Raw genomic sequence first — 68,068 nt, forward strand, 5'->3', positions numbered from 1 at the left:
ATTTGATACTGCCACCATACTTACCAGTTTGCAGTTGGTTTTGCTCTGGTGTCTATGAAAACTCTGTCCTTTCTTCCTAGAATCTCTTTATGTTCTTCCCACTTGAAAACACCTACACATCTTTCAAGACTCACCTTAAGCTACTCTGTTCCTTTCCCATAAATCCCTCTGAACCTTCTCATATAGAATTAATATCTTTTATCATAAAAAATCCTTTATCATACAAATAAAAACACTTCAGCAAAGTTCTGAGCTAGAAATAACAACTTTCCTTGTTATGTCTCCATCTGTACCTTTTCCATTAATTCATTCAACAAATATTTATTCAGCTTCTACTCTACTCCACAAATGGCTTGGGTGTTAGGGATTCAATAAAAAAGACCAACAAGTTCCTCCCCTAACAAAATTGACATTCGTAAGGAGTTCAAACAATAACAGAATAACATGTACTCTATGACTTGATGTCATGTAGTGATAAGTGCTATGAAGAAAAATAAATTACCTGAAGGGACAACAGGGTGGAGAAGGAGTGGTGCTTTTTTTTATTGGTTGATAAGGAAAGACTTTCTAGGGAAAAGACTTAATTGTAATAATAATATTTACTTACATTTTATTATGTATTAGATACTTAGGGAATGCTCTTTATATATTTAGCTCAAAAAAAAATCTATACAATACATTCCTCCTTAACAGGGGAGAAAAACGAGAATGTAAGGTCAGACTTATGTTAAAAGTGTTATATCCCTTGTGTGAGACCAGATCCTTGCTGTCAGAGTGTATGTTCTAACTCGGTAAGCTCCCACGGCATTAAGAGGGGCTTAAATGTGTGTCTGTAAATTCCCTCTTCCCAGCCCTGACAAAACACAGGGCCTGATGGTAAGTTCTGAAGATGTGGCTATTGAATAGACTTACTGAAATCAAGCTTCCTGGCAAGCTCCAGTACAATTACTTCTGTTTAAGTCTCTTTGACTTTATAAAAAAATATTTCAGTTTGCTTTAATTCATGGGGATCTCCACTTCTCTCTATTAAATATATTTTGAACAGAGTGTTCTCCACTTGAAAACCTGCATATTGGATATAGGAATATCAATCTATTTTTTCATATCTAGTCTGTCAACAAATATCTGGCTAGATTTTCGAAATATACCACCAATCTGACTGTTTGACCCTTCTAGTCCAATCCACTGCCATGTCTCTTGTGAATAATGCTACAGCTACCAATGGATTTTTAAAGTGGAGTCAAGAGCTGAATCACACAGTTTATTTTCAAACAACAGCCAAGATGAGTCTTGAAAAATATCTCAGGTTACCCCAACTTTAAAACCTGAAATATCTTCTCATCACACTTGAAGCTCATACCAAAACCTTCAAGGTCATGTTCCCTCATCACTCTTTTCTCCAACCACACAGGTAACCTTGTTCCTTGAACTTGCCATTCTTGGTCCAGGTTTCTTGCATTTGTCTCACGTGTGCCCCAACTATAGACACAGTTTATTTTCTGATCTCTGTTCAAAATCATCTACTTGGAGTGGCCTTCACTAATACCTTAGTATAAAAAAGGACACCCTGTTGCTCTCTGTCCTTTACCATGCTTTATTTATTTATTTTTCTAGTACTCATTAGAACTTGTACTATGGACAGTATATGTATGGTTGTGTTTATCTCCCCATAATTAGAAGTAAATACCACAAAGGCAAAAAACTTGCTCTTATTTTCCCCAATCTCTATTCCTGGTGCTTAGAACAATATTTATACATAGATTTCAACAAATTTATGTTGAAAAAATAAAACACCTCCCACGTACATGGCACTCTCACCCGTATGCATTCATGGAAACTTTCTTCCACTCTAGCATGGATTATCATAATTGTAAAACTGAAACTGAGGAAATAAAACTACCTGTTAATATTATATTGCTATTAAAATGAGACATGAGGCTCACTCATAAGAGTTTTGTTGCTGTTGCTTTTATTGTTGAAGTTTCTCCTAAGATCAGTGCTCTTGCTCATAGTACTTTGTGATATAAAATGGAAAAAATATTGGTTGAATAATGATATAGTCAACCACTGTAATGACTTTACACAAAATGTTGAACAGTGAATTAAACCATAGAAAGTCCCTTAAAGGGGCACCTGGGTGACTCAGCTGGTTGAGCATCTGCCTTCAGCTCAGGTCATGATACTGGAGTCCCGGGATCGAGTCCCACATCAGGCTCACTGCACAGCAGGGAGTCTGCTTTTCCCTCTGACCCTCCCTCCTCTCTTGTTCCCTCTTTCTAACTCTCTCTCTCTCAAATAAATAAATAAAAACTCTTTAAAAAAAAAAGTCCCTTAAAACATTCCAAAAACCCATGTTCTTTATCTTACTAATTTATATCTATTTGGTTGGTTTTTGTTTTTGAATATATGAAGACAAATATTTTTGTTTCAATAATCAATATTCTAAGTAGTGCAGATATTTTAAGAATCATTGATTTCTTAAGTGTGACAACAAAAGCAGATACCAAAATAAAAAATAGACCAATGGGACTACATCAAACTTAAAAATTTCTGCATGTCAAAAGAAACAATCAACAGAGTGAAAGACACCTATGGATTGGGAGAAAATAATTGCAAGTCATATGTCTGATAGGGGGTTAATATCTAGCATACATAAAGAACTTCTGCAACTCAACAAAAATGAAAACAATAAAATCTCAAATAACCCAATTAAAAAATGGGCAAGGGAAGAAACACTTCTCCAAAGAAGACATACAAATAACCAATAAGCACATGAAACAATGCTCAAAATCACTAATCATTAGGGAAATACAAATCAAAATCACATGAGATACCACCTCACTTCCATCAGGAGGGTCACTATTAAAAGAACAGAAAATAATAAGTGTTGTCAAAGATGTAGAGAAGTTGGAACCTGTGCACTCTGTTGGTAGAAATGTAAAAAGATGCAGCCATTATCAAAAACAATATGGAGGTTCCTCATAAAGTTAAAAATAAAATTACCATATATCCAGTAATCCTGGGGATATATCCAGAAGAACTCAGAGCAGGATCTTGAAGAGATACCTGTGCACCTATCTTCACTGCAGCATTATTCACAATAGTAAAGAAGAGGAAGCAACCCAAATGTTCATCAACAGATGAATGGTTAAAGAAAATGTGATTATACACACAATGGATATTTTATAGCCTTAAAAAGGAAGGAAATCCTGTCACATGCTACAACATGGAAGAACCTAGAGGATATTATCCTAGTTGAAATAAACCAGTCACAAAAGGGCATATGAAGTATGATTCCACTCATAAGAAATATCTAAAATAGTCAAAAATCATACAAAACAGAAAGCAGAAACCTGGTTAGCAAGTCCAGAGAGGAGAAGTGAAAGGTGATCAGTGTCTAATGGGTATAGAGTTTCAATGTTGCAAGATAAAAATATTCTAGGGATCTGTTGCACAATAATGTGATTATATTTAACAATACTGAATTGTACATTAAAAAATGGTCAAGATGGTAAATGCAATGTTATGTGTTTTTGCCATGATAAAAAAAAATCTAAAATTAAATATTGGGACTGCTCCACAACTCTGTGAATATAATTAAAAACCCCACTGAATTATACACCTTGAGGGGCAATTTTTATGGTTGTAAAAGGTAAAAATGTGGTTGTAAAAAATGAATAAACAGGAAAGATTTGGGAAAAAAAGAAACAAATGGTAATTTTAGAAAGGTAATATATAATTATTGAAATAAAAGTGGAGTTTTAGCAATAAAAAATACTCTTGATAAAAAACAACTTAATGAATAGATAAATAACTGATTAAGTACAGTTAGAGAGTTACTGACCTATAAGATATATAAGGGGAAAAGTTTTGGAAAATGCTACAAAAAAAGGTAAAGAGATAGAAAACAAAAAATGAGATTCAGAGTTAAGGAAGGTAGAATAAGTATTTTTAATATAGGGCCAAATGTAGACCAATAAAGAATTGAGAATGTAGGAGAGAAAATATTGAAAAAAGTAATAGCTGAAAATTTTTCTGAGCTGATTAAAAAGTCTGAATTCATTAATCCAGGAAAAAAAATGACTCACAAAGCAACATCAGTTGGAATGATAGCAGATTTACACACACACATACACACACACACACAAGGAAGACAAGAGATAATGCTGTAACATCTTTAAGCACTTTGAGTAAACAACTGATAATATACAGTTGACTCTGGAACAACTTGGGTTTGAACTGTGTGGGTCCGCTTATGCACAGATTTATTTATTTTTTTGATAAAACAGTCAAGTACTGTAAATATATTTTCTCTTCCTTGTGATTTTCTTAATAACATTTTCTTTTTTCTAGCTTCCTTTATTATAAGAAAGCAGTATGTAACCTACAGAATATGTGTTAATTTACTGTTTATGTTATTGGTAAGGTTTCAGCTATTAGTAGTTAGATTTTGGGGGAGTCAGTTATATGTGGAATTTCCTCTGTGTAGAGAGTTGGCGTCCCAACCTCCACATTGTTGAAGGACCAGCTGTGTATTTGCAAACATCATTTTTTAACAATTTCAGAATAAAGACACATTAGACTTTACCACCTAGGAAATTTTAAAGAATGATCTTTAAGAGGAAGATGATCTCAGAAGAATTGTTTAAAGAATAAGGAGAAAAAAATTTTTTTTAAAGATTTTATTTATTTATTTGTTTGAGAAAGCGAGAATGAGAGAGAAAGCGAGAGCACATGAGAGGGGGGAGGGTCAGAGGGAGAAACAGACTCCCCGCTGAGCAGAGAGCCCAATGCGGGACTTGATCCCAGGACTCCAGGATCACGACCTGAGCCGAAGGCAGTTGCCGAACCAACTGAGCCACCCAGGTGCCCAGAATAAGAAGAAAATTAAAGAGTACATGACAAATATTTGACAAATAAAACATTTTAAGTATCAAATTATAATTATTATATCTTATTTGTGTATTTTTAAAAAGATAATACAAATCATATATTTACTACATATGCGTATATTTTATAAATTAGGAAAAGTAAAATAAGTGAACATGTTTTAAGCCCTTTTATCATCAGGGGTTCAACATATTATTTCATTTTATTTTGTGTAAGGTAATTCTGTATAGTAAAATTTTAAGAGTAAGAAAAATTAACATAGTGTATAAATTAAAAGCCAAGTACAGATTTTAAAAGTTGACTAAGGAAAAAAAATTAAAGATTCAATAAATCAAAATTAAAAGTGAAAAAGGAGAAAAGAGAAACATTTTTTTTAAATGGGACAGGCAGAAATCAAAAGGTAAGATGTTGGAATTGAGTGTCAGTATATCAGCACTCACAACTGCAACAAATTTATCAACTAAAGAATGTAGTTTTCATAATAACAGGAAAAAATAAGATGTAAAAAGAGGATAAAAGATAAAATGCATCATTAGCAATGAAAAGCTTCACCATGTCATAATGTCACAACCTAAAGTTATAGTACAATAGAAAAATATAATAGTTTTAAATATATCTGATACTAGTGAAATAATATCAAAATACCCATGCCAAATTAATGTAAGTATAGGAGGATACTGAAAAAAATCTAAAAACATTGTGGTAGTGTTCAAAACACTCTTTTAAATTTTTAATATTCAAGCAGATTAAAAAATCAGCAAAGATATAGATTAGAACTACAAAATGTCCAACTTTGATTAATGGACAGATATATTCTACACCCAAAAATTAGAAAATTAACATTCTTCTCAAGTTCAAAGAGAACATTTGTAAAAATTAGTTTTATATTTGGCCACAAAGCCAAATTTGTCTCAACAAATTTCAAAGAATAGGTAACATTTAGGTCCCATTCTCAAAATTTATCAGTTGACCAAAAAAAAAAAAAAGAGAGATAATTCACATATAGTTGGAAATTAAAAAAACAAATCTAAAATTCTTTATGGGTCAAAAAAGAAATCAGAAGAGAGACTAAAAATATAATACAGGGCGCCTGGGTGGCTCTGTTGTTAAGCATCTGCTTTCTGCTCAGGTCATGATCCCAGAGTCCTGGGATCGAGTCCCATGTCAGGCTCCCTGCTCGGCGGGAAGCCTGCTTCTCCCTCTCCCACTCCCCCTGCTTGTGTTCCCTCTCTCCCTGTCTCTCTCTCTGTCAAATAAATAAATAAAATCTTTTAAAATATATATATATAATACAAATAATAGTGAAAACAATGTAATCACAATGAATTTGAATCTGCAATATTAGTAATTCAAGTATAATTTATAGCCTTCAATCCTGTTACTGAATTAGAAATTAGTGTTCAGTTTAAATAAGGAGGCTTTCCTTTAAAACACAGAAATAAGAATAAAGAAAAGACATTATTTCTAGTCAATAGTTTTTGACAGAACTTGGCAGCACAATAGAAAAAGAAAGATAAAGGGAATGCACTAAAAATTAAAAGAAGAGGAAAAAACTATATTTTTGCAGATCATATGATTGTCTACATAGAAAACATGAAACATTCTACAGACACATTATTAGAAACAAGAAACAGTGCTACTTATTTATTTATTGAATCTCAGAGCCAATGCCATATCTTTATATCCTGTGATTCCAGGCATGACACTCAGCAAACTACAGTTCCCAGGTGCCCTTGCCTGCAGGGGGTAGGCAGGGGAGACACAGAGGACAATTGATAGGTAGAAGAAGAAGAAAAGAATCTTCCAGGGCGCCTGGGTGGCTCAGCTGGTTAAGCGACTGCCTTCGGCTCAGGTCATGATCCTGGCGTCCCGGGATCAAGTCCCGCATCGGAGAAGCAGGGAGTCTGCTTCTCCCTCTGACCCTCCCCCCTCTCATGTGCTCTCTCTCTCTCTTATTCTTTCTCTCAAATAAATAAATAAATAAATCTTTAAAAAAAAAAAAAAGAAAAGAATCTTCCAACATAGTTTTTCCTTCTTTTTTGACCTTGACAACTGATTCTAAAATTAATGTGGAAAAACAAAGGAACATGAATAAAAAGGGCACGCCTGATGGAAAATGATGGAGGACTTGCCCAAATAAGAGACAACATAAATTTGTAATAAGTAAGATAGTGTGGTACTGAAAAAGAATAGAAAAACTGAAAAATAAGATAGAATAGAAAATGTATAACCATATTCACCTTTATATGGAAATTTCATATGTGACAGACACCATTGCATATCTCAGGGAGAGTAAGAGCCAGTCAACAAAAATAACTGGAAAAATCAATAACCCACAAGGAAAAAAGATAAACTTAAATTCTTTATTTCATACACAAAAATCAATTCCAAATAGATTAAGAACTTCAATGTCAAGCACAAAAATTTTAAGTGTTTAGGACAATAGATAGATGAATATATTTCTCATGTAAAGTCAGGATCAATTTCTAAAGACAAATCATTAAGCAAGAGATTGATGAATTGACTATGTCATATGAAACTTCTGTTCATCAAAATATATTGTAAAAGGAAATGAATGAATAGACAGGAACTAAGAGAAGGGCTTAATAACGAGAATAAAATAAAACACCTCACCACATCAGTCAGAAAAAGGCAGATGTTCTAATTTTAAAATGGGCAAAATCCTGAAGAGGGATTTGACAGAAACCACTGTGACTCCATAAAAAAGAGATGTTCAACTCATTAGAAATTAAGGAAACAAATTAAAACCTTTAAAAAAGACATCATTTTTGACTATTCAGTTGTCAAAAATTAAGTCTGATATTTAAAGTGTTGGAGGAGATGTAACCATTCCTATTTATTAATGGTGTGAATGTAAATTGGTACAACTACGTAGGTAAACAATCTGGCAGTATCTTGCAAAGTTGAATGTTCATATATCCTATAACCCAGCAATTCCCTTTCTACAGTGTTTCTTGAACCTTAATATGCATGTAAATATAGCAGAGACATTAGTAAATTCCAGATTTTCTGGCAAGCTTCCAGGTGATGACTCATGCTGCCAGTCAGCTCACACTTTAATTAGTAAGATAAACCCAACACAAACCTTCCACACATGCAAGGAGAGATGTGCATAAAATATCCAGAACAGGCCTTTCAAAAATAGAAAAAGACTGGCAATAACCCAAATGGGCAACCATAGAAAAATCAATAAAAGATAGTGCCCAATGGAATATTATACTGTAGTAAAAATGAGTGAGTTATGGGGGTACTTGGGGGGCTAGATCAGTTAAGAGTCTGCCTTGGGCTCAGGTCATGATCCCAGGGTCCTGAGATAGGGTTCTGCTTTGGGGGGGGGGGTCCTTACTCAGCAGGGAGCCTGCTTGTCCCTCTCCATTGCCCCCCCCACCTCGTGCTCTCTGTAGCACGCTCTCTCTCTCTCAAATAAATAAATAAAATCTTTAAAAAAAGATGAGTGAATTATGGCTAAACACAATAACATGGATGAAACTTGGTAATAGAACATTGAAGGAAAAAGCAAGTGTGATATACTTTTTATAAAGTTCAATATTAAGTAAAATAAAAAATATATTGCTTTGCATAAATATATGATATACGAGTCTGAAATATGAAAATAAAACCAAATATGATCAACACAAAATTCAGGACAATGGTTTCAATAGTGGGAGTGGCCAGCAGAAGGACAGCATAGGGACCAGGAAATAGGTAGATGGAAGTTACTGGAAATGTTCTACTTCTTGGATTGGATATTATACCCTTGGGTATCATTATGTTATAAAAAAATTAATTTCAAAAATTAATCAAAATCAATATATACCCAATATAATACTATATATTATCTATGTGTACACATATACATATATATAAGTACCTAATACCATGTAATTCAGTACTTCATACATATTTTAATCTAGTTTGTCCTCTCAACTCCCCTATGCTTTAGATATATCATAAAATTACAAATGAAGAAACTGAGAAACAAAGAGATAAGGTAACTTGCCCAGATTTGCACAACTAATAAATGGCATCCAGAGATTTCCCAAGACAGAAACCTAGAGAGCATCTTTGCTTCTTCTTTTCCTTTCATCCCTCACATCCAGTTCTTCAGCAATTTCTAGAATATGCCACCCAAATGTGTCCATTTCTCCCCATCTCCACCTCTACCTGGAGGCCCAGTGCAAGCTTCAGTTAATCTGGCTAAAACAAACTTGTCTTTCTGTTCCCTCTCTTATACCCTGTTATGGCTTGAATCACGTCTCCCAAAAACTGCTGTGTTGAGGTACCAATGCCCAGTACCTCAGAATAACTATATTTGGAGGTCTCTATAAAGATAGGGTCCATAGCCTACATTCTCAACCACTGGCAACACTGTCCCTATCAGGTTTCCAGAGTTAGTTCTTGGGTGAGTTGTTTTGCTTTGTGGGCCAATATATCATCGAAAAATTTGTGCTGGGTAATACCTCAAGAAGCTTTCATTTGAAAGTCCCTCAGAGACTGGTAGAGTCTCTGGCTTGAAATAACCCAATTCAGAGATTGGTATTCCATTCTCCTTTGGGTGTTGCCATGTGGATTCCCACTCTATATCAATTCAGTTTTAAATAGCGCTGGGAAAAGATGAGGGCGAGGATTGGAGAGATCACTGTTCTGCTAATCAAATTTGGCCAGTGTTAATTCTTTTAAGTAGTTCTATTCCCACGGACAAATACATGGACTTAAAATCTGAGCCATTCCTATGGGACCTGAACATTTTGTTGATAGGAACATGGCTTTTCTTCTCTTTGGTTAGTTGGACTAATGTTTCCAAGATTCTGCAGTCACTTTTTAGATTTGTCAACTCACTGGAAAGAAAAAAAAGTTCTATCTGGCTTCCCATTTCTATTCCTTGGCATTTTCACAGAAAAATTCTGGTATAAAGGTTTCATTTCACTGTTTTATTTTTTTAAATGGCCTTTAGTCTTGAATACATCCCTCTTCTTTCTAAGTTTATTATTAAACTTTTATTGGTCTAAGAAAACAATGACCTTTATTTGTCTAAGATGGAAATTACAAGTATGATGACTTCATGGATATTAGGAAGTATAAAGAGGTGTTCAAATGCCTTAGCCTTGAAAATGTCAAGAAGTGGTTCAAATTCTGAACCAAGACTTGCTCTAAGCAGGGCTTGGTTTTTGTTTTTGTTTTTAATCAAAAGAACAGGCAATCAAATGCCATTTACTAAACCTCTTGGTCATGGCTTAGATATCACAATTTAGATCATTTCAGTGAGAGGCAGTGCCTCCTAAGTAGACATCTAACTCTTTAGCGGGGAAGAATGCCATCAATGTAAATAAATCACCACACTCTCAGAAGCTAATATACCCACTTAAGTTATTTTCCAGATATGGATTTTAAATGGCTGTCAGGGGAAAGTTGCTTTACGATCATAGTCTGGATAACCACTTCTAACTCCCAACTGATGACCATTTTCATTGCCCTTCCAGCTCTTGCTAAGTTAGGAGTTTCCCTGAGCATTACTAGTGCTGCCTCAGCTATTTCTAAGGCTGTCCTTTCTTTCCCCCAAAAAACCTTTTTACTGTGTTCTATTTGTCTCAATCCACTATTTGAGTTATTAGGTTAAAAAGGTAACCGCTTAAAAAAATACACCTAAAAGTATGCTAACAAATGCCAGAAAGTAATTCTAGAGCAATTTTAGCTTATCTTTTTGAAATAGCTATATTTTTAAATATTCTCAATTTCAAACAGGACAACCATTACGAGTTTGCCTTTATCTCTAGGCTTTCTTTATCCTTCCCCAGACATAAGAAAGAAGTAGACTTAGATTTCACTTAAACCATGAAAAAACAATTGGAGATACACTTCAGTGCTATTTGTAACCATGATAGATGTCTCTACTCTTAGTACCAGAGTAGACTTTCAGTTTTGTACTTTTTCTAAACTGTATCTAATTCTCTCTTCAGAGATGAAGTATCAGGCAGCAGTCTGTCAGGTTCTAAATAATTCTTTTACTGTAGAAGTAAAATGCTTTCTTTGTTTCTCAAGTAAACCCATACAGCACCTGCTGAGCTGAAGCATTCGATACGCAAATTCCAATAGCATGAGTCCAAGATCTCCCTCCCTGAGAGGATGAGAATATTTACCTTAAGATAAAAGAATTCTCTCTCACTCATAATTTTTTCCTCTGAAGTTTAGAGTGAGGACAAAGCTGGAAGTTTGGATTATTCATCTGGAATGTAAGCTTTGGTGATGGCTTCCTTCCCCCAACCCTTTTCCTTCTCTGTCTTCCTCACAGAAGACCATACATAACCTAAGCTGTGGCAACAGACATAAACAACATTGATAAAATAAATAATTGAATTTTTACAATCAACCTAAATAGGTTATTTTTTTTAAATCAACAGTTTTACTCAAAATCTATATAATTATCTCCTTTAATAATCACAAGAATTCCATGAAGTAAACCCTATTTTAATTTTACAAACCAGGAATTTGAAACTCAGAAAATTTATACTAACCAGCCAAATTGCACACAGATTGTAAATTCTGTAGTTGAGACTTAAACCCAGATCTGTCTAATCCAAAAAGACTATGAACTATTCAATAGACATTAATACCCATTTTTGAAAAGAAGAAAATGAAGCAGGGTTTCCTAACCAGGTGGTTTTATAGAGCAGAAAGAGCACCCAGTGGGGAATAAAGAGGTCTGTGTTATAGTCACAGTTGGATACTGCCAAATCAGTGTCTGGCTGAATGATTACGTCTTTGATCTTTGATACCCCTCTGAGTCAAGAAAATTGTACTAAATAAGGCCCCAGTCTTTTGGGTGTTGAGATTCTGTGCTTTTTAATTGATTCAAGGTCACAGTGCTAGACATTGGGATCACCAGGTAGGTTAATTGTCTATGTCAGTATTCTTCCTATTGGGCCCCCTTGATGAGTAGAAAACAGACATACAGGTACTCCAGGTAATTGCATGGAGCATAGCTAGACACATGCCACCCTGCAAAGGAAGCAAAATTGACCTTCGATTCTTCCTGGGTTCTTGCCCCTTTCATCATCTCTCCCCAGTCAATGGTTTCAACTGTTCACTTAATCTCTAGTAGCTTTATCACACCTGAAGGCCACTCAGAGACACTTAGAGGGACACCCCAGGCAGAAAACAATCCCTTAAATTCTTCTCCATTCTTATACTCTTAAGAAAAAACATGTTACATGTTTTGTACATACAAACTGGCTCCTCTCTTTGCTTAATTCAAACGCCTAGTCCATAACACTTAACCATTTTCAATGACCTCACCCCTATAGAATATCCCCACCCCCAGAATATATACTCCCTCTGCCTCATCTGGGCACAGTTGATTTTATTATAATCTGAGATGAGTCAGTAATATTCTCTTCCCCAGGAATATGAAACCTTCAAAAGAGAAACAGAGATGAATAAGGCACTGCAGGCAGTGAACTAAAGACAGAGTCCATGAACTCCCATGGTTAGGGTCAGGGAGTGGGGGGCGGGGATTCCTGGGAAGCCTGTGGGTATCTCTTAAGCAGTTTCCTTCTAAAGCTGTAAAATATCTCTTTGTTTTGGTTTTGGTTGTTGCATATTTGCTTGTTGGTTTTCACTTCCTTGCTTATGCAAATAACCCTGCTACCTTTCTAATGAATCTCCTTTTATATTTAAATTAGCCAGAGTTGATTTTTGTTGTAACTCAAAGAACCACAAATTGATTGAGGGGACTTTGCCTCATGCAGATCCTTATAAAATGTCACCTTACTTAAATTCCTTTAACTGATTTTTTAAAATTTAAATTCAATTAATTAACATATAATGTATTATTAATTTCAGAGGTAGAGGTTAGTGATTCATCAATCTTATATAACACCCAGTGCCCATCACATCATGTTCCCTCCTTAATGCCCATCACCCAGTTACCCCATCCTCCCACCCACCTCCCCTCCAGCAACCCTCAGTTTGTTTCCTATGATTAAGAGTCTCTTATGTTTTGTCTCCCTCTCTGATTTCATTTTGTTTTATTTTTTTCTATCTTCCCCTATGATCCTCTGTTTTGTTTTTAAAATTCAAAGAAGTTGCTGGGGGCAAGGTCGCAAAATCCTCTAGGATTCAGATGGATTCCTGTCTCGCATTTAGGTCATTCATCTATTTTGAGTGTATTTTTTGTGTATGGTGTAAGGAAATGGTCCAGTTTCATTCTTCTGCATGTGGCTGTCCAATTTTCCTGACCCCATTTGTTGAAGAGACTGTCTTTCTTCCATTGGATATTCTTTCCTGCTTAGTCGAAGATTGGTTGACCATAGATTGGAGGGTCCATTTCTGGGCTCTCTATTCTGTTCCATTGATCTATGTGTGTGTTTTGTGCCAGTACCATACTGTCTTGATGATTACAGCTTTGTAATAGAGCTCGAAGTCTGGAATTGTGATGCCATCAGCTTTGGTCTTCTTTTTCAACATTCGTTTGGGTATTTGGGAGTCTTTTCTGGTGCCATACAAATTTTAGGATTATTTGTTCCAGTTCTGTGAAAAAAGTTGATGGTATTTTCATAGGGATTGCATTGAATGTATAGATTGCTCTAGGCAGCATAGACATTTTAACAATATTTGTTCTTCCAATCCATGAACATGGAACTTTTTTCCATTTCTTTGTGACTTCCTCAATTTCTTTCATAAATGTTCTGTAGTTTTTAGAGTACAGATCTTCAACCCCTTTGGTTAGGTTTATTACTAGGTATCTTATGGTTTTTGGTGCAATTGTAAATGGAATTGACTCCTTAATTTCTCTTTCTTCTGTCTCATTGTTATTGCATAGAAATGGAACTGATTTCTGTGCATTGATTTTATATCCTGCCACTTTGCTGAATTCCTGTATGAGTTCTAGCAGTTTTGGGGTGGAGTCGTTTGGGTTTTCCACATAGAGTATCATGTCATCTATGAAGAGTGAGAGTTTGACTTCTTCTTTGCCAATTCAGATGCTTTTGATTTCTTTTTGTTGTCTGCTAAGGCATATGTTGAACAGCAGTTGTGAGATTGGACATCTCTGCCGTGTTCTTGACCTTAGGGGAAAAGCTCTCAGTTTTTCCCCATTGAGAATGATATTTGCTGTGGGTTTTTCATAGATGGCTTTTATGATATTGAGATTTGTTATCTCTATCCCTACACCGTGAAGAGTTTTAATCAAGAAAGGATGCTGTATATTGTCAAATGCTTTTTCTGCATTGTTGAGAGAATCATATGGTTCTTGTCTTTTTATTTATATAGGTATCACATTGATTGATTTGTGGATGTTGAACCAACTTGCAGCACAGGTATAAATCCCAGTTGGTCATGGTGAATAATCCTTTTAATGTCTGTTGTTTCATATTGGCTAGTATTTTGGTGAGAATTTTTGCATCCATGTTCATCAGGGATTTTGGTCTATAATTCTCCTTTTTCGTGGGGTCTTTGTTTTTGGGATCAAGGTAATACTGGCCTCATAGAAAGAGTTTGGAAGTTTTCCTTCCATTTTGATTTTTTGAAAGAGCTTCAGAAGAATAGGTATTCTTCTTTAAATGTTTGGTACAATTCCCCTGGGAAGCCACCCTGCCTTGGACTCTTATTTGTTAGGAGATATTTGATTACTGCTTCAATTTCCTTGACAGTTATATGTCTGTTCCAGTTTTCTATTTCTTCTTGTTTCAGTTCAGTCTATAGGTCTCTAGGAATGCCTCCATTTCTTCACAATTGCCAAATTTGTTAGCATATAATTGCTCACAATATGTTCTTATAATTTTATTTCTTTGGTGTTGGTTGTGATCTCTCCTTTTTCATTCATTATTTTATTAATTTGGGTCCTTTCTCTTTTCTTTTTGATAAGCCTGGCCAGGGGTTTAGCAATCTTATTAATTCTTTCAAAGAACCAGCTCCTACTTTTGCTGATCTGTTCTACTGTTCTTTTGGTTTCTATTTCATTGATTTCTGCTCTAATCTTTATTAATTCTCCTCTCCTGCTGGGTTTAGGCTTCATTTGCTCTTCTTTCTCCAGCTCCTTTAGGTGTCAGGTTAGGGTGTATTTGAGACCTTTCTTGTTTCTTGAGAAAGGCTTGTATTGCTATATACTTCCCTCTTAGGACTGCCTTTGCTGCATCCCAAAGGTTTTGAACAGTTGTGTTCATTTTCATTTGTTTCCATGAATTTTTAAAATTCTTTTTTTTTTATTTCCTGGCTGATCCATTTGTTCTTTAGTAGGATACTTTTTAGCCTCCATATATTTGAGTTATTTCTAAATTTCCCCTTGTGATTGAGTTCCAGTTTCAAAGCATTGTGTTCTGAAAATATTCAGGGAAGATTCCAATCTAGTTGAGGCCTGATTTGTGACCCAGAATGTGATCTATTCTGGAGAATGTTCCATGTGCACTGGAGAAGAATGTGTATTCTGTTGCTGGAGTCCTCTGAATTTATCTATGAAGTCCATCTGGTTCAGTATGTCATTCAAAGCCCTTGTTTCCTTGTTGATCTTCTACCTAGATGATCTGTCCATTGCAGTGAGTGGAGTGTTAATGTCCCCTACTATTATTGTTTTATTATTGATGTGTTTCTTTAATTTTTGTTATTAATTGGTTTATATAATTGTCTGCTCCCATGTTAGGGGCATAAACATTTACAATTATTAGATCTTCTTGTTGTATGGACCCTTTAATTATAATATAGTGTCCTTCCTCAGTTATTACAATCTTTGGTTTAAAATCTAATTTGTCTGATATGAGGATTGATACCCCAGCTTTCTTTTGATGTCCATTAGCATGATAAATTGTTTTCCACCCCCTCACTTTCAATCTGGAGGCGACTTTGGGTCTAAAATGAGTCTCATGCAGACAGCATATCAGTGGGTCTTGCTTTTTTAACCAATCTGATACTCTGTGTCTTTTGATTGGGGCATTTAGCCCATTTACATTCAGAATAACTATTGAAAGATATGAATTTAGTACCATTGTATTACCTGTGAAGTCACTGTTTTTGTATATTGTCTCTGTTCCTTCCTGATCTCTGTTATTTTGGGGCTCTCTCTTTAATTAAAGGATCTCTTAATATTTCTTGTAAGGCTGGTTTAGTGATCAAAACTTCTTTTAGTTTCTGTTTGTCCTGGAAGCTTTTTATCTCTCCTTCTATTTTGAATGACATCCTAGCTGGATAAAGTATTCTTGGCTGCTATTTTTCTCATTTAGCACCTTGAGTATATCATGCCCGTCCTTTCTGGCCTGCCAGGTCTTTGTAGATAGGTCTGCTGCCAATCTAATGTGTCTACTCTTGTAGCTCACAGACCTCTTGTCCTGGGCTGCTTTAACGATTTTCTCTTTGTCTCCAAGATTTGTAAGTTTCACTATTATATGTCGGGTGTTGACCTATTTTTATTGATTTTGAGAGGGGTTCTCTGTGCTTCCTGAACTTGAATGCCTGGTTCCTTCCCCAGGTTAGGGAAGATCTCCACTATGATTTGCTCAAATATACCTTCTTCCCCTCTCTTTCTCTCTCTTTTTCCTCTTTTTCTGGGATCCAAATTATTCTAATATTGTTTCACTTTATAGTATCACTTATCTCTCAAATTCTCCCTCATGATCCAGTAGTTGTTTATCCCTCTTTTTCTCAGATTCTTTATTCTCCATCATTTGGTCTTCTATATCACTAATTTTCTCTTCTGCCTCATTTACCCTAGCGGTGAGAGCCTCCATTTTTGTTTGCATCTCATTATTTGCCTTTTTTATTTTGACTTGATTAGATTTTAGTTCTTTTATTTTTCCAGGAAGGGATCCTCTAGCGTCTTCTATGATTTTTTCAAGCACAGGTAGTATCTTTATAATCGTTATTCTGAACTCTAGTTCCAACATCTCACTTATATCTATACTGATTAGGTCCCTGGCAGTCAGTACTGCCTCCTGTTCTCTCTTTTAAGTTCAGTCTTTCCTTCTTGTCATCCTGTCCCATGAGGAATAGATGAATGAGAGAACAAAATACTAAAATGTCAACAATGACCCCAGAGAAATATATACTAAACAAATCAGAAGAGATCCAAAACTAGAAAAAAAAAATGAAAAAGAGAAAGAGAATATAATCAGGCAGGTGAACGGAATAGAGCAATACCCTGGATTCTGTGTGTATTTTGGTCTGTTTTTTGGAAAAGTAGATTCCAAAATTGTAAAGAAAGGAAAACTTATATATGTACCAAAATAAAATTAAATACAATGAAAGAATAGAATGTAACTGTAAAAATGAAAATTAAGAGGAAAAAAAAGGAATATAAACAGCTAAGAGAACCGAACAGAGCAATAAACTATATCCTGAATATATTTTGGTCAGTTTGTTAGAAGAGACTACATTTCAAAATTGTGATTATATATATATAATTAAATACATTGAACAGATAGAATGTAACTGCAAAGATGAAAATTAAAAAAAGATTTAAAAAAACTTGGTCTTAGCCTGGATGTTCTTGCTGATCTTCTGGTAAAGGGGCCTACTGTGTTGATTCTCAAGTGTCTTTGCCTGAGGTGGAATTGCACGGCCCTTGCCAGGGTGGGTCAGGCTAAGTAGTCTGCTCTGGACAGCTCCATGTGGCTTTTGTTCCCTGAGGGCTGTCTGCGAAGCTTTAGAGGATGAAAATGAAAATGCAGCCTCCCAGTCTCCAGCCCCGGAGGTGACAGCTAGAGGCCCCACTCCTCAGTGAGTCATCAGGGAAAAGCAGTCCATCACTCCTGTCTCCCTGGTCTCCATCTGCACTCTGTGTTCACCCAGCCTGTGACAGAGTGTTTCTATCTCAGGCACATGACCCCACTTCAAGTCTCTAAATCCTGCAAATTCCTGCCCCTCCTCCTGGAGGAAGAATGGGGCAGGGGTCAGTCTGGAGGGTTCTGCCCCTTGCTGGGTCCCTGCTCAGAAAGTGGTCACCTGACTGTGCCTTGGTTCATGGTATATGGCAATCCCAAGCCGAAAGCCCATTCCTGGGCTTGCTGACTGCAGCCAGCTTCCCCACTCTGATGCTTGGGAGCTCTGCTACAGTCAGGCACCCCTGCTCTTCCTGTGACCCTGAGGATCCTGAAACACACTGTTCCACCTAGGATTCCACTCAGTTTCACCACGTGAGCATCTTTCAAGCAGGGACATCCCTCACCAGAGCAGACTTCTAAAAGTTCTGATTTTGCACTCCACTGCTATATCACTTTCCTGTAGCCACTAACAGAGGTTCCCTCTCCCTGCCATTTATCTTCCCATATATTGCCTTGGATTCACTTCTCTGCACTTCCTACCTTGCAGAAAGTGGTCGTTTTTCTATTTGTAGAGTTGCAGCTATTCTTAGATCTCCGGTTGATTTCAAAGGTGTTCAGAATGATTTGATAGCTATCTAGCTGAATTCCAGGGACCAGATGAACCTAAGGTCTCCTACTCCTCTACCATTGTGGACTCCAAATCCCTCCTTTAACTGATTTTTGAAACCTTTTCACACATCCTTTCCCACTGCCCTCCCCATTTGTCTCTACCTAACATATATATTTTATTTATTCACATTCTCTTAGTGTTTTATCCTTAATAGAATAGGAGTTCTATGGAAGGAGATATTTTAGTCTTTCATGTTCAATGCCCTATCTCCAGGGCCTTGAGTAGCTCTTGGCACATACAAGTAATTTAATAAATCTTTGCTGGATGGGCAGGCACTTACGGGACTGAATTGTTGGGGATGGTTTTCCTCTGTCACTTAGGACTTTGAGTCTCCTAATAAACTCACTTCTCTTTCTTTTTTTCCTCCTCTCTCTGTCTGTCTCTTTCTTTTCCACAAGGCCACTTTCACTTGTTAGTCTACCTTTTTTGCTAGTTGACAGATTTGTAGGATGACACAGGATAAAATTTTCCCTGCCAAAAACAGGCCTAGGGCTCACTATTTTCAGTTTTCTGGTAACATATAATAGAAAAAAAAATAAGATTTGGATGTGGGCTTAGGGAAATCTCAGGCTGCCTTCCGTGTTGTTGGTCTTTGATGTCTAACTCTGATCTAGGAAAAAGGGTGTCTTCCATGTGGACTGGCATTGTTACAGGAGGAAAAACATGTCTCAAAGAAATTGTCTGTATGGCCTTGACTTCTGTGCATTTATTCTCCAGATGGCTGGGGTGGAGAAGAAGGTGGAATACAGGACAGTATAGAGACATGGTGAGCTCTTTTTTTAAAAAAAAAGATTTTATTTATTTGACAGAGAGAGACAGCAAGAGAGGGAACACAAGCAGGGGGAGTGGGAGAGGGAGAAGCAGACTCCCAGCTTAGCAGGGAGCCTGATGAAGGGTTCAATCCCAGGAACCCAGGATCATGACCTCGGTGGAAGGCAGAAACCTAACAACTGAGCCACCCAGGTGCCCCTGAGACATGGTGAGCTCTTGGCCATCACTCAAGATCCTTTTCTCCTTGGGTATGGGAATTTGAAAAGCTAAGAGAAAAAACAGTTGTCCAAAAATTACAATAACTAGAAATAACTTGATGGAGGCCAGATTTCTTATTCCACATGCAATCTATCAGGTTTTCTCACATTATAAAAAAAGATTATCTGACATTTCCATCCAGAGAAATAAAGTAAGTTCATTATTAGTGTAAATTAAATATGCACAAATGCTAAAAATGACACAAAACCTTTTTCTTTTTCGGTGGGGGGAGATATTCTGTAATGCCTTTTTCCTTTCTTACAGAAACCACAAAAGGATCAATTGATTGTGACATTTATGCCAGTTTTACCAGGATATGTGTCCCTTTCCTGAATGCTAAATAACTGAAGAGTAGAAATATGTAAATTCTCAAACGCTCTTCTAAAAGCCTTCCCTGCCAGAGATTAGCTTGGTTTGCTTTTTACGTTTTTGACTAGACAGTAAAGAAAACTTCGTGACTTAGTGTTTTAAGTGATTAGGTAGGCAAAATATGAGAGAAACATTTAGATGTTACAAGGGGCCCATAGTTTCTTACATGTTCTCTCTGATCTGAGGGGCATTTCTTATTGGTTTACTCCTTCTGAACTGAAATCTATGATCTCTTAGTACCATTCCCCTTCCTCAAGCCCAGCCCTCCCCCATCTCCCCATGGAACTCATCCTCGTAGAATCTTCCTAAAAAGGAGATAATATCACTTAAAGAGATTTGATAGAAATATCAGAAGTATATGGAATCATCTACTTAAATGGTAAGACATGATGCCATTCCAATTGTTGTCACATACTGTAAAGATTGCACATTTTAAGTCAAGAGTGGTATAACTGATGAGGACAAACTCTGAGCATCATCTTCTAAAAAAAAAAACAAACCAAACCAAACCAAAACAAAACAAAAAAACCTACCACAGCTAATAAATTTGAGTTTTTATCATCATCTACTTCAAAATATTAAAGAAGAAAGGGATCTTTGTCCTTTATAACAAGCTCCCGAGGTGCTCAATGCAAGCTGTTTTATTGAATGTTCTCTGGCTCCTTCCAAACCATATTTCATGCCCTAAAGAACTTCTATTGGCCAAATACAGATTAACTGAATACAGTATCTGATGAGGTGTTCATCAGCAATAATTCTAACAGCACCCTTTATAAGACCCAGTCTCAACACTCACTACTCAATACATTCCGCTTTCACACCCCCACGTCAGAAGGCTTTAGGAGGGGCCTTAAATGTCCCTTTTTCTGCAAATCCATTACTGTTCTCCCATCATGAGCTCAAACCACAATCTCTTTCTCTGAACTTCTTCCTTCCCTCCCTCTCTCCTTCTCTATTTTGCCTTTTGTCCCTTTCTTTCCTTCATCTGAGCCCCTTGACACTCACCACTGCCTCCTGCCATACACCCCATTGTATCTTGTACTAAGCTTGTTTACATAACTGCTTATCCAGCCATTTAGAATGAGTTCTTTGGAAGGGGTGTTTCTCTCCATTTATTCAAACTATGACTGAGGATAACGCTTTTGCCAAGAAATGTGCTGGGTTTGGGGGACCCAAAGTAGCATCCCACCTGCAGTTGAAATCTGTTGAGTGTGCCAAAGCATCTGCTGTGCTAGACCAGTTGGAAAAAGAGTAAATTTCCTTTCTCTATGCCCAGGGAATAAGCTCATGATAACAAAGAAATGAGCAAAATGGATTAACAGTAAAGACTAATAAATGCCTTTTACAATGATGTCTCTAAGTTTCCTAAGAGATAGAAGCAATACCTACAAATAGGAATACTGTCAACACTGGGAGCCGAGCTTCTCTACAGCACACTCCACCCAGCCTGAGGGGCTTTTCAAATGGATTGTTATGATCGATTCCATCTGGTGAAAATGGAAAGAAAATGATGCAGGTTTTTTGTTACTGTCCCCACATTGGCATAGCAGCCAATTGGCAGAGTGTAAATTCAAGGTTTCTCTTTTTTTCTCTCCCTTCTCATAGGCTATGGAAAGTTCTAAATTTTAAAGGACAACAAGGCTATATTTCAGAGGTGACAGACTGAAATTCTATGCTATTCTCAACCCTTCAACCTTAAGTAACTCGTTAACGACAGATTAGAATAAAGATAAAAGAAAGAAAGAAAAAGAAAGAAAGAAAGAAAGAAAGAAAGAAAGAAAGAAAGAAAGAAAGACAGACTTTTGAAGACCTCTGCTGTAGGCCCTGCTTTCCCAGGAAGCACAAGGGAAAAGATTACAGTTGAGATCAGGAATCACAATTCAATTAAACAGATAGAGCACATTGGCTCAGAGTGCTGTGGTTGGGCAATCTGAATGATCGTCGTGCTGGAGCCAGGATGAAAGCGCGGATCCCTGGACTCTGTCTCAAACCTACCAAGTCAGAATCTCAAAAAATTAACGCTCAGGAACATGAAATTTCGACAAGCTTCCTGGTTGATTCTAAATTTTAAGAATCCCTTAGGTAAGGCTATTGAAAGGATATTGAAAGGTTCTGAAGAAATTTTCACTTTAAAAATGTGCTTCTTTTTCTTTTTGGATTATTTACAGAAGGCATTCTTTTTGAAGTGTGAATTTAGGTCATTGTCCTTCTAAGAATTTAGTAAAGAGTGAGGTGTATATTTAAAATGACTTTGGGGCACTTTCTCTAATATTCACAGAGTGCATAGGTTAAAAGCAGTGCAATTAGTTGACCATTAATAAAATCTTAAAAAGCCAAGAACTTCACATAGTCTCTCATCAAGTTTATGCATTTGAGCTAAAATCCTAGAAATGAGTATAGAGAGTGAGTTGTCAATTTACGAAGCCAACAAGTTGGAGGCTTTTTGAACTGTTGAAAATGAATTTAACAGTGAAAATATTTATTGTCCTTTGGATGAAAATATTATTTGGAATTAATTTGTTTGGCTTGGGAGAAATTTGGGAAATGTATAGTAGATTATGTGGCCAGTTCTTTTTAGATTTCTAATATTTCAAATAAAATCTGCAATTCTCTACCTGAAAGGAAAAAAGAAATGCTTAGTTGCAAGTACTCCTGTCCAAGTCACTTTAGATTCCAATAGCTTTACTTGGCAAGAAATTTTCTTTCTATGAAGTGTGTGTGTTTGTTCGGTTTTCCCTTTGGATTTTTTTTTTCTCTAATAATTCTCTTTACCCAAACTCCAAGCAGATGTAGGAATAACTTTGACTGTGACAGAAAATATAAAAAGGTGAATATAGTAATAACCACATAATTTTGGACGCAGCTCTCTTTATAAACAAAATGCTTGAGCTCACTACACAATTTTTGCTAAATGTGAAAAAACTATTTTGTAGTTTGGAGAGGCAAAGGAAAGATATTTTGAAAACCTAATGTCTATCAGCCCTTTCGTGAAAGTGTTAAGCTTGACTTCAATGTGTAGAGACTATTTCAAAGGGCTTTAGATATAGTCACTTGATACCATTACCGTCTGGGGCCCTGCCGATCATGTTTCCCCAGGCAGAAGTGGAAAATGTATGTTTTCATAAAATTTTAATTTGATATTAGACTTTCCCATCTGGTTCTGTAAGGTAAATCCATCTTAAGAACAGCGATCATACACACACACACACACACACACACACACACACACACACACAGACTGACATGTTAAGGATTCTAGAAATAAGATCTCCAGAATCAATAGACAGAGTTAAAATAATGTGGTAGCTATCATTCCATGGGACCTTTCTATTATAAAAATCAAATATAAGAAAACACAGCTATTTGAATTGGATTTGGGGAAAAGTTTGGATTATGTGACATTTTTAGTCACAAAATGTAAGAATTGTTTCAAAGATGATGTATTCCAAGCTCCTCTAATACCTTAGCATATATTTTGTACTTACACGTATAATTATTTCATAATACCTTAAAAACAAATGATAGCACAGAGACGTTGAGGGGCTCATAACAATGAATTAGTCTGGCTGACTGAGTAACTGGCAGATGGATGGGGCAGGGCTTGACACCTGAGCTCTGATGAACTCCATGGCAGACAGTCTCTTCGGTATCACTTGTGTCTTTTACAGCACTTACCAGGGTAAATCATGGCCATTTCTAAATGACTATAAACGAGTTTATATTGATCTAAAACTGAAATATTGTGAAATCTCTCCTCTTTAAAAACAGGCTCAGGGGCGCCTGGGTGGCTCAGTCTCTTAGGCATCTGCCTTCGGCTCGGTCATGATCCTGGAGTCCTGGAATCGAGCCCCTCATCGGGCTCCCTGCTCAGTGGGGAGTCTGCTTCTCCCTCTGCCCCCACCCCCTGCTTTCATGCTCTCTGTCACTCTCTCTCAAATAAATAAATAAAATCTTTAAAAAAGTCTCCAGTGGCCACATAATCAAAGACTTTACCCAATATTACTTTTATTCAAATCTCTTACATTGTTTTTCTTCACCAAGTAATAGCTTATATTAAGGGCATCGCTTATTACCAAATTCTAAAATTAATTACAAGCACAGTAAGTGAGCAAAGACAATGACCATTTCAAAATCCTTATCCTCCTTGAACTTTCTGAAACATTGATGTTGATAGGTAAGTGGAATTAAAATATAAATAAGTTAAATTTTTTCTTTTCTTTATTAAATTCTGAATCAGTTTCTTTTTTTCTTGTTTTTTTTTCTTTTGTTCATTTAAATACTGCTTCGTTCATATTTTCACCACGAAGAAAAGCCAAATTTTGCTATAAACAAAATTGTAAAAACCAGTTTGATCCTGAAAGGTAAACATTAGTGATGAGATTTTCTCTAATGCAAAAAAAAAAAAAAATAGTTAATGTTTTCCTTCATACTACTGGCAAATGTCTTTTTAAGCACATTGGCTGAAGAACAACAGGCATCACACTGAGGCCTTCACAATGCAATAGCTTTATTTCTGCTTCCCTAATTTAGTGGATTGAGGATGGAGAACGGTTGGCTATATTACCATCTTTGCAGTTTATTTGCTCAGATTCAATAAATGAAATTCACAGTTGTTTCTGGGATCTCCATTACTACATGGTCATCAAACATAGAATAACAAACACATTTTTTTGTTTGTTTTATTCAAGAGTTACACGCAAGAAAATTAGGTTTGTGTGACAATACTTCACTACTTTACTATTCTGGCCATACAATAGCACTGCATATTTTTTCTTTTTTTTTCTTAGGTAACTTCTTTCTTAAGCTTCAGTTAGGGCTGGCATTCTTTCAATAGAAAAGAAATAGCATCTTATCCAAAACTATTAATATGGAAAATATGGATGTCCTCTTTAGCCAGGAACATGAATGACTTCCAACGAGAAAATGAAAAGAACACTGTTATACAACATTTTAGTTGTTTCTCAAAGAATATCTCCTAAAGAAAAAGTCAGGTTCTCAATTAGAAGTAGTGACAAGATGTACACGTTATAAGATTGAATCATAAAAATAATTGCAGTTTTAAAAAAAAGGAAATAGGGGCACCTGGGTGGCTCAGTTGTTAAGCGTCTGCCTTCGGCTCAGGTCATGGCCCCAGGGTCCTGAGATCGCGCCCCGCATCAGGCTCCCTGCTCAGCGGGAAGCCTGCTTCTCCCTCTCCCATTCCCCCTGCTTGTGTCCCCTCTCTTGCTATGTCTCTCTCTGTCAAATAAATAAATAAAATCTTTAAAAATAAATAAATAAATGGAAATAATACATAACCAATAACATTTATATAAATGAAAAATGCATTCATACAAAATACACTTTTTACAGGACAAATGCAAACAAAACTGTACATTAATTACATTAAAGGTATTGTTCATGTGGAGAGACACAAGAAAAGTGAATGGGAAAAAATGCAAAATATAATAAAATATGAGGGAGGCCTTTATGAACAATTAACACAATCATCCACACTCAAAGTCTGGCTAAATAAACAAATAGAACACCAGTTTTCTGATTTCATTAAGATATGCGTGAGGAACATTTCATGAACCAGCTTTTCTAACATCAGTTAGACTGTTTCTTTCTGGCATTCTGACTCTCTTATTCCTTCGGACAGAAGTGATGTTAAAAGCTAACCTTTGATGATTGCCTATGTTCTAAATGTTTTACATATAAATTATACCCAATCTTCCAACCAACCAATGAGGTGAGTGTCATCATTGCCTCCATGTTACTAGTGAAGATTAGGTGAATCACCCAAAGTCACATCCCGTTGGGCATCTGACTTTGGAGCCTGCCTAACCAGTATACTTCAGTTCTCACTGAAATCCTTTGTGTAAAGTCAGTGGTAAGTGTTCAATTACACATTTTTGTTACCGTAGTGTTTTTACTTAAAACTATTCTGCTCTAATATATTTTAAATTTCAAGGGAAATGCAAAAAGTCCCTATTCAGAGGTGATTTTTATTTTTAAAGTTTTAAGAAGTATTTGGCAAAAAAAAAAAAAAGGAAAAACTTATCTATAAGAAAGTAATTAATTATGGGCACCTGGGTGGCTCAGTCGGTTAAGCATCTGCCTTTGGCTCAGGTCATGATCCCAGGGTCCTGGGATCCAGATTCATGTCCTGTCCCTTGCCCAGCAGGGAACCTGCTTCTCCCTCTGCCCCTTAAGTAAATAAAATCTTAAGAAATAATAATAATTAATTGGAATACTGAAACCCAAGAGTAGTTCTAGTCACCAGAATTGAATTTCTATTGAAATAAAGGATAAGTATAGTAATTATTAATAATATTAAATTTTTTTCATTACCAATTCTTACAATGGGGAAAAGAGCTAAGATTTAGATGCTTAAAATTCAAGGGGGAAGGTAACTTAAAATTATTGTGTAGGGAGTTAAAGGTTGACTAAGAGGGCTATGAGAGCCCAGCCAAATTTAATCCCTGTTTTTCATCACATAAGCATATAATGAGCACCTATGATGTGCCAGCACAATGCTAGTTAATGAAAAAAATGAAAAAAATACAACCTGTTTGGCATTAAAGAGTTTATATCCTGGAAGACAGATGTAGAAACAACTATACATTGCTGTAGTTGGAACTGAGTGTACATTGGGTACAGTAGTTTCTTACAGGTGCATGTGCTTATTTCTACTGGTGCAGGATCAAAGTACTGAAAACCCTTTTGAGGAAATAATGCTGCAGTTGAGTGTGTTCATGGACAGATGGGTGGTCTGAGGATTTCTGGTAGAGGAAGCATCACCAGCAAGGCTTGGAGTGAAGATATAACAGTAAATTCAGAAAACTGCAAGTCTGGGTAAGACTATAGCAGAGGGCCTGTGGATTCAGCATGGGGTTCCTATCGAAAGAGGGAATCCTGAAGCAAGGGACAAACTGTGGAAAAGTCTCCTGTGCTGAAAAACGTCTAATTTATGCTTTTATTTAGGCAGTTGTATCTCCCTGAGTAAAAGACAGTCACTTCTCTATCTCTTTCAGTTCCAAACTCTTTCCCTACATGTCAGGGACCGCTCTTGATTGTAATCTGAGTAAGGCTCAGTCGCCCCTAAGTATCTCTTGCCTTCTTGCCCTGATAAAGCCAAGGTGGAACCTGTGGCAGGCTTAGCCAAGTAGATGCCTGTTCTTAGCCTAGAATTCATCTGCAATGACCCCCAGTGAAGGATCCAAGGGAAGGCTCCCAGTGAAGTCTGTCTGTTCGGGACCCTCTGGTCCCAGTGATGGTCAGCATAATGGCAATGATTTCCTGGCCAGATTTGTATTTTCTAAGAACCTCCTTCTCTTCTGCCTGCTTTATCTTTAAAGATGTTTTTATTTATCTATTTGAGAGAGAGAGAGAGAGAGAATGAGGGGGGACAGAGGGAGAAGAAGAAGCAGACTCCCTGTTGAGCAGGGAGCCAGATGTGGGGCTCTATGAAGGGCTCAATCCCAGGACCTGGAGATCATGACCTGAGCTGAAGGCAGTCCCTTAACAGACTGAGCCACTCAGAAGCCTCTCCTGCTTATTTTCCAAGTCCAGTCTTCCAGCCTCCTCTCATTTACATGATCCCACTTATCACTTTCAAAGAAATCCCCCCTTTTTTTTTTGTTTTGTTACAACACCTAGAATTGCTATATGGTACTTATAGCCTAGGAATCTGGTAGAAAAAGGTATCAATACCAGATATACATTATTGACATCAGGTTGTTGGGAAATGTGGGGAACTCACAATTAGTTATCTGCATAGCTTAGGTAAATGGCAGTCAAAACTTTGAAATTATTCAGGGATGAGAATCTGGAAGACAGTGACCCACAGAAATGGGACATATCTCCTGTAGTTACCTGAAAGGACACAGCTCCTGAGAGCAAAGCCACATAGCTATTGTCATAGGAAAGTACGAAGGCCATGAAATAGTATTGAAGGGCAAAGCAGCTGCTTTTTTTTTTTTAAGGGAGAGGAAAAGGAATGCTTCTTTATTTTCTATAGGTTATATGTACTATTGTCTATTTTAAGTAAAATTTTTTTATTATGTTATGTTAATCACCATACATTACATCATTAGTTTTTGATGTAGTTTTCCATGATTCATTGTTTGTGCATAACACCCAGTGCTCCATGCAGAACGTGCCCTCTTTAATACCCATCACCAGGCTAACCCATCCTCCCCCCTCCCCCCCAGAACCCCCAGCCTGTTTCTCAGAGTCCATAGTCTCTCATGGTTCGTCTCCGCCTCCGATTTCTCCCCCTTCAGTCATCCCCTCCTGCTATCTTCTTCTTCCTTTTTTTTTAACATATAATGTATTATTTGCTTCAGAGGTACAGATCTGTGATTCAACAGTCTTGCACACTTCACAGCGCTCACCATAGCACATACCCTCCCTAATGTCTATCACCCAGCCACCCCATCCCTCCCATCCCCCACCACTCCAGCAACCCTCAGTTTGTTTCCTGAGATTAAGAATTCCTCATATCAGTGAGGTCATATGATACATGTCTTTCTCTGATTGACTTATTTCGCTCCGCATAACACCCTCCAGTTCCATCCATGTCGTTGCAAATGGCAAGATCTCATTCCTTTTGATGGCTGCATAATATTCCATTGTGTATATGTACCACATCTTCTTTATCCATTCATCTGTCGATGGACATCTTGGCTCTTTCCACAGTTTGGCTATTGTGGACACTGCTGCTATAAACATCAGGGTGCATGTACCCCTTCGGATCCCTACATTTGTATCTTTGGGGTAAATACCCAGTAGTGCAATTGTATTTTCAACTTTTGGAAGAACCCCCATACTATTTTCCAGAGTGGCTGCACCAGCTTGCATTCCCACCAACAGTGTAGGGGGGGCTCCCCTTTCTCTGCATCCCTGCCAACATCTGTCATTTCCTGACTTGTTAATTTTAGCCATTCTGACTGGTGTGAGGTGATATCTCATTGAGGTTTTGATTTGGATTTCCCTGATGCCAAGCGATGTTGAGCACTTTTTCATGTGTCTATTGACCATTTGGATGTCTTCTTTGGAAAAACGTCTGTACATGTCTTATGCCCATTTCTTGATTGGATCAAAAGCCCATGGAACACCTGGAAAAGAGAGAATGACAAGCTCAACTCCAAAAATTCTCAGCTCAAGTTTAGGACTTGAAGTATAGGGGCTTCATAAAATTATTTTTAAAATGTAAAGGTCTTATTTCTTTCCATTGCAAGATAAGAGCTAAAATTAAAAAAAAAAAAGACAAACAAGCACATACACGTTCTGAATTGGAATTAATGCACTATTCATCATATCTCTTTATAAAAAGTTAGAGCATTGATCTAGAAACAGATGGCCTCCTGAGAATTGGAATAGGGATTATACAATACGATCCAGATGAGTAGGAGTGCCTATGATCCCCGATCCCACTGAAGTTCCTTTGCTTGCTGAAAGAGCCTCACTTAACAATGGCCAGTTGAGAATTAGAGATCTGGGAAAGAAAGAGATCTGAAGACCTCTGTGGAGCTATTTGATTTGTAAAATAAAAAATCCTCCAGAACTGCTCATCAGTGCCTTGGATGAGCCATCGTTACATATGACAAAGAATTTCTGCCTTTCACTGAATTTTTAAACCTCAGTTAAATTATGGATCTAGAACTCCCAAAAGCAAAGAGAAGATATCTTGTCTTAGATAAGTACTTTGTAATGATATCACAAGTGTGTGCTTATTTATTTATTTATTATTTATTTATTTAACCTAGTCTCCCTCTAAAGGAACCAGAGGTCATTATCAGAGTAACAGTGTCCTGAGGGAAAAAAATGTGGCTTTGAAGCAAAACTAATTCCTGGGCACACAGGTCACTTCTGCAGTCCAAGTCCACGAGTAAGTGTTTGGGGATGTTAAGATGAGAAGCGAAGACTTTACCTTTGCCCAACCCATACCCTTCTTGTATTTATTTCCTAAATTCTTTTACTTACAGTTGGAATAGATGACGTTGGAAAGGGACTGATTCTTCATGCCAGATGTGAAATCTGAGAAAAATGGACCATTCTGATCGGAAAGACCAAGGTGGAAATTACAGAGCTTTCTGCCACTATAAAAATACTAAATTAATAGTAATGCCACTTCAATAGAAGAATCAGAAATATCAGAGCCACCTTCAAAGATTTAAATGTACAGAGTTAATGACTCGGCAGGCTCTCAATTGTGTGTGGTGGTGGAAGGATAGTTTTGCAGGATGAAAATGGATTTTTCCAAAGTTTAATTAGAAGGTGACTCCTGTTGTAGCTGCTGTTTGGTATGTGGTCCGAGCCATTAGAGCTCTGAGTACCTTATATGAAGCAACTGATCCGAATAATGTCATTTTCCTCTATTTCAATAAACAAAATCACTAAAAGCAGTCTGTTTTCTTTCACCGACAGGAATAGCAATATAATTTGGCCATACTGTTTCTGGATTGTGTTAACTCCTTGGCGTGGAAATACATTTTGGTCTGAAGGAATACCATCTCACAAAACGTCATGTGATATAATCTAAAGGGTAAACTTTATTAGCTGGATACATTGGTTAGACGCTTGAATGCCAGAGCACTGGAGACAAATACAGTTCACCTTTGAACAACGAGAGTCTGAATTGTGCAGGTCCACTTACAGATGGATTTTTTCGAGCCAATACAATGCAGTACTGTAAATGTATTTTGTCTTCTTTATGATTTTCTTAATAACATTTTCTTTTTTCTAGCTTATTTTATTGTAAGAATACAATGTATGATACATATAACACGCAAAATATGTTAATCAACTGTTTATGTCACAGGCAAGGCTTCCAGACTAATAGTAAGCTATCAGGGAGCCAGAAGTTATACATAGATTTTTGACTGCGGTGGGGGGGGTCAGTACCCCAAACCCCTGCATTGTTCAAGGGTCAACTGTATAATGGAAGACCATAGGGCTGCAAGACACTGACTTATTATAAGGTTTAGGGGTATGGTTTTGGGATATTTGTCTAAAGTGAAGACAATTTGCTGAACCATATATCCATTGCCACTGGGAACATGGAGAGTCTCTTTGAATTTGGAGGCCACATATGAGTCCGGTGCTGAGAAGCTGTAAGATGTGAGTTTGTTCCAGGTCAAGAGAAAGTTCTCCAGACAGTTGAGGTCACAGTGATCCTGCTACCTGTCACTCCCATCAGATTAAATGATGTTTAAAGAACATCAGCCAATCAGTTTGCTACATGTAGGGTGGGGTAAGCCTTAATAAGAGAATTAAACTCCTAGCTTTTCTAAACAAGGGCATGCTACATTTAATAAATAATTGTTACCCTTTTAAGAAATTAGTATGTGATATAAATGGGAATAGGACCAAATAAGTGGTAATCCTGTGACACTGCTGTCCCTCCATTCAGTGTCACCTGTGACCTCACAGAGGCTTTCTCGATGACCAACTGAGAGGGAAAAGTATACATGCAATCAAACTATAATTTACATTACATGACCTGCAGGAACCAACTGAGAATGGATACTGCAACAACCCAGCTCAGATTGGGACGGGCCTGGAAGGCAGTTTGATAAGAAGCTAAGGAGAGCAAGAATACACATATGTGCTCATGAATCTGCTCAAGATCACTGGAGACATGATGAGTCTAGTAGTATTTTCTCAGCCTTCTGAATAAATGTTGCCTTGTAAGACACCTTTTCAAAAATGCTTTGGAGATGAGCTTTAAATTGATGGACTTTCAAGCAGCTTACCTTCTTTTACCTTAATATCATCTAAAAGCTGGTGATGTGAAGGCTAACTTGCTAGAAATGGAGAGAGCTTGAGAAACTAGAAGAAGGTAACTCTAGAGCAGAGGGCTTCTGGGTAGTTGGTAACAGCTTATCTAAGAATGACAGAGGTAGTTTTATATGTTTATTTTTTAATTAGGTAATGAAAGTCTTCTTGTATAGTCTTGGAGCAACTGTTACTCTAGAGGGTCATAAATATTAAAGTTGAATCAAAACATAAATAGCTTATAAGTGGCAGGATTTACTACTAGTTTCAGATCAATTTTGGACAGCAGAGCCTCAGGATGCTTCAGATACAAAGGCTAAACTGTGGATAGAAGGTTACTTGCCATTTATTCATAACAGAAACAATTCATGTTAGTAGTATTAATAAAAAATCATATTTATAAAAAAGGACACTAAGAAGACTAAGTGTTGACTTTTTCAATTTACATACAGTGTGTGTGAAATAAATATATATATATGGGGGGCAGTGGGGAAAATGCCTTCCTGGTCATTAGCCGACAAATGCCATCAGTTCTCATAAATCTTCCAGTGAGATTACTAGTGCTTTTCCCTTAAGCACTGAAGTTCAGCAAAGCACCATCAGATATGTGCAGAAAGCCTCCAATAGGAAATACCTATTGGTATAGGCCAAAACCAAACCAAGAAAAAAAAAAGAAATCAAAGGAAATAAAACTATTGCACGGAGCAGAAGAAACTCACAATTCTACGAAAACCTTATTGTTTTTAATCTTGTTTTGAATGAGATGAGAGAATATAGTAATTACATAAAACAAAAGAACGCTTTAGGAAAGGAACAACCAAAAGGCAGGTTTGCAAAGGAAACACATGATACATGTTACAGAAATCTTAAAAGTTATACAATAAAAGGAAATCTGTCAGAAAGCTCACAAAACTTTGAAAAAGAAGTAGAAGAGATAAGAGAATCAGACAATCTAAGCAGGAGGTGTATTATCTAAGGCTTACCCAAAATACTTAGAAAAAAATGGTTGGACTATATGGACATGAACTTCCAGATTGAAAGGACTCCATGAGTCCCAGTGGGGGTTGAATACATTCTCTCAAGGCATATTGTTGCAGAAGTTCAGACTGAAGATGAAAGGAAAGTCTCAAAAGTTTTCAAAGAACAAGTAAAGGTCACATTCTGAAAACTGAAAATTACAATTTTATCAACTTTTCCAATTTCAACTCCAGAAGCAACAAGCCAGTTATCTTTTCGAATATCTTCAAAATTTGGAAGGAATGTTATTTTAAAATTATAATTCTACCCAGTCAAAATGCCAGTTAAGTGGGTGGGCCGAATCAACACATTTTTATACATGTGAGTTCACAAAAAAACAAAACACAGTATCTCAGGAAGTTATCAGAGGCTGTTCCCCACCAACCCTGTGGAATTAACCAAGAAAGAACAGAACAGGAGATCCAGGAAATAACAAGGGATCTAACACAGGAAGCGGGGGAAGGAAGCCCAGGACTACAACAATCCCACAGGCCTACGGAGCAAGGATTGTGTTATTCCTAAACGTACTTTGAAAGACCATACCTGAGGAGAGACAGTGTGACTTTTGTGTTAGTTTTAATCCACACCTTAGGTAAGCTTAGTGAACTTTTGCAGAAACCTTTTAATTACGACTCATTTCATAAATGTTCTAACGCTTGTTGCCAATAAATGCCTGTTATGTAAGATACAAGTGAGCTGAACTCATTTTCATCAAACATGACACCTTCGTGTAGGTTGTGAAGGAGGATTAGAGAGCCCCGTTAACTACCTGACAACTGAAATGTGCTGTGAAAAAGCCTAAAAATTATCAACTGCCAAATTTGCTCAGGTTGGTTTGCAACAATAAGCAAACTAGGTTGAAGCAAGAGCATATGGAATTCAGGGGCAGTATCTCCCAGGAGAAAGTGAACCTGATTTTATTTAGTAATGTTTTTATAATGCTCTACATGTTTTAAAAACACTAATTCATGTAAATTTCACAACAATCCTCTGAGGGGGTATTATCACTATTATTACTAATACATTATCATCATCATCATCCTTACTTTACAGAGGAGGAGACTAGGGCAAAGATAAATAATTGTTCAAAATCTCAGTTCTTAAATGGCAGCGATTTATTCAAACCCAAGTAGGTCTGGCTTTTAACTGGCACACCGTGTTGCCCCTACTCAGTAAGTGTAAAAAAATCTTCAAAATGGTTTTACAGTTCTGCTTGAGATTTTAGAAAGTATTAGCGGAATAGTTGTATATATATGTAGAAATACTATATATAGTTTTTTACGTATATAGCAAATAAATGCAGTACAATGAAGGAATTAAAATAATTTTGCACCATTTCAGCAGCAAACAAGATTTCTATTGCACAAGAATGTATGCAGTAAATATTTATTTAATCAAAGTTGGTGCATACCTTATGGGTTATTGAAAGGAATCAGGGCTACGGGTGGGGTAAAGAGGGGGCCAAAGCAAATATGCTAAATCTTTATCTCATAATTGCTGTTTAAAATTGCTGTCAAAAATAATCCAAGCAAGAAAATTAAGGTTAGCATTAAAAGAAATCCATAATAGCTTTGCAAGTATGGCCTCTTGGGAGTGGGGCTTACACTTAGGGAGTGGATGGACTGGGGCATTGCTGTCTTACCAGTTTCGTAGTGGTTTTGACCATTTAAGAGTGTCATTACTATGTTTTTTTTTAATTCTTTTTCTTTAAATATTTTATTTATTTATTCATGAGAGACAAAGGGAGAGAGAGAGAGAGAGAGAGAAGCAGAGGGAGAAGCAGGCTCCCAAGGAGCAGGGAGCCCGATGTGGGACTCGATCCCAGGACCCTGGGATCATGACCTGAGCTGAAGGCAGACGCTTAACCATCTGAGCCACCCAGGCACCCGTCATTACTATGTTTTAATGTATTAGTTTGAAAACGATTTTAAATTATAGATTTGTATATGTGTGTGTGTGTGTGTGTGTGTGTGTGTGTTAGCTATATAATTTAGTGGATACCTTTCATATTTTTAAGTTATTTGACTGAATTTAGTCAGACAAGGCTAACTCGGACTAGAGTTTCATGTCTTTTATATCCTCACGTATTGCCTTCCCTTTTAAAATGTCAGTGGTCTTCAGGAATGTGACAAGAGGGATGCCTGGGTAGCTCAGTCGGTTAAGCGTCTGCTTTCAGCTCAGGTCGTGATCCCAGAGTCCTGGGATCGAGTCCCACTTTGGGCTCCTTGTTCAGCGGGGATTCTGCTTCTCCCTCTGCCTGTCTGCCTGTCTGCTTGCTGCTCCCCCTGCTTGTGTGCTCTCTCTCTCTCTCTCTCTGACAAATAAATAAATAAAATCTTAAAAAAAGGAATGTGACAAGATGAATACCCCAGTCTAAGACAATTTAGCAACCCTTCCCCCCAACACACACCTTTTAACAGCAAGAGGTAGAAGCAAGATAAGCAAATAGGAAACACTGAAAAGTGCCAAAAGGAAGAAAAGAGGTTAAAAGAACAATGGCAATAACACTTTAGCCCCACCTCAAGTTTCTAGAAGGACTTCCCTCAGGTAGGCTAGGCCAAGATGCCAATATCACATGGCTGAAAGAAATTTCTGGGTTTCATTTTCCTCATATGTAAAAGGAGGGAGTTTGAAGAGATGATTTGTGAGGGCTCCCTGGGCTTTAACTTTTTTCACTATGAAATTTTCCTACACTTATCTGATATTATCACCTCCATTATCATTTGATTTTTCACACAACCCTTCATAATGCAGTCAGGACTGACACATTAGCGGTAGATTTTGGCTTACAATGGTCAAATAGGCTGGGCAAGCTCTAACAACTAGTTAAGGTGCAAAAGCAAAATTCTAACTCACATTTTTTTTCTTCTTTCCATATATCTAAGGTTCTCCACTATGTTTTTTTGTTGTTTTTTTTTTTTTTTAGATTTTATTTATTTATTTTGAGAAAGAGAGGGAGAGAACAAGCAAGCAAGAGAGCACGAACAGAGTGGGGGGCAGACAGAGAGGGAGAAGCAGACTCCCTGCTGAGCAGGGAGCCTAACTTGGGGCTGGATCCCAGGGCTCCGGGTTTATGACCTGAGCTGAAGGCAGACGCTTAACTGACTGAGCCACCAAGCGTCCCTCTTGACCATGTTTCTATTTACATAGTCATACTAATCAAAAAACTCAGGACTATCAAAGTGGTACATATTCCTTTTGTGTTTATTTGTTCATTTACTCATTCAGTAAGTATTTATTAAATACCTACTATATCCAAAGCCCCACAGACTTTGAAAATATCAATCTGTCATTAGAGAGGTGATGCCAGAGACACATCATGACACCTTAGGCTACCTTTCTCCGTCTTAGCAGAGTCACGTAAGGCTGAGCAAAGTCTTTCATTCATTCTTGTAACAGCTAGCATGACTCAGACATTCTCACCATTGTCTTAATTTCATGTACTGAATTTCCACTTACGCATTCCAATGAAGGGTTTAAGTCACCATCCTCCAGGAATCAGTAATCAAAGGAGGGTAGATTGGATTGCTATAGGAAAAATCAAGATACAGACAGACAGAGATTATACTGACAGTGGAAAACATCCTGTGTTTTTAGTCTGGAAGCAATGATACCAAATTTGGCAAGCATTGTAGATGGCCATTTTTATTTATATCATGTCTCCCAGGGTCCTTAAAATGTGATTGTTTTCATATGCTCACAAAATGGAAAGGAAGAGTTAAGAATGATTTCCAGATTTCTGGTTTGGGAGACTAAATAAGATGATAGTAGCATGCAAAAGTAAATGTTAAGAGCAGTTAGAAGTAAAGGGAGACAGGGAATTTCATTTTAGATATATGACTTTGGGATGCACCAAGAGGAGAGTTCCAGAAAGCAGACCTACATAAAAATGCAGGTCTTCTTCCAGAGGCTAGGCTAGAGATAAAAACTCAGGAGTCGTCATAATAGAGGGAACGGTCAAAACTTCTGTGTAGAGAGGAGGAAGGGCACAGAGCAGAGGACAGAATCTCAAACAGCTCCAAATGCTAGAAACACTTCTAAAATAATGTTAGAGGAAACAGAGAGCTTCAGGATATAAATGGGAAAATTTCATAAAGAAAGGCAAGGGAAAACTAGGAGAGAATGTCACAGAAACTAAGAGAAACATTTAATAAAAGGGGTGGGTCAACATTGTCAAAAGTCACAAGTCAAGTAAGCCAAACACTAAGCTTCAATATATCAGTAAACATGAAGATGATTGCTGATTCTTGTCACACCAATTTTAGGGAGCAGAGGGATTAGAAGACATCTTTTGGTGGGTGGGTGGGTCATGGGTGCCATGGTGAACAGGAAATGAAGATTGGAGGCAGCCAGGATGCTACTTTAATTTTCCTACAATGAACACGCAGCAACATTTGTGTCATCAAATCAAGAAATGACTCAAGTAATTTGACTAAGAAAGAAAATTAAGAAAGAAAGGAGATGACTAGCTGGAGGGGGCTGTGCAGATTTGAAGATCATCTGTTGTATATATCCTGAGGGTTTAGAAAGAGAGATGCAAGTTGAACCACAATGGAGAAATCATTGTTTTGAGAAAACCGGTCACATGTGATTTTTTACTCACATGTGAGATAAGTGTACCTGTACAAGCTACTAAGAGATCATGTCTGAATCAGATCTTAGCCTGTAAAAGCCCTTAAACTTAAATGAATTTCCCAGTTGAGAGCATGTGGCTAATGCTAAAGAAAGGCTAACATTTCCATAAGCATTTAGGACAAATTAGGGCCAACCCTGAGAGGTAGTCCAGTACCGTGGCGAGCTGGCAGAGCCCTAACTGACTTGCCGATGGTTAGGAGGCAGGAGGTGGGGGGTTCAGGAAAGGTCTTTTGGGTCCAGAGCCCTCTCCTCCCCTCCTCTGTGTTCTATCTTTGATGATGCTTATGTAAGCAGTGCTGACTGAGTCTCGTGAATTAAACTTCCTGAACTCAGAATAAGATAATGTTCACAATCCATCCACGAATAATGTTTGAAAATTATTTTTATTCATGTCTTTCTTCAAATGGCACAACGATTCTTCTCAGATATAAGAACTAGAAGACATTATCTTAGGTCTATGTATTAAAGGAAAACCAATAGCAGTGCAACGGAATGTCTTGTAATGGACTAAATGCAAAACATCTGTTCTAATGAGGAAAAAAAAATCTCATTTTAATAATTACTTGGAATAAAGCTCCCAATAGGAACCAGAGATACAAAAATTATTTCTATAAAACAGAGCATAACACCACGTTTAGTGCCAACATCAGGTATAGCTTCTCAGATTGCATTTTTAAATTTTTCAAATACGTTTTTCTATCTTTCCCTCACACACAATATTTTCTAAGTAGAATTCCAGCATCTGTTTTATATGAGAAATGAATAAAATATTTCCATCAAAACAAAGGACATCAGCACTTATTTCTTTTGTATTCAATTTTTAAAAAAGATTTTCTAGAGGAAAAAAAAACACTTTAAAATCTCTTCTTGTTATACTTGAAATCAAAACTGCCTTCCGTTGCCTGCTGGCTGAACAGGTCTAGATATCAGTCCATTACAACATCTTTGGAACTGTGACTTCAGAATGACAACTGCCCTGAATTTTTGCTATAGGTTCTTAAGCTGAGAGTCAGTTTTCCTGTGCTGAGCTGCCTAGGTACCGAGGTGCTGTGGTTGTTGGAAGGGTTAAAGTTGGAGCAACTGATGCATATATTTTAGGGAGGATTCATAAAAACAAGACAGAAGAGCCTGGGTCAATCCATTACTGGGAATGAGCAGTGGCCAATAGAAAGAGAAGAAGAAGATCCAAGGAGGCTGAGGTAAGCATTCTGAAGCCCTGGCAATGTGGAAACAATAGATCAAAAGGTGTTCACCGTGACTGGTCAGAGTAGGTTTTATTTTCTCTCATAGGACGCTTGACAGCATACAATAAAAACAAACCGTTTTAGTCACAGGGTGTTTTTGTTTTGTTTTGTTTTGTGTGTGTGTGTGTTTTTTTCCCCCTTAACTGAGTTTTAGCAAACTTCAGACCCAGACACAGGACTCAACGGTATATTCCTGGACAGCAAGGTAAACTCTTTTTTGCACTTTTAAAAACCTAAAGTTACGAATTCAAAGTTCTGATTCATCAGAGGCAGGGTTACAGCTTAATAAGTAAAGTAAATCCTGATTCTGAAGGAAAGAATGTTTTAATGTGTCTCTATTGGAAGATGACCAGAGCAGAATTCTACAATCGTGAAAAATTCGACAGCTTGCGGAAGCAGCTCTGCACTTGTCATTTCCCTCAATTTAGTGACACAGTGGAAAGATTAGCATTATGATGCTTGTTTTATTTTCTCCTGAGGAATCAGTAAAATGCATTCCGTTCTTATTGTCAAGCAATTGAATTAAATGTACATTGGTCAGAATGTTACTGTTTTATATATATATATATATGCATATATATATAAAATATATGGTGTTTTTGGTACACATAATCATATATATATATATATAATTTTTTCCTGTGAGAACAGTTTGTTGTACTCATAACCTTGTTGATATTCAATGGGGAGCATTTATATCCTTGAGATGGTCATATACCAATAAGTGTTAACCTATTCTTTGTTAGCAGCCATCCTGAAAAAATGGAGCTCTATCTTTCCCTAAACATGTTCTTTGTTTTGTTTTGTTTCTTATCGACCACAGTAATGCCATAGGTGAATATATTACTTGCCTAATTGGGATATAGAGTTCATAGTCCAAATTCCCTGGTTGAACAACTTGATTTTGTACTTACAATGTTAGAAGTCTTTCCCCAAACCCCAATATAAAACTTACCGGAGAAGTTGAGCAACAGAGCAAGAGATTAATCACACATTTTTCTTCATATTTTAAAGCCTTCCTTCACAACAAACTGCTAAAATGTTCTTTGATCTCTCTACTTCTTTGGTTCAAGGGCCAAAGAGCCTGGGAAATCTCATCCAGATGTTCTGCTCATTTAGGAGTAGAAGTAAAAGCATATGTTTACTTCTCAGAAACAACACAGACTCTCAATTTGAGTTATTAAAAGATTACTTTTTTTATACTCTTTTATTCAACTACGGGTTTCAGTTAACTTTCTTGTATTAAATAGCCCGAGATGGAAAAGCACTTAGAGCTCCTAAAATTTGCTTTCCATTTCTCAGTTTTCATTGTGATTGGGTTAAAACCAAAAAGCTAGAAATTAGTGAGCCAGTTTCCGTGTTTGCAAAATGCTTCGCATATAGTTCCTACTAAATATATGTGTACTAATTGATATCTGTGTATAAGTTGTTGACATGTGTTTACCTTCCTTCAAAGAAACAATGTTTACTGGTTATTTTGGTACACATAATCTTCTAAAGGTCAAGATATTCAAACATCTAACAGTTATATCCCCTATCCCAGGTCCTATAATGGCAGCCACAATCTGTTTCATCATCTGGGTGTTATTCCTAACAGATACTGTATGGACTCGAAGTGTGAGACAGGTCTATGACGTAAGTGATCCAGAGGATTGGGCTGCTCATGACTTTGACTGTCCCAGGGAATGCTTCTGTCCCCCTAGTTTCCCTACCGCTTTATACTGTGAAAATCGAGGTCTCAAAGAAATCCCTCCTATTCCTTCAAGGATCCGATATCTTTATCTTGAGAACAACTTGATAGAGACCATTCCTGAGAAGCCATTCGAGAACGCCACCCAGCTGAGATGGATAAATCTAAACAAAAACAAAATAACCAACTATGGAATTGAAAAAGGAGCCCTGAGCCAACTGAAGAAGCTGCTTTTCTTATTTCTGGAAGATAATGAGCTGGAGGAGGTACCTTCTCCATTGCCAAGAAGTTTAGAACAATTACAACTGGCCAGAAACAAGGTGTCCAGAATTCCTCAGGGGACCTTCAGCAATCTGGAGAACCTGACCCTTCTTGACCTGCAGCACAATAAACTACTAGACAATGCCTTTCAGAGAGATACCTTCAAGGGACTCAAGAACCTAATGCAGCTAAATATGGCCAAGAATGCCCTAAAGAATATGCCGCCGAGATTACCAGCCAATACAATGCAACTGTTTTTGGACAACAATTCCATTGAAGGAATACCAGAAAATTATTTTAATGTGATTCCCAAAGTGGCCTTTCTGCGACTAAACCACAACAAATTATCAGACGCAGGGCTCCCTTCAAGTGGTTTTGATGTATCCTCAATTCTAGACCTTCAACTGTCTCACAATCAACTCACAAAGGTCCCCCGAATCAGTGCTCATCTGCAGCACCTTCACCTTGATCATAACAAAATTAAAAGTAAGTAATCATCAGGGTATGCCTTTGATTGAAATGCTCATGGTCATTAAACTTATTCTATATTTTCCTTAAGAATAACAACTGTTGGTCTTTCCACCCCCCCCACAACTAATGTGCCCTGAGATTTCTTTTTTCAACTTTCAGTATTTTGTCTCTGTCTATTTATTCTCACACAATCTTAATGAACCAACAAATTCAAATCTTCAAATTATAAATTGAAAAGTGGACTTTAGTAAACTACAAAGGGTGATTATCCATTGGAGAAACCAAATATATCTTCTTTTACTCCGAGGAGATTCCAATATTTCTGCCTCACTGGGTAGATTTATTTAGGAAAATGTATCAAACACAACCTCATGCATAGTAATAGGAGTATGATTTAGGAGGTATCAGAAAGGGACCTTGGTCCTAAAAACTACAGGTGCTTGAAACCACTGTAATTAAAGTCTTTGCTCTAGATTAGAGGGTTTCTCAAACCTTAGAGTGTGCAGATTGGGGGCTCCACCCCAGAGTTCCTGATTAAGTCTGGATGAGACTTGAGACTTCTCATTTCTACCAGGTTCCCAGGTGGTGCTGAGAGTGCTGCTCTGGGGACTAAGCATTGGGGACCAACACTGTAGAAAAACACCTTGTTCAATTGAAATGGAAACAAGTACTCCTGGAAGTTGGTGACTTCTTAGGACTAATGGCAATCAACAAGGTAGAATGATTGCTCCTTTCATGAAAATAGCTTTCGATAAGGGAGAGAGAAATGAATGCAAAGTGCCTCGGAGGCAGAGGTACCATCAAAGGAAGATGTGGTCATAGAAAGAAGAGGCTGGTAAATGCAAACATGGCCTCTTCACAGTCCTGCCTGGGACCAGGCTGACCCTACTGCAGAGGTGGACAGTATCATGGTCTCACCACAGGGGCACTGGAACCAGCCTGACACCAATCTTCAACCCTGGCACAAGCCCTTTAGGAAGATAACCTAAGGAGACTTCTCCTGCACAGCCTTAGAAAATACATTCCTAAAGTGAGAAGCAGTTGGATAGTTTGTAGGAAAATGGCACAGATAATTGTCAGAAGGTGGTACTGCTTGGTTAGTATACATTAGTTTCCTTTAAGCAAATAATCACACAGGCATCCTATTTATAAGAATAGACTATTTTTTCCACTGGGTACTACTCAGTTATTCAAGACCTCTTTTCTTTTCTTTTTTTCTTTTCTCTTCTTCTCTTCTCTTTTCTTTTCCTGGTTTTTCTACCAGCACACTTGAGCATATAATCTGGGAATTAACAAAGAGATTGCCCCTACATTTTCCCATGGTGATGAGACACATTATTTAATCCTGTAGTCAAGAGCAAAAGATGCAGCAGAAAAAAAAAATATTAATCGCTGAATCTGTTTCACTGAACCAGATAGTACAACAGTCAATATTGACCTAAATATATACATTTTTTTTTCGTGATGAAAGTTCTGTGCTTCTACAGGTGCGTTCCTTATCTGGCAACAGAAGTCCCATAGGTATTTGATGTGGGAAGTGAATTCCACATAGATCCCTGTTTGTGAATTGGGGATCCCCCAGAGAAGTTGAGAAAAAGGGTCTTGAGGTGTGAGATAGCAAAATTCAACATTCAGTTGGGCACATACACCAGCCACTTACACAGTAAAAAAAAGAGCAGGACTCTGTTCTTCCTCCACTCATGTTTTTAAAAGTTTTACAGTGTTTTCTCATATAGTTCTGTTCTTCAGTTGTTCTCATACCTTAGCATGCATCAGGATCATCTGGAAGGCTTATACAATATAGCTTGCCAGCCCCACCTTCATATTTTCTGACTCAGTAGGTCTAACGATTTAGTTCCCAGGAGGTATTAATGCTGCTGGTCCAAGGACCACACTTTGAAAATCACAAATTAATCCTCACGAGAATCTTGGTTGGTAAATTATTAAGAGTTTCTGAAGAAAGAAACTGAGGGTCAACTAAGTGAGGATACTTGACCAAGGACAAAGAATAAATGTAATACAGGATCTGAGATCAGGTCCTTCTCATTTCAAAAATGTTGTTTCCTACTCATACAGTATAATCCCAGCACATTTTTCTTCAATTTCCAGAATACAAGATTTTAGAAAAATTTCTACCAACCCGGGTAAGAATAATTTTAACAGCAACAACAAAGAGAGATTTATTTGTTCCGTAATGTAGATACCAGGCATGGTCATTTCCATATTCCCAGAAAATAAATGTAAAATAAGAATTTCCCTGGCTAGAATTATTGGCTTGCCAGTATATCACACTGTGTACTAATAACTGTTAAAGTACTTATTTCTTCTGGCTGCATAATCTACTCTAGTTGTTAATAAAGTGATTTCCAAGAAACATACCTTTTATACGAAGAGTTCTTAGAATTTATAGGATGGTGACCTTTTCTTACGAAAAAGTTGGAAATGTTTATTTCTTATTAAATTTGGCAAAAAAAAAATGTTATCTATTCAAATAAGGTCCTTCGTGATGTTCTCTGAGAAACACCATAATTAATTTATGAAAATATAACTACATTTAGAACACTTGCTTCTCACATTACATTTATGCAGACATGCATTGATTATGGGGCATAAGGCAATAAGGATGGCAGCACATTAAAAGGGACATGGTCTCTCCAGGAGGCAAGGGACCCTAGGTAGTAGGAAAAAGGACAAGGCTGGGTGTCAGCTCTGCCACTTACTTGCTAAAATACCTTGTGTGCATTACATTACCTGTCTGAACCACTTGCAATGCCCAGGTAAGGGAGAATAATCATATTGCCTGAAAAACTCTGTGTGATGGCAAGGTAATAATGCATGTGAAAGATAACTTTATATACACAAACTGCTATATATTATGAGTCACTATTTTTAGCACACCGAATTCACAAAATAGCTTAAGATCAGAGCATAGCAACCTCGCTGTAAGCATAAGCTCAAAGGAAAGCCATTGCCAAAGTTAGGTGGGTCTCATCTAAGGGAAGACCTCTTTCTCAAAATAGTTTCAAATGAGACTTAAAAGCAATATGCAGATTCATGGTTGAAATTAGCCATAATGCACACTTGTCTGAATTTTGCTATTTTAACAGGTTTCCTCTCCTGAATACTCCTAAATTTCAGTATAGTCCTTGATGCCAAGGGCTCTGATCCAAGACAGGTGCACGATTCCTCATATCCTAGCCATATGAAAAGGCTGATGAGATATTTCCTGGCTTGGATCTTTGTAATTTGATTCTTGGCAAATATATTCTTTCTAATTAAATACACTTAAATATAAAGATGCAAGGTTCTTTTCTGTAAGTATTATATATGTAAACTCAGGTTACACGTACTTTTTAAAAACCTCATCGTACACTATTAATTGGAAATTTTGCATTTTCAGTTAATTTTTAAGCACTTTCCCTAAAAATAAACTGATTTTCCACGTACACATCCATCCATCCATCCATCTACCCATGCACTTTACCATTCCTTCTATGAACCTTTGTCTCCACTTCTAATGCCCTAAATACTACCCATCTCCTTTTATAGTAGTCTAAGCATGCCTTATCTCACCTGGAAGCTTAAAAAACAAATGATGTATTCTTTTATTTCCATCACAGCTTTTTTTTTTTTGAGATTTTATTTATTTATTTGTGTGAGAGAGAGAGAGCACGCACTAGTGGAGGGGGGAGGGCAGAGGGAGAAGCAGACTCCCAGCTGAGCAAGGAGCCCGATGCAGGGTCCATCCCAGGACCCTGAGATCATGACCTGAGCTGATGTCAAAGACTTAGCCTACTGAAACACCCAGGCACCCCTCCATCATAGCTTTTAACAAAATGTCCTTTCTCGTGCTGTGTGCAAAGTATAACTGAATATGGAGTGAGATGACTATATATATGCTGCACATTTTCTTAGGGTTACTTTTATAAGACAGATATACCTCCAACTTGACATAATGGTTTGTATCTCTGGCACTTTCACAGATCAGGCTGCTAGGCCCTCTACAAGACTGTTCCATGGCTTGTTGGTCTTCTCACACCTGGTCTCTTCAGGTCTAATTCATTTGTTCATGCCATCTTTGTCTCCATAGATGTGAACGTCTCTGTAATATGTCCTCCCACACTGCCTGCAGAACAAGATTCCTTCAGTTATGGACCTCACCTTCGTTACCTCCGTCTGGATGGAAATGAAATCAAACCACCAATTCCAATGGATTTAATGAACTGCTTCAGGCTCCTTCAGGCTGTCATTATTTAAACACAACTTCAACATCTAAAATCTGTTTAATGAGTTAATATTTCTGAAATGAAATTTGGTTACCATTCATAACTTTAAGACAAAAGTCACATTTCCAATTGCTCTTGGCCACCATTTTTGTTTGTATAGCTTATGTTTTCTATTCAAAGATGCTTTCACCAATTTTATGTAGCACAGTTAGCTTTTCTCTAATTAGTAAAACAGACACAGAGTTCCGATAGTTTATCAACTCAAAGATAGTTCTTTTCTGTCTCTTTCACAGCTTACTAACATCAAATAATGCAATTGTATTGTTATGCAATATAAAAGACATACTGGTTTGCATATGTTCAAAATTGCTTATGCAGATATTATATTGATAGTAGAAATACAGTAATCTAACAGGAGATCTGAAAAAAGTGAAAAAATGAGATATTTCTTCATCATAATTAATTTCAGATTGCTAAGTAACATCTGTAAGTATAAGTGTGGTATTTAGCTCAAGAAAGGATATGAAATGTATTAAATATTTCATGAAAGGAGACTTTTAGTCATTTAATACCAAATAACAGAAAAACAGTAATTTTCAGTTCACTACTATTTTTTATAGCTGCTGTTCTTAATATAGTACAGTGTACTCTATCAATTAAACAAGTCCTAAGTTTTACATTTATTATAACGCATTTCTCACAGAATCTTAGTGTTTTAACATTAGAAATCCACTTGAATTGCAAATTGTTCAGCTCTTATATTTGCCAGTGGTTTTGGATTTTTTTAAATAAAAAGAGTGGATGCTTTCTAATGAAATAGTAGTAAAACATTTATTTCAGGGGTACTATTTGTAAGTTTTATTAAGAACATGTTTTATAAAAAGTATTACAATAACAATAATTTCCATTTTTCTACCATGAATATATGCAAATATATTTTCTCCTACTTTTGTTTTTCCTTCTCTTCTGATAAACGTAAGACAAAATTTATACTCTAATCACTTAACATAATACAACTATTTCTCATGAGTTAAAAAGAAATAACCCAGGATTTCATTTAGTAACAAAGTATAGTTTACTTTAGACTTCTAATTTCTAGGGCATATCTATAAGTAATAAATATTCCACAGATATCAATTCATGAATTTATATATTTTCCAAACAGTATTCTGAAATATCTTATAAAATTTGATATATTTCCCTAGAAGAATGATCATATATGCTTGTGAAAAACCAGATTAAGGAAAATCTAACATGTTACTTTACACCAAGACTTCTCAGAAATTTAATGTTATTCTATAAGGTGAATTCTTAAGAAAAGAGCATAATGTACTGTTTTGCCTACTTCTTTTCTTTTTTTTTTAAGATTTTATTTATTTATTTGAGAGAGAGAATGAGATAGAGAGAGGGAGAAATTGACATACTTTGAACAGAGTTTTTAGGGGGATGGTTAGGGGGAGAAGCAGACTCCCTGCCGAGCAGGGAGCCCGATGCGGGACTCGATCCCGGGACTCCAGGATCATGACCTGAGCCAAAGGCAGCCGCTTTAACCAACTGAGCCACCCAGGCGCCCCTTGCCTACTTCTTTTCACACGAAAACTTATTTGGGGTTAGGAGAGAAGAACCAATTAACATATTTTGAACAGAGTTTTTAAAATGTTGGCTAAAGGCAAGAAATTAACTGACATTAAGAAAATAACATTTTTTTAAAAGGCTTCAAAACACATAAAGAAAATTACTAAATTTATGTCATGAAAATGCAAGTAATCAGATATCATTAGGCTGGGGAACAAGAATATGTTGAGAGAAATATAAGAACTTTAAATATTTGAAAATTTGCCATATGAAAAAGGGATAAAATGTATTCCAGGGGCTCCAAAATGAAGAGTAGAACATATGGGTGAAATGTATACGGAGCCATATTTTAACTCTAGCCAAGGAAGAAATTTCTAATAGTTGTTCAGAATCATCCAACAATGAAAGCATCTTTTCTTGAAATGGCATTACCCACCATTGGGACTGTTCAGAGAATAAGTAATGGTTCAAGGGAAAGGCTATAAAAGGAAGTCTTGATTTTGGAGCAAAGTTGTAAAATGTTCCTCTATGACCTTGTCAACTCTAAGAATTCCCTCTCTTCTCCCTCCCTCCTTCCCTCCTACCCTTCCTTTCTTCCTTCCTTCTTCTTTCCTTCCTGTCTTTTTTTTTCTTTATTTCAGAAAATATACATTGAGTACCATATATATATATATACCAGAGTATACTACACACTGGGGATATAATAGTTTATACCATAGTGGATAAGACACCAATTAGGTGAATAACTACAAAAATATATAAAATTTTATCTGTGATAAATGCTATTAACAGACAACTACATGTTACAGAGGAATTACTAATACTATTTTGATGTAAAGATTCTCTAAAGAAGTAGTGATTAAGGAAGCATATAAAGGATGAGAAATATTTATCACTGGTGGGAGGGAAGAATATTTCAGGCAGAATTTAGACCCTGTCATTTCTAGGAACAATTTAGGAGTTCCTGAAGAGTTTTAAGTCAGAAGGGATTCTGTTCATTGAGGGTTAATATCATGTAGTGGTAAAGAACATTAACACTGAAGCTAAAATTACTGAGTTCAAACTCCAGCTTTCCCGTTTTGTGGTCCTGGGCAGAATCTTTAAATTCTTTGTGCCTCAGTCTCTTCTCATTTACAAAATGGGCACCTACCTTATGGTGAGAATTAAATGAGTTAGGATATGTAAAGTGTCTTGAAGAGTGCCAAACACATGGTAAGTGCTAAATGTTTGTTACTACTGTATGCAATATATAGCTACATAGATCTGGACATGCACACATATATGGGCAAAGCTTCTCGGCATAGTGAGTAAAACTGTGTGGAGGGAACTAAAACTGGATGGGAATAGAAAAGTTAGGATTTTAATCTTACAACACAAATTAGAAAAACAGAGGTAGCTTAGAGTATAATGGCACTGATGGGTTTGCTAGAAATGGAAAGACATGGACAAACGTGAGAGAGGATGTGATACTGTCGGGATTTGGTGGTTGATTGGATAGATGGGAGCTAGAGCAAGGAGGTGGTAGGGTTTCTGTTTGCAAAACTGGATACACAGCAATGTCTTTTCTAAGAGGAGCATGCTTAGAAGATCATGAGTTTGATTTTAGATGTGGTTAGTTAAAAATTATTTTGATTCATCCAAGAGAAGTCACGCAAGCTGCTGAAAGAGGACTAACGTTAAAAGGAGGGGTCTGGACAGGCACATAAACATGTAGGTGAAATTTTCTAGATTTTCTTAATAGTTCCAAAAATTTTGGGAGAATTCTGTACTTACATATTCATATGTGTGTGAGGGAAGACTGAATCAAAAGCAGGGGACCCATGGAGAAAATGCAGGCATAATTCTAAGTATTGACCAATGAAGCTAGAAGGAATAGAGTAAGCTTTCGATCAGAATTTTTTTTTTAAATATAGGCACAAAGTTACTATGAAGTCTTTAAAATTTACAGATAATCTGCTGTTCTCTTTCTTGATGAATACATTGTGACTATTAAAAATTTTTAAAAATCAAGAAAAAAACTAGGCGATAAGCGCAAGCCATTTTTGAAGTTATGGGATCTTCATAATGCTCACCCTCTCATTTTATGGGCCCTAACTAAAACAAAACAGAACAAAACACTTTTATCTATGATCTCACCATGTAAATATGATAAGCTTCATTCATAAGCAAGTAAAAAAGGAGCAAAAATAAAATAAAAGGCAGTATCCAATGATCGTGAGCAGTATATTTGCAAATGATAACGTTTAAAAAAAAAAAAGAGGAGCTTTTGGTGGTAAGAACCCTGTAAGAGATTGTTTTATTTGTTTTCTCTAAATTCTCTTTAAAACAAAACAAAACAAAACACCTAGACAGAAGAACCGCATGGTGGAAGACAATTCCCAGATGACATCTTTTATAAAATTGGTGTCAAAGAATCCAATGAATCCTCCACCCCAAAAAATGATAGAATGTAAATGTGTTTATTGACAAATAGAGAGATGGATGTGTAGACTGAGATATTTAAAATTTTCAGTGTTCTAAGAACTATGCATTGGCCAGGAAGAATGTAAATTTTATTGGTTAAAGTTAGAATGAATTTTTTCAAAGTTAACCACAATATATTGGTAAGGAATGTAGAACTGTTAAACTAGTACAAGGGGGAAATAGAGTGGCAAAGAGTATTTGTTGAGTCTAAAAGAAGGCAAGAAGAGAAAGTAAAAAAAAAAAAAGGACAAGTAGAACGTATATAATAAAATTGTGCATTTGAATCCACATATATCGGTAATTACATGGTACAGTGGTTAAGAAGTTGTGCTTTAGAGAGGAAAGATCAAGTTCCAACTCCAGCTTGTGGCATTTACTTTGCCATTTCCTTGATCTCTGGCAAATGTCTGAACATTTCTAGGGATTGGATCTTCATTTGCAAAATAGGGAACAGTATCAACTATCTTTCACAGTCGCTGTGAGGATAAGAGAGAACAGATGTGCAGTTCTTATCACCTGACACAAAGAAAGTCTCCAATAACTGGTAGGCTGGAATTTTATTATTAGCAGGGACTCTGGTACCCACAATTGCACGTTTTCTCCAGACCATTTTGCAAATAAGAAACTGAGAAAAATGAATGGAGAAACTGATCCATGTTTGTTTATGTTTTGGTGCCCTGGAAAGCTACACAGCCAAGTAGAGTTGATAGTGATGGAATGGGCCCGGAGAAGTTCGGTAGTAAAAGAAATGAAATTGGGATGGGACAGATCAATTGAAGAAAAAAGACTGAAGCCTCCATGGAATGAAGTCTAGGCTTAAGGGGAATTACAGTGTACGTAACCTGAAAGGAAAAGAGTGATCTGAGCCTGGAGGACTACAGTTTAAAATATCTTAAGTAGCCCAATGCTGAGAAATGAAAAGACTTTGGGTGTGGGAAGGAATTGCCAGAACATTGAAGTGATTGTCACCAAGGTCAAAGAGGAGTAGCATCTATGACATTGTAAGAATCTCCGATGAAAGTGCTTGCAGGGCCCCTGTTTTGACCACCAAATTATACCGCCTCTCATGATGAAATAGGCCATTATAGTTGAAAAAAAATTAATAAAATTATTCTAGAATAATACATACATACCCAGAGCAATTGACTATTAAAATACTACTTTAAAAAAATTACTGTGCCCTGAGGTGCCTGGATGCCTCAGACAGTTAAGTGTCCAGCTCTTGATTTTAGCTCAGGTCATGATCTCAGAGTCATGAGATCGAGCCCTGTGTGGGGCTCTGCCCTCAGCATGGAGTCTGCTTGATATTCTGTCTCTTCCTCTGCCCCTCCCCCCACTCACTTTCTCTCTCCCTCTCTCTCAATAAATAAACAGACAAAATCTTTTACAAACTTATTGTGCCCTATGGAATGATATTTTGCACAATATCTGAAATATTGCATATATTAAAGGTAATTTATTATTTAGAAAAACAGCAAAATGTCTTATTTACCAAAAACTGTAGAAAATTTTTGTTCCTCATGCATCTGAGACAGATCTCTGAAACTGCTTGCTCAGAATATTTCTGTACAGGGAAAAGAAGAAAAATCATATATAAGCATATTATAGAATTTAAGACTGTTAAGCAAATAAAGCACATCATTTACAAAATCACAGGATTATTATCCTGAAGTTTGAATCTGTTCTACCTTTGGGAAAATATCACTTTCTTTGTGACATTCAGCTGAGTAAACAAAATTCAAATGTAGAAAGAGACTCATTGTCTGAGTTCTTAAAGGCTTCTGAAAACAAGTTAAAATGATCCTGGAAAAAGATCAGAACAGTCAAATGACTAGCAGGAATGGCTTTCACAAAACCCATCTGAAAAACTACCCATAGTGTATGCTATGGTGCCAGGGTTTGTTTCCAACAGGGCAAGAGTCTTGCCACATATTCCATTTGTTGGCTTCCTGCTTGCATTAAAAGTGACAAAACAAAACTGTTGGTTAGTGGGAATATAGACTAGGAACACTGTCCAGGTTGAGAAGTCAAAAAGATTGCCTTCAAAGAAATGGAAATAAAGATGGAACAAACATGTTTTCTACATATGATTAGCAAATTTAAATCTATCTAATCTACCCAACCTTTATATAGTTAAGAGGAAAGGGGCAGAAAGTGATTTGGATGACTTAATAGTTACTAATGTATTAAATTGAGGATGGTGAGATAGAGTAGTAAGAGCATTGAGGATGTAAAGTAAGATACACATAAATTTGAATCCTAGGTCTGCTGAGGGAAACTGACAAAATTATTCAAATTCTTTGATCATTTATTCTTTAATTATGCCAGGCGGAGAATAATATGTACTTTACATGATAGTCCTCTGAGGATAAGAAGTAGTATATTTAAAATGCCTACAGTATAGTCGGTGCTCAGTAAGTAAAATCTGATCATTAGTATTATTGGTATTATTATTTGAGGTTCTTAAACACAGATGTGCTAAACAAGCTTTAGACAGTAATTTATCTGTGATAAAGTAAGATTAGTAAATATTAATGATGGAGTCTCAGGGCTTGGTATACAAGTATTCACTGTAAGATTCTTCCAATTTTATTGTTTGAAAAATTTCATACTAAAATTTTTAAAAATCTAGAGGTAGAAAAAATGACCTGATAATTAATTCTTTTTTACTCATAGCATCCTAGTGACTTATAGAGGTTCTAAAATGCTAGTCATAATATTAAACCTATCTAAAATCATTGACTGCAAATTTCTTTTTTTTCCCAAAATTTTTATTTAAATTCGAGTTCATTAATATATAGTGTCATATTGGTTTCAGGAGTAGAATTTAGCTATTCATCACTTACATATAACCCCCAGTGCTCATCACAAGTGCCCTCCATCCACCACCCACCTCCCTCAGTTTGTTCTCTACAGTTAAGAGTCTCTTATGGTTTTGAATGCAAATTTTCTTATTTTGATGGAGAGGTCTAGTATTCATCGATACCATTTTACTCTCCTTCTGGGCAAAATGAAGGATAAAACTGTCCCATCTCCTTGAAAGGAAGCAGAAAATTCATGAGACAATTTCTGGCCACTGTGCAATGAGTGGAAGTGACATGCATCACTTCCAGGTCAAAGGATTTCATTGCTGAGGTGCAACCTTCTTTTTCCATCCCACTAATGTGAGGAGGAAAAAGTCCCCATGTTCCAGGTTCCAGATGGTAGTGGGTCTGCCACTCTGTCAGCAATCTGTGTAGCTGTTCGAGGGATAATATGGGGCAGAGCTGCTCCCCTAACTGGTAGAGGGACAGATAGCATTTGAGAGAAAGTAACTTTTTTTGGTATTAAGCCAGTGAAATCTGTGGTATTTGCCATTATGACATAACAGTCTATCCTTAATAATTCATTCACATTTTACATATCCTTTCAGTGATGTAAATGGATAAATTCTGAAAACTTAGTGTTACATAATCAGTATAATATTTGCAGTTTAATTTTTAACTTCTATCTAAATGATACATGAGCTTGCTAAAAATCTAACAAACTAAGAAAAGTCTCCAGTGAAAACACTGATTTCCCACCCCATCCTTCCCACTCCAGTCTAATTCTCTAGACACAACACTGTATATATTTACTGATTTTATTTTTCTTGTAATTATTTTCATACTGTTGATAACATGATTTTATCCTTCTTGATTTAGTCACTTTAAGCAACCTATACTAACTGTTATAGATGATCATTTAGCATACTCATATCTATTTACTCCTTTCTTATATTTTGGTAGCTATCTTTTTATTTATATTTCTTAGCTTAGGTAATAAGCTTGAATAAAAAATGTATACTTCTATTTCCAGTTTCAACAACTCTAGGAGACTATCTCAACTTTTCTCTATATGAGAAATTAACATCCTAACCTTTCCTTTTACTTTACCATTGTCTCATGTCTGATACACCTTTATTTTTGTGTTAAAGTTGCACAATTTTGTATATAATAGCTATGTTTTCTGTGCATGCTTATAAAGTGATGCTAAAAGAATTTTTTAAAGATAGTTTAGTGTAAGGTGCCAGGGTGGCTCAGTTGGTTAAGTGTCTGCCTTCGGCTCAGGTCATGATCCCAGAGTCCTGGGATCGAGTCCCACGTTGGGCTCCCTACTTGGTGGGGAGTCTGCTTCTCTGTCCCTCCCCTGGCTTGTGCTCTCTCTCTCGCTCACTCTTTCTCTCAAATAAATAAATAAAATCTTTAAAAAAAAGACAGTTTAGGTGTACTGAGTATGTAAATTTTGTCTTTTCCTGAGTTGCAATAAGAGGCAGGCTCCTCCTTTTTTGTACCCATTCCTTAGCAAATATTGAACTTATAAATTTGATTTTTGAATCACCAGTTAATACATGCTCATCTTGTTTCTACTATCATCCAAGGAGATGTTGAAATGTGCCATTTGCAGTTGACCTCCTCTTCAATTTCTTTGCTGTAATGGATTTGGTCTGTTTTAGAATTCTGTATAATGATTTCAATGAGATTTTGAGAGGAATGTGAGACAAATAGGCTTAGATAGCATCTTCTCTGTCCATCGTTACTCCATTAAAGATTCACTGTCATGTAGCTGTTTGAAATCTTCTTAAAATATGAGCGTGAGTCCCGGGATCCGGTAAATGTTAGAAACAGGAAGAAGTGTGTGGTGAGTATCAAGAAGTGGAGAGCTATGAATTAAAAACCACAATGAGATATCACTTCACACCTCTCAGAATGGCTAAAATCAAAAACACAAGAAACAAGTGTTGGAGAGGATGTAGAGAAAAAGGAACCCTCATGCCCTGTTGTTCAGAATGCAAACTGGTGCAGCCACTGTGGAAAACAGTATGGAGGTTCCTCAAAAAGTTAAAAATAGAATTTCTACATGATCCAGTAATTCCATTACTGGATGTTTACCTAAAGCAAATGAAAACATTGATTTGAAAAGATATATACACCTCTATGTTTATTGCAGCATTATTTACAAGAACCAAACTATGGAAGCAGCCCAAGTGTCCATCAATAGATAAATGGATAAAGATGTGGTCTATAAATGCAGTGGAATATTATTCAGCCATAAAAAGAATAAAAATCTTGTCATTTGCAACAACGTGGATAGAACTAGAGTGCATTATGCTAAGTGAAATAAGTCAGTCATAGAAAGACAAATATCATAAGATTTCACTCATATGTGGAATTTAAGAAACAAAACAAAGAAAAAATAGAGACAAACAAACAAACAAAAGCAAACTCTTAACTACAGAGAATAAATTGATGGTTCCCAGAGGGGAGATGGGTTGGGGGGTGGGTGAAATAGGTGATGGGGATTGAGAGTACACTTATCATAATGAGCACAGAGTAACGTGTAGAATTGTTGAATCTTCATAGACTTTCACTCCCTACATGCCTCATATTAGCAGGATTCCTCTTCCCTCTCATCACAAGATCTTGTTATTCAGTGAAATATTACAACTATGTAGTTTCCTCCTCGTTTTCCTTTCAATTTACCTACACTTGACTACTACTCTTTCCAAACTTATGGTTAAATGTGCATCTTTTTAAAACATTAAAATCTATATATTCCCATGTTTGGTAAGTGTATTTGTTTGCTGGGGCTGCCATAATAAAATACCACACCTAGGTAGCTTAGGCAACAAAAATTTATTTTCTAGAAGCTAGATGTCCAAGATCAGGGTGTTGGTAGATTTGGTTTCTACTAAAATCTCTTGTCCTTGGCTTGCAGATGGCAGGTTTCTCTCTGTCCTCACATGGTTCTCCTTTATGCACACAAAACCCTGGTGTCGCTCCCTGTGTTCAAAATTCCTCTCCTTATATATATATTTTTTAATTTCTATTTTTTTATTTAAGATTTTATTTATTTATTTGAGAGAGAGAGAGAAAGAGAGCAAGCAACCATGAGCAGGGAAAGGGGCAGAGGGAAAAGGAGAAGCAGAGTCTCCACTGAGCAGGGAGCCTGACCCGGAGCTCGATCCTAGGACTCTGGGATCATGACCTGAGCTGAGGGCAGATGCTTAACTGACTGAGCCATCTAGGCGTCCAAATTTCCTCTTCTTATAAGTCAGATTGGATAAGGACTCACCCTAAAAACCTCATTTTGACTTAATCACCTCTTTGAAGACCTCATCTCCAAATACCATTCTGACGTACTGGAAATTATGGCTTCAACATATAAATTTTGGGGAACATAATTCCGTCTGTAATAGTAGTCATCTGAAAGTGCAATGTTTCTTTTTCTTAACTATTTTAAGTATTTTATTTAGTAACTGGTAAAGATATGTACTAATAGATCATGTGAGTGTTTTTCCCACATTTTGTCAGACTAACCATTACTATTCACTAATGTACATAACTATATTTGCTAGGTGCTTTTAGTGCTTAGAGGAAAATCTAATTGCATGAGTCACAGTAGCTACAAGATTGATCCAATTTAAATGCAAGGTAGCCCAGAAAAAGGAAAGCACACCCATCAGTATTAAATTCAACCCTAGTTATCAGCCCTACAAAATACACAAAGCTTTAAATATAAACCTACACAATTTCAGATAGAAATAAGACTAATTTAGTGAAGTGTTGTCTAAAGCCAGTTCACTTGTCCAAAAGGAAAGTTTTTACTCTCAAAACCTAAGCAAATAAACTTTACAAAGAATGAATGTTAAGTCCAAATTCTCAGCAATTCTAAATGGCCAAGATAGTTCAGCAATCTCTAAGCTAGCTGACAGAATCTTTTGGTCCTAAGTAATAATTCCAAATGTTTGGGGAAAGATCTCAAGAGAATAAAATGAGAATTGCCACATCAAATCTTCTGTGTTTATAAAAGAAACAGCTGTGACTAAGGAGCCTGAGGGCAATGAATTAATATTCAAAGTTATCTTTCTGAAATGGAGTTAGGAATTCGAACATGTTCACAAGAAAATAAAATAAGCTGACATCCATTTGAATGATCTTTACAGATGCGAAGTAAATATATACCAATCCACTTTGCAATTAAATCCACATAATTAGTTCAGGGATTTCATGCCAAAAGTATGTTGTAATTCTACTAAATTTAAATTGTGCATAGTGGTAAATGAGAATAAATATTCCAAAACGATAGCTCATTTAATATGTTCACACACACACATGCATTCACGCACACACACCCGCAGAATCAAACCAATGCAAATCTGGAAATAATTATATCATCTCTTCATTGGCAAACCTAAAGGAAAAGTTCACAAGGAAACTAGTTTTACATTTAATTTCTCACATTTCATGCACGTAAGGAAAAATAAATGATGGCAAAAAAAGGGTTATATGTATCTTTTGTTGCAGTCAAAAGATTACTTGTTCTATGAACATATTGTAAAGCCATCCAAATGTTCTTTCTTTATCTTCTTTACTAAATGATAACTAATTTAATTCCAGATGGTACATATTACACAGTATCATTCATCAAAAGTTGTGTGATTCCAAGCACATAAAACTCTTGCAAAAAAGCACTGCTGTGGAGTTCTTCTTTTTTTGTTGTTGTTTTTTCTTTCTCTTCTCCTCTCCTTTTTTTTTTTTTTTTTTGCAAGGAGCAGTGGTATTAATTTCTGGTAATGTGATTATCTAACAGTATCTTTGTAAAGTGGCAAAGATTCAGACATCACGAATATTCTTTTCTAAGTAGAAAGGTTAGCCTTTATTCATCATTCTTTTCACAAGTTTTATTAGACTATGCACTTTGCCTAAGAAAATGTGAAAGGCAATGCAACATAGTAGCTAAAATTAAAAAACAAACAAAGAACCAAATAAGTCTAATTCGAGTAGAAGATAATGTGTCAAGATTGTTGTGCTATACCTATAGAAGAATTGTTTTAAATATGAAACTAGAAGTACAGATCTTGCCCAAGTCTTGGGTCCTAGTAGGATCAGCCTGTAAACAATCATCCCATTGTCTAAGAGAGGATAATCTAGTCGCTGAGGTTATGGCTGAGATTAAGAAGAAAAATACACTTAAAGAAAAAAATACTATTTTTTAAAGATATTTATTTATGTATTTATTTATTTATTTATTTAGAGAAAGTGTGTGAGCGGGGCGGGGAGCAGAGGGAAAGGGAGAGAGAGAACTTCAAGCAGACTCTGCAGTGAGTGTGGAGCCCCACCCAGGGCTCCATCTCAGGACCCTGAGATCATGACCTGAGCTGAAATCAAGAGTCAGATACTTAACAGACTGAGCTACCCAGGCACCCCAAAATGACTGCTAGTTTTAATCCCAAAAGTAAATTGTTAAATATATATTGATAACATTATAAATATACAGAATCCAATATATACTGAGCAGTAAATATTAGAAGTTTCAACTACATAAACAGATCAGTAAAATTGATGTTAAATGAAAATTTAAAGATGCTATTTCTCAGTCGGTGGTGCAGAAAAAAAGAAACTGCAGAAACAACAAAGGCAAAAGAAGTTCAGTCCACGTCCCCTTCTGGTGTAGCCCAGCCACAGAGAACATGCTCTCACATCCTATAGCTGGTGGCAAGCAAATGACAGATTGCACTTGTCAGTCACGCCACTGAGTCCTTGCAAGAGTTCAGGCAACTACAAAGTAGCTAGACTTTAATTTTCTCATTTGTTAAAGGAGATTAATAATAGTTGCCATAGTGGTAACGGTTGGTCGGCTCTGCCACTGACAAATCCCATTTCCTATTTCTCCTTTCTTTATAGAGGCAGGAAGGGTTAAACAGTCCCCAATTTTCCCATTGTCCTCATTTCCATTATTCCTAAAGCAGATTCTGAGACAAGGATTTGGGTATATACACAGTGAGTGGAAGTTACCCCAGGAAAGCATTGAAGGGGGAGTGAGGTAAGAGAGCCCCTAAAGGATGTGTTAATGAATGAGTACTGTGGTGGGCAACCGGCAGTCAAACGCTGGGGACTCTCAGAGACTTGCGGAAGACCTCTTGGGATGATCCAGTGAGGGTGAGAAAGCTGGGGTTTTTATATAACCACTCTCAGTCTTACCAATTCATTTTTTCATGTCTGTAAATAGGCAACCGAACATGATTGCACCACGAATGATTGTGGAGATGTACCTGTAGTTTGAAACACATCCTGCTAAAAATACGTGTTTGTGTAATACAGCAAATTAGTCCTGATGGTAGAAAGAGTGCAAAATTTGATTAAAAATCCTGAGTTTTAGCTCAACCTGCCTTTGTCATTAGCTGATAACAAAATGGAATAATCTTTCTGTCTGGGTCTTAGAGTTTTGTTATTTGAGAAATGATGAGTTAGAAATATTGACGAAACCAACAGATTTTCCAGTTCTAAGTCCCAAGAATCTTTGATTAAATACATTTTTATTATGTTTAATATATCTTTACCCATTTTTTTTGGTCAGGCCTTAAAAATTTTAAATGCCACATTTACTGCTTTTCATTAAATAGAATACAGAATGCCTTTCCAATGTCAGAAAGCCATCTGTAAAGTGAATAAATTAACATGGGTAAAACAAAATCCTTCCACAGGAGAAATCAAATTATCTGTTAAAGCAATTGGACATAACTCTCACAAATTTTCATGATAGACCATTTAGTACAAGGAATATTACTTCAAGATTTGAAAAGAAATTGGTCAATGTTTAATTTTGAATTTTAAAGAGAATGACACCATGTGTAAGCAATAAACTTAGAATCCCAAACAAACCAAATCCTCAAAAAAACTCCCTCAAGATTAAAATTGTTTCCTAAACTACCATGTTATTGATGCCAGATGTTAATCATAAAAACAGAAGATAAAGAACTTATGCACAGAGAAATTTCCATTTTCAACAGTAGGATGTCAACTTATGAAAATAAGGAGTCAGTGTAAGTCTGGTTAGCCAATAAGCCTTCTGTAACATATTACATTTTTCCATTAGCCATAGTTTATATAGTCAAATCTTTTGTACAGGTTAAAATACATATTTTTTTGGATAAAAGTCTTAAACTGCTGGAGGTTAGCAGTCATGTGATAAGCGCACAAAAAAGTTACCTCTTGAGAGATTTCTAGAAGATTTTCCTTATTTTATTTTATTTTTCTACAATGAGAGAAGAGTTTCATCCATGATCTGTAGCTGTCTCTCCAAACCCTGCCTTTATCTTATATAGTCCAAGTCCACATTTCACAGCTTTTGTAACATCTGTACTTGATTGCTACCTTAGCACCACAAACTTAGCATGCTCAAGCCCTTTTTCCCTAGAAATTATTTTCTTCTGCCAATTTCCCTTTATTCAACAATGTTATCTTTCATTCAGTCATTCCTTTATTCATTTAGCTTTTCTTCATTCAAATGTCTACCAGGAGGAGATATACTGGCAGGAGCTACAACAGTAAAATACAGTGTCTACTCTTGAAGGGTCCAGCAAGGGAGTGATCATATAGAATAGTTACCCCCCAAAATGGAATAGTGCTATAATTGCTATTAGTGAAGCACAGAGCACTCTTTCACCCTGCAAATTTTCAAGATGCCTCAGATAGAACCAAGTGACTTGAATCTTGACCAGTGAGTGAAATTTTCCAGGGTAGAAAGAAAGGCAGTGGTTTAGCATAAACAAAATCAAAGCAATGGAGAAAATGAAGTGTAGCCTGTCTAAATTCCACATTCCTATTCCAAAGGGTAGAGTTCTGTTTGTCCCTTCCACTTGTGCTGTTAGTATCATATATCTATCTATCTATCTATATATATATATATACACATACATATATAATTTTAGTTAGTATCATATATTTATATATATTTATATATAATAATATAATTTTATATATATTTTATATAATAATATATATTTATATATATTAATATATTATATAATTATATATAATTACATATAATAATATACATATACTTATAGATATATAATAATATAATTTTAGTTAGTATCATATATATATATAATTTTTCACATAAAAATTTATCCAGTTCTGCTGGATAAAAATACTCTTTTTTCAATATTGACAATGTCTTAATTTAGCTTCTTTTTTTGAAAATTTTTTTTTCCTGAATATAAACTTCATGGTAGACATCCTTCCAACAGTTTAAAAAATGTGACTTCACTATCATCTGACCTCCATTGCCTTTGATGTCAGCTGTTTTTTGTATTGTTGCTCTCCTATAGGTATTGCATCATTCCTCTCTGCTTACCTTTCTTCAAAGATTTATTTCTATTTATGTGAGAAGGGGTAGGGGCAGAAGGAAGGGAGAGAGACTTTCAAGCAGACTCCATGTTGACTGCACAGCCCGTGTGGGGCTCAGTCTCACGACCCTGAGATCACGACCTGAGCCAAAAACCCAGAGTCAGGCGCTAAATCAACTGCTACCACCCAGGTGCCCCTATGCTTACTGTTAAGATGTTCTCTTTATTTCCAATTTTTTAGTTTATTCATGATGAAACTAGCTGTTTTTCTTTATCTTTATCTTGCTTGGCGTTTTCTGAGAACCTTGGATCTGTCAGGAGATGTTTGTTACCACATTTGGGAAATTTGGGGTCATTATTCCTCTGTTATGGACTGAGTTCTCTCCCCCCAAAGTTTGTATGTGGGAATTCTCACCCCCAGAGTAAACTGTAATTGGAGATAAGGCCTAGGGAAGAAATCGAGGTTAAATGAGATCATAACAGATGAGGCCACACTAGGACTAGTCCTTATAAGAAGAGAAAGAGATACCAGATCTCTCCCTCCCTCCCTCTCCCTCTCCCTTGCCTTCTCTCCCTCTCCCTGTCCCTCTCCCTCTCTCCACATACACACAGACAAGAGGTCATGTGAGGACATGGAGAGACATCAGCCATCTACAAGCCCGGACGAGACTCCTTAAGAAACCAACCCAGATGGCACCTTGATCGTAGGCTTGCCTCCAGAACTTAAGAAAATAAACTTTTATTGTTTAAGCCACTCCATCTGCAATGTTGTGTTATGGTGGCCTGAGAAAACTAATATATCTTCCAAATATTTTTTTATTCCCCATTCTTTCTTTCATCTCCTTCATGGAATCTAACGACATGCATCTTAGACCTCTTAATATAGTCTCACAGATCCCTGAAAATGTACTGACTTATTTTCAAACTTTCTTCTCTCTGTTCCCTATTAAAATTTTATGTTTTCTATTTATCTATCCTGGAGCTTAGTAACCACTTATTTTACCATATATGAAAACTTTTTTTTTTTAATATTACATATAGTCTTGGGGCACCTGGGTGGCTCAGTCAGTTAAGCGCCTTACTCTTGGTTTCAATTCAGGTCATGATCTCAGGGTCCTGGGATTGAGTTCTGCATAGGGCTCCACACTCATCGCAGAGTCTGCTTGAGATTTCTCTCTTTCCTTCTCCCTCTGCCCCTCCCTGGCTCTCTCTCTCTCTCTCTCTCTCTCTAAAATAAATAAATAAAACTTAAAAAAATATATTACATATACTCTTGCTCAGTTATAGAATTTCCATTGGCTGTTTTCTGGATTTCCATTTCTCTGCTGAGATCCCCTATCTGCCTATTCATTTTGACCATATTTCACTTGAAGTTCCCCAATGTATCTATGTTTTTTAATTTAAAATCCTTATATTCTAATTTCAATATTCAGAGCATTTTATGATAGGTTTCCATTGATCGCCTTTCTCTTGACTGTGGGTCAGAGTTTCATCTCATGGTCTACCAGTTTCTTTTTATTGCATAGTGGATAGTGTGGATGATACATTGTGAAGATCGGATTCAGTTCTCTTTTTCTGAAGATTACTAAGTTTTATTCCAGTAGGCAATTAAATCAGCTCGACTCAAACTCAAAATCTTGGCTCCCTTCAAGTGGGCGTCAGCTGAAACTTCTCATCTAACTCATTCTTCTATCTGTTGCTCTTCATGGAGAATTCTGAAATCGCCACTGCACACATACAGTTCAGTGGTCAGAAAAGGATGTAGGTGGAGTTTATATACAGATTTGGGGTTCTCCTCTTGGTCGTTCCTCCTTCACGGGGTCTCCCTCCTTACTCTCCTCCACCCAGTGAAATTCCAGCTTGTGTGTTACCTTGAGGGTGCCCTCAGGTGAAAACTTAGTGTGATTCCGCTTTCAGGGCTCAGCTCCATCCAGTTTCTGTCTACTTTGGCCACTCTCTAGTTCTTCAACTATTTTCTCGAGCATTTGTAATATTTATCTGCATGATGAGGGTTAGTCATATATAAGCCACTCTACTATTACAGGAATAAGAGTCTGTGAGAAAGTTAATAGTGGTTACATAACTAGATATTGGGCATATTCGATTCTTTTTCTTCTATTTGTTCATTGTCTATAAATTACAATTTGTAAGTATTTTTTTATTTCATATACTTTGTGAAATTTTTTGGCAGACATCCTGAACTTTTTATTATATTATTGAGCCATATATCACAGAGTCTGGTGCCTGCCCTGACTCTGGATTCTGAGTTGTGACTTATACAATATTACCTTATAATATTATCAACTTAATTCAGATATCTTTCATTTTTTATCTGAAAGCATCTGAACTAAAGAGTGTACATTAAATAAATGTTGATATGAATTAAATTGCTAAGATCCAGATTTTACATTAAGTATTTACTTCGTTTATACACTGCCATCAAATGAAATCTTTCATGTGAAAATGGCAATTTCCCTATTTCAAATATTTCCATAACCGTCATCAATCTATCACGGTGAAAGAGAAAGATGGAAAATGTGACTATTTCATTAAAAAGCTTAAAATATTTTGTTTTAATCAGTCCCTTGTGGATACAAGTAAAACAGTATTTTCAAGTTATCGCCAAATAATGGGGTGCCTATTGGGAGGATACAAGTGGACATAAGGAAGTATGACACTCAGATATGCAACCAAATCTGGGCAATAATGGAAACGATAGCAGTACCCAGCATTGCAAAGGCTGGAACTGGATTCTCAGGAGCTCTAGGTGATTCAGTAGCAACTAGTTTCTAATGCATTTTTACAAACTTTCAAACATCTGTTTTTCATTCTTTTCCCCAAACCAACCTATTTCCTCATAGTTTTTTGCTCCTTCATAATTTTGATTTCCTTATGATTCCTCCTGCTTCTCTCTGACTTACAGATGGTCTTTATCTCTGTTTCTTTAAGCTTCAGATTTTTTTGCCTATGCATAAATCTTCTCTGTATTAACAAATATTTTTAATTACAATTAATAGCAATCCAAACAAATTGCCATTAACATAAAACATAATTTATTGGTGTGCAAAAGTGATAAATAAAGGTTTCCCATTGGATTCAAGAACGATTAATGCAGGGGTTCAAATAATATTGTTATGTCCTTTTTGCTGACTCTCTTCATCTCTATGTCTCTGTCTCAGACCAGATTGTTCCAAGTGATGGGCCATATTGATACCACTAATCCTAGAGTTATATCATCTTAGTGATATGGTTGGAAATGAGTGTATATTCCAACGGCTCTAATATAATATCCACAAGGAGTACTCTGGTCAACTCCAATTAATATAACTTTTGTTATGTACCCATCTCTGAACCAATATTTATATCATACCTGTGGCAGTGGAGACAAGAACAGTGTCGCACCCCCGAACCATATCCGATAGGTTTCTAATAAGTAAGATAATTCTATACCTAGAAGAAATGTGGAAAGAATTATTGGTCATAAACACAAAGAAAGCCAGCACACCCAATTGTTCTTAGTTCAGATTTCTGACAACAATTGTGGTGCCATTCAGGGCAATTTCCACTGGGCACTCTCATCATCTGGCATGGACACACTTTTCTTGAATGCAACAATGGGTCATAGTCCAATCATAGGTGCTTGTAGAGTGGTAGCACACTGTACAACATTAGGTGTATAGAACAATCCTATAATCAAAGCTTTAACTGTTTTCCCCTCAGAGGTGTTTGTGAATTTGGCAGATAGAAAGTGTCAGATTAAGTAATAGTTAAATAACTAATAATAGTTAAATAACTATTATTTCAAATGAAGAAGGTCAGTTGGCTATATTACTTGTAATAAACACCAAAAAAGACTTATTCTCTTATTTTCCATCTAATATATGTACAAATCTATCCCTTATCTCTTATTACAATGACAAATATATAAAACTTGGCATATTCGTAAATATGCTGCTCATGCTGTATTTGATTGAGTTTATTTAGGTGAGCTAAAGAGACAAGTAGAGAATTCTAACCAAAAGTTATCTCTTATAATAAAAGAACTATTTGAAACCCTGGATTGACCTTGATTCATTCCATAAAATTAAACAATTCCAGAGGTTATAAATCTTTATTGAAATCAAAGATAACATTTATGCAAAATGACCATTTAGACATAGAAAGGAGTAGAATGAATTTCATCCAGAATAATGTCTATAGTATTATTTGTACTTAGCCCCAGTGTGTGCTTTAATTCTGAATGTCCTTATAACTTAGTATTTTAGCATTCAAAGTAAAATATGTCTAGAAATACTGTATATAAAAATTAAATAAGGAGAAAAATGCCATATATAATAGTCTGGTTTTAATATAAAATAAGATATTAACTGGGGACAATTATGCTTCATGCTTTTAGTGTTTTCAGTAAAACAATGGAAGCATGCATGATTTGAATACCAAACTATGTAAAAAATAATATCCATTCAAAAAACTAAACACAAAACAGAATGAATGTTCCTTTCCTTTCTATCTCTCACGCTAGGAAAAGGCTTAACTTTGAAATGTAAATTCTACATTCAGTATTCAATATTTCTAAAGTTTCCTCAATAAAATGAAAAGGAAATTCTCTTTCCTCAACTAAAAATTCCTCTGCATTCTTCACAATAAGAGATATGGTTGGACTCATCTACTTACTTATCATAAACACTTGTGCAAACACAATTTTTCCAGAAAGTTCAGAAAAAGTTCACCTTACTTTCCAAGCCAACATCACATGTTTGAAATACTCCACAACCCTTACCTCCATTGAGAAATAGCAGTGGAAGAATCAAACTGTCCCTACAAACTTTGTCACAGTGTTTTTAACTTTGCTGTATTCAGTAGGAGTCTTTTAAGACAACAGTAGTGCCAAATTCATCATTTGGTTTCTTAGGTTTAATATTTGCAAAGTACTCATCTAGGCTTCCACAAATGAAGCATTAAAAGTGATTCCAGGTTAGACCGTGGTCTTTGGAGTCTACAGGTAGGCCAGTGGCCACGGCGGGCTTGAAGTTCTCCAATGTAACCTTTGTGGTTAATTGGTTTTCAGCTAAACTATGATCTACTTCATGCCATTTTATGAGATTTTCCCCTGATTTTACAAGTTCACGAATATGAGAACTGGCAAATTGCAATATGAGAACATTTGAGTCACGAATGCCTATGCATATATTCATATTTTATATTCATGTTCATATTTGGAATATGTGTATGCAAATATATATATTTGAAAATTTGGAATACATAAATTTTTTAAGATTTTATTTATTTATTTATTAGAGAGAGAGAGAGAGAGACAGCATGAGAGGGGAGGGTCAGAGGGAGAAGCAGGCTCCCCACTGACCCGGGAGCCCGATGTGGGACTCCATCCCAGGACTCTGGGATCACGACCTGAGCCGAAGACAGTCGCCCAACCAACCGAGCCACCCAGGCACCCAGGAATACATAAATTTTAATTCAAAATTTTATCAACTTAATTAAAATTAATAAAAAATAAACCATCGCATGTCTATATAATTGTGTAGTGTACCCTGTATTCAGATTTTCTTTAGCTACTCTTTCCTTTAGCGTTAAATATCATGAAGTTTGTCCTCATATTCTTTTTCCACTTTTGGACTGCCCTTTACCTCCAGTTACTCACATTTGCCTTCTGATCACCTACGTCACTGAAACTGTTTTATTTTCTGTTTTTTGTTTTGTTTTGTTTTTGTTTTTGCCATTGTCACCAGGGACATCCTTGTTACTAAATTCAGTTATTAATATAACCTCCATGGCAGGGTTCGTTTCTTGCCCAATATCCAGTCTTTCCTTCTGTGTTAACAGAACAGCAATTTTCTTTGGTGTAGCAATGTCTTCTCTCTCACACACACACACACACACACACATGTGCACACACACACACACACACACACACACACACACACACTACATTTTCCAGGTTTGCTTGCTGTAGTACTTACCCATTTGACAAGTCTGCCTAATGAGCTGCCTACTATAAAGACTGAGAGATTTGGGAGCATTTTTGGATTTCCTGATCTAAGCACCATAGCTAATGTTTGGTTGCTTCCATCTTCCTCTTTATGCTTGTATTAATGGACAGAAAGCTCGAGGTGTAGCTGAAGGAAAGGAGATTTTGTAACTGTAGCTTGAAGGAAAGGAAATGTCTTACATGTAGTGTAATGTAATCCTTAATTGATATAACCTTGTTGCTACATAAAGTCCTTTTTATGGAATCAATAACTTTCCTTGGTTTTGTGACACATTAATATTCATATTTTTCTTATTACTCCCTGTCCATTCTTGTTATTTAGAGTGTAAACTTTGTTCTGCTTTGTGTTGCTTTCACTCTCTTCATGTATGTACTAAGTTTATTTTATTATTTTTTTCTTTTTAATTTTTTATTGTTATGTTAATCACCATATATTACATCATTAGTTTTTGATGCAGTGTTCCATGATTCATTGTTTGTTCATAACACCCAGTGCTCCATGCAGAACGTGCCCTCCTCAATACCCATCACCAGGCTAACCCATCCCCCTACCCCCCTCCCCTCTAGAACCCTCAGTTTGTTTTTCAGAGCCCATCATCTCTCATGGTTCGTCTCCCTCTCTGACATACTCCCTTTTTCTTCCTCTCCTGTTATCTTCTTCTTTTCCTTTTTTCTTAAAATATGTTGCATTATTTGTTTCAGAAGTACAGATCTGTGATTCAACAGTCTTGCACAATTCACAGCGCTCACCATAGCACATACCCTCCCCAATGTCTATCACCCAGCCACCCCATCCCTCCCACCCCCAACCACTCCAGTAACACTCAGTTTGTTTCCTGAGATTAAGAATTCCTCATATCAGTGAGGTCATATGATACATGTCTTTCTCTGATTGACTTATTTCACTCAGCATAACACCCTCCATAATATTCCATTGTGTATATATACCACCTCTTCTTTATCCATTCATCTGTCGATGGGCATCATGGCTCTTTCCACAGTTTGGCTATTGTGGACATTGCTGCTATAAACATTGGGGTACACGTACCCCTTCGGGTCCCTACATTTGTATCTTTGTGGTAAATACCCAGTAGTGCAATTGCTGGATCGAACGGTAGCTCTAATTTCAACTGTTTGAGGAACCTCCATACTGTTTTCCAGAGGGGTTGCACCAGCTTGCATTCCCACCAACAGTGTAGGAGGGTTCCCCTTTCTCCACATCCCCGCCAACATCTGTCGTTCCCTGACTTGTTAATTTTAGCCATTCTGACGGGTGTGAGGTGGTATCTCATTGAGGTTTTGATTTGGATTTCCCTGATGCCGAGTGATGTTGAGCACTTTTTCATGTGCCTGTTGGCCATTTGGATGTCTTCTTTGGAGAAATGTCTGTTCATGTCTTCTGCCCATTTCTTGATTGGATTATTTGTTCTTTGGGTGTTGAGTTTGATAAGTTCTTTATAGATTTTGGATACTAGCCCTTTATCTGATATGTCGTTTGCAAATATTTTCTCCCATTCTGTCGGTTGTCTTTTGGTTTTGTGGACTGTTTCTTTTGCTGTGCAAAAGCTTTTTATCTTGATGAAATCCCAATAGTTCATTTTTGCCCTGGCTTCCCGTGCCTTTGGCGATGTTTCTAGGAAGAAGTTGCTGCGGCTAAGGTCGAAAAGGTTGCTACCTGTGTTCTCCTTTAGGATTTGGATGGACTCCTGTCTCACGTTTAGGTCTTTCAACCATTTGGAGTCTATTTTTGTGTGTGGTGTAAGGAAATGGTCCAGTTTCATTCTTCTGCATGTGGCTGTCCAATTTTCCCAACACCATTTGTTGAAGAGACTGTCTTTT

General features: G+C 36.6%; 1 protein-coding gene across 2 annotated transcripts; it reads left to right on the forward strand.

Moving 5' to 3' along the window:
• Positions 1–38,158: 38,158 nt before the first annotated feature.
• On the forward strand, positions 38,159–45,414 carry KERA (keratocan). 2 transcript variants are annotated; one of them, XM_025881402.2, is made up of 3 exons: positions 38,159–38,339; positions 39,928–40,821; positions 44,897–45,414. In XM_025881402.2, the coding sequence occupies exons 2-3, from the start codon at positions 39,936–39,938 to the stop codon at positions 45,061–45,063; spliced, it is 1,053 nt and encodes a 350-aa protein (XP_025737187.1). In that variant the 5' UTR covers positions 38,159–38,339; positions 39,928–39,935; the 3' UTR covers positions 45,064–45,414. The 2 variants fall into 2 exon arrangements, with proteins under 2 accessions (XP_025737187.1, XP_073756991.1); XM_073900890.1 differs by lacking the exon at positions 38,159–38,339 and adding an exon at positions 38,399–38,589.
• Positions 45,415–68,068: the final 22,654 nt, after the last annotated feature.

This window comes from Callorhinus ursinus, unplaced genomic scaffold, assembly GCF_003265705.2.
Source record: "Callorhinus ursinus isolate GAN/ISIS: 27379988/994484 unplaced genomic scaffold, GSC_fseal_2.0 scaffold14, whole genome shotgun sequence".
Classification (NCBI taxonomy): Eukaryota; Metazoa; Chordata; class Mammalia; order Carnivora; family Otariidae; genus Callorhinus; species Callorhinus ursinus.

Excerpts from the sequence above, each read along its gene's own strand:
- KERA (XM_025881402.2), top strand. The coding sequence starts at position 39,936 with ATGGCAGCCACAATCTGTTTCATCATCTGGGTGTTATTCCTAACAGAT. Across the intron at positions 40,822-44,896 it reads TGATCATAACAAAATTAAAA|ATGTGAACGTCTCTGTAATA; the intron begins GTAAGTAATCAT and ends TTGTCTCCATAG.